Source organism: Micromys minutus (assembly GCF_963924665.1).
Source record: "Micromys minutus genome assembly, chromosome: 16".
Classification (NCBI taxonomy): Eukaryota; Metazoa; Chordata; class Mammalia; order Rodentia; family Muridae; genus Micromys; species Micromys minutus.
Genome location: NC_137985.1, coordinates 37,341,201 through 37,409,367, shown reverse-complemented (window position 1 = coordinate 37,409,367; position 68,167 = coordinate 37,341,201). Strand labels below are relative to the sequence as shown.

The following is a 68,167-nucleotide window of genomic DNA, read 5'->3' as shown; positions in this document are numbered from 1 at the left end:
GTGGTGTCAGCATGCTGCCAGCCCTTTGAAGAGGTGATGTCACTAAACACAATCTGGCTGGACACTGGGATGTCTGGACTGTGCGGCTTCCAGACTGGAGGGAAGGTGGGGAATAGTCTTCTACCAAGAGCAGGAACCTTGGACTCTGTTTTCTAAGAGACAGAAGAGCAGGCCAGAGTGGGGCTGGGTTTTCTGTGCTATGGTTGCCTAGCTGGGTTTAGTTAGCCCTTTCCCCAGAAATAAGGTCAGTCTGGGATGCACTAGACTGGAGTACCCCAGGGACTTGGCTGGCACTGGGAAAGAGGCCAGTGAAGTGGGTAATGCCCAGCCCTCCCCTTCCCCAGCCTGACCAGTGGCTGGGACGGGATAAAGAGCCAAAAATAACACACTGACACCTCTGCGCGCTGTGCAAGAGAAACCCGGACCCAGGAGCGCCTGTCTACTAGATGGCTTAAAGAAAAGCCCCTTGGTGCCAGGCTCTCTCCACCTGACTCTAGTCCACCACATAAGCTGTTACTATTGTAGAACTTCACCATCGTCTTACCCGTGATCCCGTCAAACCCGGAGGCGCGAGGAGACCCACACCACCGGCTGCCCTTGCCAACGCCCAGTCCCAGCAGGAGCTGCCTCTTCCCTCCTCCCTCGCTCACCTCCAAACTGGCGTGAGGCCCAGGCGGAGGGGGAGGGGTCGGCGGCCCCCTCTAGCAAGGGAAACTGCCTTTTCTAGCAACAGGCGGGCGAGGGATGCACGGGTTGGGGATGCGCCCTGGCCGCGCCTCTCTGCCTGGGCTACAGCATCCAACACTCAGCACCCAGAGCAAGCACCTGCGGGAGGCCGGGCCCAGCGTCCCGCAGAAGCTCGGCCCCACCCCTTCCCGCTTGCTGCTGCGGCAACCCGACCGGGTCCGTTCCCAGAATACTCTAAAACCTAGGCTGCAAACCCACTGCAAAGAAGTTGCACGCACGCGGAGCGCCTGGGAATCGGGGACTCTGGCAAGAAGAAGCGCCCACTGGAGTGCAGAGCCCGGACTTTGTGTTGCTACCAGCTCTGATCTCCGGTACACTTGGGCGACACACTCCAAATCCGTCGAAGACATGCCCCCAAATCCCACCGCCTGGGCCCTGCTGGACGCGGGTCGGGTCCCCCACACCCCTCTCAACACAAAGAACTCACCAGTGGCGCGGCGACAGCAGCAGCAGGCAGCGAACAAGAAGGCGCAGACCAGCCTGGGCAGCCCCATGCTTCCCCGACGGAAGGCGAGAGCCAAGTGAGGAACTCGCCGCTGTCGGGGGCTGACGTCAGGGGGGCGGGGGAGGGGACCCCGGGCGCCGCCCGGCCCCGCCCCGCGCAGCCCCCCGCCCCCTCCCCGCGCCCTAGGGGGCGGGCCCCCGGCGCGACGGCTGTGAGCTACTGCTCCCGGATCCAGGCCTAGAGGCTAACTCCCGCTTCCTGGCTTGGAAAGGTTGAAGAAGCAATGACAGGTGTCCTGGAGCTCGAATGACTGGCTGAGGCGACAGAAGCTGGCCGGGTGGCCATAGAGCTCTCTTGAAAGCAGTAGCAGCACTCACTCAGGTTTGGCCACTACTAGAGGGTATAGCCTTGGGGACCCTCTAGCAGAGGAGCAACAGAGCGGTGTCCCTGTTGGGGGACTTTCAATCAGGTTCCTCTGCCCTGCTGTGGAGGCATGGAGCTGGCCTTGGTCGCTTTCTGGAATGACCGCTTGCTTCACTGCGGCGGCTGCCGGCTTGGCACTGCTCCAGAGTCTTCTCTGTCCTGGCAGTCTTGGAGGAAAAACTGTGCCAGGTCCCACAGACCTAGAGGTGCCTGGAAGGGGGGCAGGAGAGTTGGAAACGGTGCCTTTTAGGTTATCCTTTCATATTTGAGTTTCTGCAGGTCCCTCTTACACTAGAGGAGGGAGGAAGGGGTCTGACTTCACAAGCCCATGGTCCACGCCCTGGCCCAGATAATTCTGTCCCAATCCTTTTTGTCTTCTGGTCTCTGTCTCGGTTTACCCTCGCCTGAATGAGGAAAAGTTAATAGTAATGGATGTGGGAGTCTCCAGCTTGACTCCCAGAGACCTATTATTGCTCCTTTTAATGCTTGAAAGCTGCTCTCCCCACCAGCCCTGCACTGAATTACCCACCCCTCAACTCTCAGGGAGTCAGATGTGTATGGATCAGGTTACTGATAACAAAAGTCTCCCACACAGCAAGATGCCAGGAGCCATAGCCTCCTTCCTTTCTAAATCCCAACTTCTCCCTAGGTCTTCTGGACTCTTAGACTCAAATAGCACCAGAGCTTCAGAAAACGTTCCACATCTGCTGAGACTCTCACCAGTGAGGGGTCTGGATTTAGGGTAGTGGTCTGTCACCCGCAGGGAACAGCCCTTCTGCAGCTGCCTGAAGGAGGGTTGAGGCAGGAAAGGCCAGAGACGGCCAGGTGACTTGAAAGGATGCTCTGGGCTGTGTTCTGATGACTCAGATGACGGGCAAATCACATCAGCCTTATCATTCAAGTCTCATTGACCCTCCTCCCTGTCCATTAGCCTCCAGACAGAGCCATGCCAAGCCTACTGGCCACTGGCTTAAACTCTTGATGAGAGAGAGTAAGAGGGCTCTGCCTCCTCTGCCCTCCAGAGTGAACTGAGGAGCACTGGCCCCTGACCCAGAGCAAAATAGGAAGATAAGCATGTTCTCTGCAGAAATGGCTAGGCAAGTGCTGTGCCCCCTCTTTGTTTCTTCATTTAATACCATTAACTTATCACCCTCTTCTCTGACAGTCTGAAAACAAAGCCAGCTAACCACCAAGGACAGTTGGTTCTGAATTCTTTCTCATAACAGATGCCAGGTGGGGGTTGAAGGAGTCATTTTTGCAGTGAGAGAGAAATAAGATTAAAGCCCAGGGTGACATCCCATTCTTCTTGGTGCTCGTAACCAAAGCAAACAAACAGACTGTACTTGAAGAAGTCCCTATGGCCAGCTTATCTAGTAACTTGGGTTCTGAGAGCTTGGTGGCCCAGAGCAAGCTCTTCATTTGTTTCTGTATTTCATTTCCGTTAGGGTTTTGAAGACACCCACTGGTGTCTTACTATTTGAGAGAAAGAGCTCTGAAGACCATACAGGGGCAGGCATCCCTGGATTCTGCACTAACCTAGGACTGAAAGCTTATGGTGGAATGTCCCCAAGTTACTGGGATGGTGGTGATGCCTAGGGTGTTCCTGCCCATTCACCCCCATTCTGTGTCAAGTACACAAAAAGACTTTGCGGCTACAAAGGATGTCCTCCATCCTAACCTGAGAACTTCAGTCTTTGCCATGTTTCTCTGTCGGTAGCTGTTAGCTTATTAGGAAAATAAGAAACAACAAAAACCTGTGCCAGGTAAACAGCGTTAGCTGACTGGTAGACACCTGAGGCACAGTCTCAGCTACTCCCAGACTCGGAGCCCGAGGTCAAGAGTGATTTGGGCAATGTTGGAAGAACACACCACCCCTTCAACCCACAAGACATTTACTTAATACTTATTTTGCCTTACTAGTACCCGGTTTAGCTAAAGGAGCCTAATATGATAAATTTTAAAGATTTAAAAAAAAGAATTCTTTTAAAAATAGAATTGAAGAAGAAGAAAAAGAAGGAGAATAAGAAGAAGAGGAGGAGGATGAGGAGGAGGAAGAAGAGACAGGAGGAAGTAAACCCTGGCTGGTAGGGAAAGATAGATCAGGGGACACTCAGCTTATGGATGGTTTTATGAAGGGGACATTTTGAAATTACAACCCAAAGATGGGTTAGGACCCTGGAGAGACTGGAAGGGTCAGGAACCAGATAGAGAGCTGAGAGCATTGTATGGGTGGAGTGGGTGGGTGTAAGGCCTTCAGCTCATCTAAGACACCTGAGAACAGAACCCCCCCCCCATGAGGACTTCCATTAAACCAGGAGTGAAACCAGCCCACGAGAGAAGAACCGGGAGGTGAGAGGCACACTGAGGCTGGATGGGAGAGTGGGCATCCCAGTCCTATGAGCTACAGCCTCCAGTGTGGCTGGGACTTTCCGTTCTTTATTACAGTGAGGAAGAATAGAGTTGGAGGTAAAGACAAGGATCGCTGCCCCCTCCCTTTGCTGGGAAGGATGGGCTGGGCGGAGGAAGGAAATGGTTATAGATGTGTTCGCAGCTGTGATGAGGAGATGGGGGTGGGCAGCAGTCTTGGCATCTGCAGAGGCTGAGGGGCCGGGGTCTCCACCTCCCCACTCCCTACACACACATCTATGTCCAGAGAACAGGACCCAGGAGGAGTGGCGGGGGACTTTGGAGAGCAGGGAGACCTGTTCTGGGAAGAGACTGTGCAGAGGGAAAACCAGGGTGCACGAGGAGTGGAGGGTCAATTGCTCCGAGAACACTAAGCCAGGAAACCGGATACTAGGGGGTGGGTGGAAGATGTGTAGGAAGAAATTGAATGGAGGGAAGCAGGCCATACTCCATCCGGACACGAAGTCTCACTCATGTCCTTCGCAGGGCAGGAGGGAGGAGGTGCACACTGTATCGGGGTGCACACCAGCAGCAACATGCAAGAGGGGGAGGGTTATTTTTCTGGGGGGGATGGGAGGAGCTATTTTTAAACTTGGAAAAACCGTGAGTTCATCTCCACCCTGGAGGCGGCAAAGGCCCTATTGTGCAGGGGTCAGAGACGGGGGAGCCAGAGAAGGGGGTGGGGGGGTTAGTGACACAAAGGGGAGGATTATGTTGGAGGAGGGTGGGGGAGGGGCGTCGGCGTCACAGCTGGCCTAGTGAACCTTAGGGTTGCACCAGACTTGGGCTAGGGTGGGGACTTCCATAGGCACAACCCCCCCCCCCCCGCCCCGCTGTTGGGGCGCTCGGGTCTGCAGCATCCGGTGGTTCATGCTGGGGAGGGGGTCGGATAGTGGGATTCCCACTGCCTGGCTTTCCCATGTACTGCTGGGTCTGTTCCCAGGCTCCCAACATTCCAGGACTCCCCTGGGAACATCAGGCCTCTTCTCTTGGCCCCTTCCTTACTGTAGAGTTGGGATGTGGGGAGGCGAATGTGGTCGAATCAGGATTTCGCTAGGGACTATGAACCCTGAAAGCCAACATGGCAGTAGCGGATGAAGTATGTTGACAAGAGGTCATGGCCCTTTTCTCCTGCTCCCAGCCCTTATGTGAATATTTAGACAATAGACTGGCCCTCCTGTGCATCCTGAGCCTGGGGGTCTCTCGTTGTGGAACAGTCCACGTGCCCACTTCGTAGTACCCAGGGTCTCTGGTCTCATAGAAGCAGCTGAGGCGGGAAGGCAGCAGCCAGAAGCTCGGAGGTCCTGCCCAGGGGATGCCGAGGGGAGGCGGGGCATCCGGCGGTCCTCACCAACCCAAACATTACCAAAAATGCTCAGGCGGCTCAGTTGGGAGGGGACCATGGGACTCTCCGGAAACTTCGAATCCGGTCTCAGAGTCTTTCCCAGCGCGGCTCTCTCGGTGGTGATTCAGTCGGTCCTGTCACTCCTCTGAAAGGGCGGAGGCAGATCCCGGGGATGGACAGGAGTGAGGTGCGAATGTACCCCTAGGGTTCTGGGCCGAGTGGGACCCCGTGGGCAGGATTCTGCTCAGGCACCCGGTCCGGGCGGCGGGCGCCCTGCGCTAGGAGCAGCCCAAGTCCAGTCGTCGGTGGAGTCTGGATCCAAGGTCTCTGGGTTCACTCCCTCATCCCACTTGCCGGTCCCCAGCATAAATCTGGGGGGAGAAGGATGTTGGGGCCCAGGCCGGATGCTGGAAGCTTATACCTACCCTCCTCCCTAGGGAGTTTCACATCCGCTCTCTCAAATACCATCACCCAGGGGGAGGAATGTCCCCAGAGGGCTGCTTAAGTTTGACTTTGCTTGTCCCGGAGGCAGACAAGCTGGTCCACAATTGGGGAGCTTGTGAGAAATCCGGACAAGTCACATCTAGATCTACTGGCCCCTGTGTCTTCAGAAGGACACGGGTACACCCTCTGTCCTTAAGGCTGCCAACCAGCTTCCAAAGGGGCAAGACAGGGCTGAAATCTTAAGAAAAAGGAGACAGTCAAGGCCGACCGACCGGCTGCCTTCCCAGACTACGTTCTTTGACCGTGAGATTTTTGCTTAACAAAACAACAACAACAAAACAAACCATACACACACATACAGAGAAATATAAGAAAATTTCATTTTAATCCTAAATATGGGTTATGGGACTGCTTTAGATTATCTACAGACAGCAGCTGACTATGACTTGTCTCCTACTCTAGCAGGGGTGTGATTTTGCCAACAGCAAATAGTTTTTGGGGACTTTTCAGCCGGTCCCTCTAAGCCCAGAGAGACGGGGTGGACTGGTGGTTGGTGGTTGGTTGCTGTTGGTTATGGTTTTAATAGTCTGGTGCAAAGAAAAGATAGTAGATATCCTTACTCCAAAGATCAAACTCTCCCCAAGAAACTCCGTCCCTGATCGTCAGGAAGTAGTCTGTTGATAAAGTCACCCCTTCTTCCCCTCCTCTTTTCTCTCCCATCTAGTGTTAGGGGGTTGAAAGGGTGGAAAAGGGGGTAGAGAAGGGTGGAAGAGAGAAGAACCCACCAAGTAGCTAACACCCAGCTTACTTTGCGCCATCAGGGGAACTTCAAAAGATCGTGGGATTTGGATTTAGCCCTACCCAGAAGGTGGATTTTCTATCCTTGCATGTGCAGAATCTGGCAATGGAAGATGGGGGTGGGGTGGGGTGGGGGTCTCAAAGGAACTGGTGGTCTTGGGACCAGCTTACTACCTAACAAACAAACAAACAAACAAACAGGAAAGGGTTCTGGGGGAGGGAAGTGTGGTGAAGCCACCGCATTCGCCATTACAAGATGGCGCCCAGCCCGAAGGGAGGTTGGCCAATTTTGAGATAAAAAACCTAAGTGTGCACGCAAATATGCCTGTTTTGCTGACTCATGCTGACTGGTTCTCTAGTCCCGAGTATGCTAATTAGGGCGCACAGAATGCACCAATCAGGTAGCGACATATTCCTCCTAAGCATATATAAGGAGGGTTGATTTCTGGGCTCTTTCACCACTGCAATCAAACCAGCAATAAACGCCTGTAGAAGGATCCTGTTGTGGTGTGTCTTTCTTGCGGGCGAGATAGGTGATCGCTACAGGGAAGAAGCTGTGCTCTCTACTTACAGGGAACTTGACAGCTTAGAACTTTTACTTAAGGGTTACTTTGGTGAGCCAAATTTATCTTGATCTTTACAACAGGAAATGAGAAAAGGTTGGTCTACTCAAACAGGCCTTTGGTCAGCACTTAGGAAATGGAGATAAGAGGTCACGATTTTGAGGGCAGCCTGGATTTATATAGTGAAACTATCTTTTTTTTTTTTTTAAAGGTCAAAATTTTTTATTGTCTTCATAATAAAATTAGCTCAGAACTGGATCACTTGGCCCTTTCTCTTCTTGTCACCTCCCAGTTCAAAATGCTTGCATCTCTTAATAGCCAGCATCCTCTTAGATCTGCAGTTAGGCTCAACGCACTCCAGTCTCAGCACGATCTTCTTTGTAGTTTTAGCCTTTTTGCGGAAAATGGGCTTAGTCTGCCCACCATAGCCACTCTGTTTCCTGTCATAACGCCGCTTTCCCTGGGCATACAGAGTCCTTGCCCTTCTTGTACTGTGTCACCTTGTGGGGTTGGTGCTTCCCACATTTCTTGCAGAACGTCCGGCGGGTCTTAGGAATGTTCACCATGTTTGCAGGAGCGCTATCAGCTCAGATTGCGAAACTATCTTAAAAAAAAAAGTGATGGCAACTTTCAATTTTAATTCCACCCCTAGGGAGGCAGAGGCAGGTGGATCTCTGAGTTCAAGGCCAGTCTGACTACAGAGCAAGTTCCAGGACAACCAGGGTTCTATTACACAAAGAAACCTTGTCTCAGGAAACAACGTTCAGAGGAAACTATGGGCAGTGTGGCACATGCTTTCCTGGTATTTAGGAAGCTGAGGTATGGGTTTGAGGCTAGCCTGGGCAGGATTTCAAGACCCTTTCTTAAACACCAAAAGATACATGATCTGACGTGAGGGATGGAACAGCTTGTGAGGGATGGAACCGGTTTTTAAAACTGTGTACTATATAAAGTTACTTAGCCACTTAAATGTAAATGTTTCAATGGTGCTAAATATATTACTGGAACTTTCTGGCCAAAGCCCCACTCTGGGAATACCAACAGAGTGGACACATCTAACCATTCCAATATAACAACCAAACAGATGGATGTGGTGATGTGTGTCTGTATTCCCTGCACTTGGGAGGCTGAGGCAGGAGGATTGCTTCACATTAGGAGTCAGTCTGGGCTACAAGGTAGAACCCTCGGTCAACCTTCTCCCACACCTACTAAAAATGAAAGGGAAGAGAAGTGGTAAGGGACACAGGGACAAGAAGTTTTAACCACAGCCACATCTGAAAGTACTGACTGTGTGTCTCAAAGGACTGACAGACAGTCAGACTTCTAAGGAAAGAACAATAGAAAGAAGGCCCGTTCATGGAAGGCTGTCTGAACAGGTGGCCTCATCAGGCCTGTGGCCTGGTTGGTCATGATCTGAGTGCTGCTTCATCGGGGCAGGGGTGAGGTGACTGGGGAGCAGAAATGAGGGTGGGGGGTTCTGGAGAAGTTGAGGGGAGAGGTCAGGGCCCAATAAGATGGCACTGTGCGTGTGGTTAAAGCCTCGCCATCATAGCCTTTGGTTTTCAGATGGAGGTGGTAGTTGCTGGGAACCTCACTGCTGTGTGGGGCAGTTTTGTCCCTTGTCACAAAGATCTTTAGCCATCATGCTTGTGAACCAGGAGGAAGATGCTGAAAATCCAAAGTGGAGTGAGAGAAGGCATGGGGGACATCCAGGGACACGCCCTCGGCTGCAAGTGTGGTATTTCTGTCATCTGTCAGAATTTCTAAATTAGCCCAAGGAACTGAAAAAAAATTAAGTTTTGTTTATTTGCTTGTTTTTTTGAGACAGGGACTCATGTATTCTAGATTGTCCTTAAACTCCCTATGTAACCAAGGATGGGTTCAAACTTTGGTCTTTTAGTCCTAGAAGCCTAGGATCTGACTCAAATGGAGGCAGAATGGGGAGTGCCAGGGCCTTGTCCTGGGGCCTCTGCCAGCCAGGAAAGTCTTTCTGAAAGCCAGGGGGTGTCAGTGAAAGGCCGGCTATACAGAAAGGAGCAAGGTCAGTGTGGTGTGCTGGTGCAAACCTGCAGTCCTGCTGCTTGAGACTGGGATTTGAGAAGTACTTGAGAATACTCGAGAAGGCCTTGCTGCAAGTTGGAAGCCAGCCTATGCTACGTAACAAGATCCTGTCTTAAAAAAAAAAAAAAAAAAAAAAAAAAGCAAGGGCTGGATATTCCAGGCAGGGGAAATGGCACCAACAAAGAGAGGGAGGGAAGGAAGCCAGGCACGATTACACATACTTGTAATCCCCCAACACTTGGGAGGCAGAAGCAGGAAAACTAGGATTTCAAATGTCCCCTGAGCTGCATGAGAACTTCTTCCAAAACCAGAAGGGCCTGGCATGGTGGTACTTGCCTATCTTTAATCCCAGAGTTTGGGAGGCAGAAGCGGGTGGATCTCTGCTGAGTTCGGAGCCAATGAAAGCTCCATGGTGAGATTCTTGCCTTAAAGACAAAAAAAAAGAAAAAAGAAAAGAAAAATCAAAAGAGAAAGAGGGCAGAGAGCAGGACACATTCAGTGTGGAAACGGTTTGTTGTTTGATTTTGAGACAGGGTTTTTCTGCGTAGCCCTGGCTATCCCGGAACTCACTCTCCAGACAAGGTTGGCCTCAGGCGTGCCCCACCACTGCCTGGGTTCTGGGTGGGAAGTTTGTTTTGGGGTGTTCACCAGAGGGGACTGCTCAGACGTGGGTTAAGCCAATAGACAGTTTCTATTTGCTGGCTATATACTTCAGCTAACCAAAACAGTTAACTGTTAGCCAGAAGCAGAGCTACCAAAACCAAAGAGCAAGGTTAGTACCTTTAGAGACTTTCCCACAACTATGGACTTGGACAGATTAGGTCTTTGTTTACATCTTCACAGGTGGTGCTGTCTTCCTGCGAGTTTTACAGCCTGAATGGCACTTCCAACATGGAGTCAGTCCTGCTAAGGCCAGGGACCCGGTTACAAAGTTTCCAGGCAGCTATCTGGCTAGAAGGCAAGTGAGGAGACCTGTGTTGTCCTTGTATTTGCACAGCAAACCTTCGTATATTCCTAATATATATCTACTCCCCCAGAAAATGTGGGTCACACTAACAAGGCTTGTGTCAACAGGGTTACATGGTTAGCTAGAATTTCAACAGGGTACATTCAGATGAGGCAGAATTAGGTTATGGGGAAACACCTTGGATTTCAAGAGAAGTTAGGCAATGAGGAACCACTGAAGTCTTTTGAGCAAAGGCCAAATAATGTGATGAAAGGGCATTTGACTTTACACTGGTTTCTTGACGTCTTCTTGGCCGAAGAGCGCCCCCTAGTGCTTTTCATTTGGATTGTTCTCTCGTTTTATGGAGTCGGTGGGAGAGTTCAGGCCTGGAATTCAGGATCTCAGAGTACAGAAACCCGGGCTTTCTGGGTTCGGTTCCACTTTATCCTGCGTGGTGACTCAACATTGTAGTAAAATGGGATGAAAGAGGAGGTTCGAGGTTCGAAAAGGGCTTGGGGGAGGCCATCTTCTCTCTCTTTCAACCCACCCCGTGCCTTTGGAATGGAATCCGTTAGAGAGCAGCTAAGCTGGCAGGGAGTTGGGGAGATGGGGGTGAAGACAATGTCCCTGTATTTGAGAAGCATGTATTCGTAACGAGACAGGCAAGTACATTTATAATAAAATGTGCCAAGACACATGCATGAAACAGCTGTTAACGACAGCCGCCTGGGCCAAGGGCAGCCTCCTGGAGGCGTGCCACCTAGTCTCCTTCTGAGGGGCAGGCAAGTGGGGTGTGCTACCTTGAGGGTGGCCAAGCATACTCTGTGCAAGGAACTGTTGGTTAGCATCCTGTGAGGGAGGAGGGATGTTAGTGAGGGATGAGACTGGATTACAGACGATTTGTAAATTGTGATAAATTATTAACACCAACAGGGCATACAGCATGGTTTTAAGGAAGGGAACAATCCCAAGCTGCCTTAAATCCATTAAATAAGTTCAGGCCCCAGAGGGCCAGAACCAAAGAAGGCCTTGCTTTCTAGGATTCCATTTCCCCTCACAGTCCTTCTTTCTTTTAGACGGTAGAGATAGGAAATGTCTGGAAGGCAGTCTCCAATAACATATAGGGTGTGGCCTTATTTTAGCCCTTTGTCCCCATCATGTGACTGAGGGTTTTTATTTAATTTTATTTTACTTTATTTTATTTGTAGCCTCTTCTGCTTTCCATGTCCAAATAGGGGAGAGATGCAACCCTTGGCTGAGGCCTAAAAGAACGACTGTGTTCACGCCACGGCCAAATGAACAGGCACGCTAGAGTCATGGTCAGAATGTCCTTTTCTCTCCCTGTATCTTTTTGTGTCTTTTTCTTTTCCTTCTCTCTCCATCCTTCCTCAATTCCATTTATTTACCTGTTTATCTTTTGCTCTGTGTGTTTTGAGACAGGCTCTCCTTTGTAGCCTATGCTCACCAGGAACTCCCTGTATAGTCCATGGGAATGTTTCTGACTCTGCTTCCTAAATTCTAGGATCACAGGCCTAGAATACAGTTCTCTAATATAAAGCTAGCTGTAGGGCTGGGAGGATGGTCTGGGGCACTTGCTGCTAAGCCTGAAGACCTGAATTCAGTCTCTGGAACTCATGTGGTAGGAGACAAGGACAGCTCCTGAAAGTTGTCCTCTGATCTCCACGTGTAAGGGGACACAGGCAACGTCCCCAGTAGGCAGAGCAGGTTATGTATACAGCCAAGTGTTTGCCTCTTAGCATCGTGAAATTCCTCTAGTGAGCCACCAGGGGGAGGCTTTCACCCCTGACTAAGGTGGAGTCGGCTGCAGTCTTTGTGTTGTTACATCAAGGTGTTCTAGACTGCTGATGTTGGCACAGGGTGGTCTGTCTGATGGCTGTGAGGCTGGGAGTCAGGGAGAGCAAGTACTAGTTATGGAAACTATCCCAAGCCTAATGACTTTGCTTAGTTACAGGAACATGATCACTGGTGGGAGTGTTCACACATAAACACACAGAACTTATTATTAACACTAAGAGTGATTTTTAAAACAGATTGGAACAGAGTTCACCACCTGCGCAGTGTCCCCGTGAGAGGTGAATGCTCCTTATACCTGTCAGTAGGAATTCATCAAGACCTATGCAATGTATGATACAATGGGATTGGATGAGTGGATACATTCCAGTGCGAATTGTGGCTCTCAGTTACTGATAATGAATATTAATGTGTCAGTATTGACTCATTGGATGATGGGGAAAAAGCAAACGGAATTTAAGAGTTTGTTTTGCTTTTTTACACTCTTTAAAACATTTTTTTAAAAATTGCTCACTATTATTGCTTTTTTATGTACTTTAACATATTTTTAAAGTTTGTTTGTTGTTGTTACTTTGAGACAGGATCTCACTGTGTAGCTCTGGCCCTCATGAAACTCACTTTCCTGTGTTTTGCCTGAATATGTGTACACGCTGGTGTTTGAAGTGGTCAGAGGAGAGTGTTGGATCCCCTGGGACCATCTATAGAGTCATAGATTGTTGTGAGCATCCGTGTAGGTGTCATTCATTCATTCATTCATTCATTATTTTATTTATTTATTTATTTATTTATTTATTTATTTATTTATTTTGAGACAAGGTCTCAAACTTCTTGTGTAATTAAGGATGACCTTAAACACTCGAATCTCCAGCTCCTGTCTCCTGAGTGCTATGATTATGAACAAACAAAACACCACCAAGCCAACTTGAAGATTTATTTGTTGTTGGTTGGGGGCTTGTTTTAAGACAGGGTTTCTCTATGTAGCCATGGCTGTCCTGGAACTCCCTCTGTGGGCCAGGCTGAACCTGAACACGTTTTTTGTTTGTTTGTTTGTTTGTTTGTTTGTTTTAGGATTGGCAAGCTAGCTTAGTGGGTAGAGTCTCCAACAGACTATCAAAGTGTACTTACATGAGAGGTTAGTGCAGGAAGATTGCCTCAAATTTGAAGCCAGTCTGGGTTACATAATGAAACGCTGTCACAAGACAAAACAAAGCAAAATATAAGTAATCAAAAATTAGTAGAGCCTCCAATAACACTTGAAGAACACGCTGACTTTGTAACATCAATCTGCACCTCTCTTCAAATGTGTGGATTTGCTAGGCAGAGTAAGGAATCCAGTAATCCAAACTCTCAGGAGGCCAAGTCAGGAAGATCAACAGTGCACGGCCAGCCAGGGCTCCACAGAGAGACCTGCTCTCAAAAAGAAAACACAATTAAAAATTTGAATGTACATTTAAAAGAAAGAAAGAAAGAAAAAGGTCTGGAGAGATGGCTCAGTGGTTAAGAGCTCTGACTGCTCTTCCAGAGGTCCTGAGTTCAAATCCCAGCAACCACATGGTGGCTCACAACCATCTGTAGTGGAATCTGGTGCCCTCTTCTGGTGTGTCTGAAGACAGCTACAGTGTACTTATATATAATAAATAAATATTATATATAATATTATTAATATATTTAATAAGAATATATTATTTAAAAGAAAAAAGAAAAACCCACAATATATTTTTGTAAATTTAATTTTTTCAAACTTTATTTTTAATGATTGTTCTTAAATGCTTTCACCTCCCTTGTAGCCCACCACCCAGCAGAGGTAGTAGAAAAGAAAGGATATGCGGTGGGGGAGGAAAATGGACCTGTTTAGAAAAATTCTTTGGAGCAACGCCCATCTGTGTGTGGAAATCAGCAGTTCAGTTCACAGGTCTACTTCACGGACACACCAGCAGCCAGTTCAACAGTCAGGACAGTAAACATGCACCGGTGGCACTACCTAGCAGAGACAGCCAGGCCTCAGTCTCAGCAGCAGAAGGGACCAGCAGGAACCCCAGGAGATCTGCGAAGACATGAAAGCCACAAGCGTTGCTCAGCTAGCTCTGTAAGCAAGCTAAGCTCAGTCCCTGTCACCGTCTGTGAGTCCTTGTACTCCCTCCAAACATCACGTGTCCTCCACCGGTCTTACCTCCACACGCATGTGCTTCTGTCTCAGCTGACATCTCTCTGTTAGTCAACCCAGGTCCGAGCAGCACATCACCAGAAGGTTTTTTGTTTTTTGTTCTTTTTTTGTTTGTTTGTTTGTTTTTTGTTTTTTTGTGTGCGTTTCTCTTTATGGAGCCCTGACAAATGGCACTCTCGTATGCAATGGCAGACCGGTACATGTGTGTTAGCAAAGAATCCTTCATCAAGCATCCTTTCATGTGCTTGCTCTAACAGAACATCCTTCCACTTGTGTGCCTCAGTGAAACGTTCCTTCATGAGTCTGCCTTAGCCCTTCACCTGTGCCCACTTCGGGAAAACACTCCTTCACGGGATCAAAACACCATCCAACGGACTTTCCAAAGAACCCTCAAGTTTCCACTTCATACTTTTGTGCATCTGTAGAACCCAGGCAGGTATTAACATTCCTGACTCAGTCTCCAGTGTGAGGGACAAGAGGGACAGATAGAGGCTATCATATTCTTGGAGGACTCATTTAAGCTTCTCATTATAGAATGACGTCTGAGGGGCACTTTGCGAATAGCTCAACAGGGATCCCATCAATGACCTGCCTGTTAACCACTAGACCGGGCGAAGGAGCAGGAGGAAGGGGCGTGCCCCTGCCCTCTTGGGTGTATGCAAACCATCTTCACAGAGGTAGGGGCGGATGAGGAAGAGAGCCAACCTTTCTTTCCCAGAGACTAGGCTGGGTACCTCATCTGGAGACAAATCTCTAGGATCCCCTCCCCCTCCCCCTTTTGGAGTCAGATTCTCACTACTGAGCTTTGGCTGGCCTAAAACTTGCTATGTAGAACAGCCTGACCTCGAACTCGCAGACCTGCCTGCCTCTGTCTCCAAAGTGCTGGGTTAAAAGGCAAGTACTGTTCCATCTGGCCTGACCCAATGACGTTAATCCTTCCTTTTCTGATTGCTGGCTCTCTGAAAAAGCCTAGCTTAGAGTTCTTTCCGAACTAGGCTGACTGGCATCTGTGGTGACAGGCAATGACTTCTGGTGCTTCTGGACCACAAGCTAGGACGGCAAGAACCTTCGAGTGCCTCTCTTCCCTGCAGGACCACAGACTTTGTGGCTTTTGTATACAATGAGTTCATGTTTCAAGGACATGGGTTCCGAGTTGTGCTGTCAAGTAGAAAAACTTGAGCTTATGGCGGTTCTCAACTAATACTCAGCCAGCCAAGGGGACACAAAGCCAGCCACAAGTGCTTGAGCAGAAGGCAGTTCAGCTTCCTCTTGACATGATGCATTGTAAACAGCTGCTATCTTCCCAGCCTCCCTCACATCTGTCAGAATCTGTGTTTTTCACCCATAGATGACCCCACTCCAGCAAGGGCTCTTTTACATTTGCAGCATTAGGCTTTTTTTTTTTTTTTTTTTTTTTTTTTTTTTTTTTTTTTAAGGCACACATGCCCTTCCGCAGGTATAAGTTTATTGAGCAGGGTTTCCCCCCAGCATTCTGTTAAAACTCCCAAGGTTCCTTCTTGTCCTTTTGACAGTGAGGGTTTTGAGATGGAGAGTTTACATTTTATACTAGGTCCAGATTGGAATAAAGATCACCTTTTTAAGCATGCATAAATTGGGTGGCCGAGGCAGGAAGATTGCCTTAAGTTCAAGGGTAATCCCTGTTTTAAATTTTTTTTTTTTTTTTTTTTTTTTTTTTTTTTTTGTTATTTTGCTTTTGCTTTGTTTTTGTCTGTTTTTTGGGGGAGGGGTTGGTTTTGCTCTTGAGAAAGGGTTTCTTTTTGTAGTCCTGACTGTCCTGGAACTCTCTCTGTAGAGGGGCTAGCCTCAAACGCAGAGACCCATCTGCTTCTGGCTCCCAAGTGCTAGGATTACTGGCATGCACCATCACTACCCGACTTGCTTTATGAGTTTTTTTTTTTTTTTTTTTTTTTTTTTTGACACAGGGTTTTTTTGTACCCAGCCTGTCCTTGGTTCTCTTTGACTGTCCTGATTCTTCTGTTTCCAGAAGATAAAGAGGTAGTAGAGGAGCTGACAAGATGGTTCAGCAGTTAAGAGCACTGACTATTCTTGAGGTTCCAAGTTCAATTCCCTGCACCCACAGGACAGCTCACAGCCATCTGTAACTTCAGTCCCGTGGGATCTGTCGCCCTCTTCTGGCCCCCTTGGGAACTGCATGCATGTCGTATACAGCTCTTCAAGCAGGAACGACTCATACACATAAAATAAGATGAAAAACATTTCAAAAGAGGTAGTAGGACCTCAAAAGTACAGTAAGAAAGATACTTCTCTAAGCCAGAACCTTTATTTCCAGAATGAATGTTAGCGTTAATGATGGTTCTCCCCGATTGACAGAGGAATGAACAGGTATTCAATTTTTTTTTTTGAGACAAGGTTCCTCTGTTCAGTCCTGGCTGTCCTGGAATTCACTCTGTCGACCAAGCTGACCTCGAACTCAGAGATCTGCGGGACTTTGCCTCCTGAATGCTAGGTTTAAAGGCGTGTGCCACCACTGCCAGGCTAATTTTTCTTTTAGTATTACAAAAGTTTCTTTATCAAAAATCTTCAGAGGTCTGGAGAGGCAGTTCCGTGGTTAAGAGCACTTGTTGCCCTTACAGAAGACCCGGGTTCCCAGCACACATGTGGCAGCTGTCGCTTACTAACAACTGTGTCACGCCAGTCCCAGGGCCTCTAACCTGCTTCTTCCGGCTTCCCTGGGTGCAGGCATGCGCATGACACCGTACAAGCATTCAGGCCAAGGACCCACACACATAAATAAATAGGAGTAAATAAATCTTTACAACGTGTTGAATGAAAAGGTACATAACCTGATTTTAAAACAACTTTCAGCTGGTTATTTTGCGAGTGTTTTGCCTGCACGTTTATCTGGGCACCACCTGTTTGCCCTGTCCTCAGGGCCCAGAAGAGAACATCAAACCCTTGGAAATAGAGTGGCTCTGAGGGTTGTGAGCTGCCAAGTGGGTGCTGGGAATAATGGAAGCAGGCCTTCTGGAGGGGAGCTTGTGTTCTTAACCGCTAAGCCATCTTGCCAGCCATCTATGACCCAGTTTGATGACGTAGCGACACAGGTCCTTTGTGGACTTCTCCGTGAACCCGCACGACTAACTTCGCTCCACGCCTCCTTTTTCCTATGGCTCCTCTGCCGCCCATCCCTTAGCATCTCCACACGGTCATCCACTGCAGAAGCCGCGAAGGGACAGAAGGGGCATTTCTCCATGGACACGGGTCTCCCATAACTGCTCGTGCATCCGTTTCTTCAGCCTAACAGCTGTGAAAAAGCAGGTGGCCTCGCTCCCTCTCTGCTCCGTGGATTCTTTTACAGAGATATCTTAGTATGTGTGTGACCACTAAAGCATGCATGCCTGGGGGTGTCCCTCTTTATCTTTCTCTATATTTGAGACCAGGCTAGTCTCAAATTCATGTTGGTCTTTCTACTCAGCTTCCTGAACTGGAATTGTTGGCATGAGAGGCTTAGAATCTACCTTTGCATTTCGTTTCCCCCACTCAGTGCTGAAGATTGAATTCAGGGCCTTTTACACAGTAGGCAAGTGCTCAACCACTGAGCTACCCTAGCCCCCATTCTAAAATAATTTAAACTTTGACCCTATAAATAAATTTCTTGTATACACACTCAATGAACTCACACACAGATTTTTACATTCACACATTCACAAACACACATACACATTCTTTCTCTTTTACACATGTGTGCATGCAAACACATACACACTCGCGAACACACTGCTAAGGATGAAACCTAAAGCTCTGCCCATGCCAGGCAAATACTCTACCACTGGGTTACACCCTAGCTTTAATTTGCATAATTAAAAATAAAATTAAGGGATGAAGAGACGGCTAAATCTTTAAAATATATATAATTAAATAAATTAAAAAGAAAACCTTTAACACAGAACAGCCTCCTGAATTGGACACTCTGTCCTGGTCTCAGTCCCTTAGCCCACACATACCCTGGAACCTCTAAGAAAGCCCTGTGCGTGACCAGCTGGTCTTTCTCCTGCCAAGCCAAAGAAGTCCCGTCTGCCAGCAGCGCAGATGCCCCTGGCTACTAGGGCAGGCCTGAAGGGCTTTCATTCTCTGGGAGCGCTTTCTCTTCCCAGTTCTGCAAGGATAGCACCTCTAGGTATCGGTTTTCTTTCCAGCTGGTTTACTGGCCCCCAGAGCGCATACTGGCAAGCAATTTAAACTTCCTCCCCCAAGTTTGCTGAGCTACGATTGCCTGCATTACTCACAGCTGGGTCAAGGGCTGTGGCTCATTAAAAGTGGCTTTGGTTTAGTATACCTCATATCAGGCAAAAGGGTCTGTCCGGAATGGACAGGGACTGCCTTTGGGCACCCAAGGTCTCCCCTTGCTTTTTATTTATTTTTTAATTATTCATTTTATGTATGCGAGTACACTGTAGCTGTCTTCAGACACACCAGAAGAGGGCATTGGTTCCCATTATAGATGGTTGTGAGCCACCATGTGGTTGCTGGGAATTGAACTCAGGACCTCTGGAAGAGCAGTCAGTGCTCTTAACCCGTGAGCCATCTCTCCAGCCCCCGCTTCTTTTTTTAATTTTTATTTTACCATCTATCTCTATCTCCCTATCTATCTATCTATCTCTCTATCTATCTAGATAAATCTTCCACGTGTTTGAGTTCTATCTGCACATACGTTTGCAGGCCAGAAGAGGGCATCAGACCACATTATAGATGTGTTGTGAGCTACCATGGGCTTTCTAGGAACTGAACTCAGGACCTCTCTGCAACAGCAGCCTGTGCTCTCAACCGCTGAGAGCATCTCTTTAGCCCCTCTACTGACTGTGGAAAACTGGCTGCTTTGTTTTGTCATTATACCTATTTATCTATTTGGGGTGGTGGTGCTGTGTGTGTGTGTGTGTGTACTCACAGAAGACAGACCACAACTTTTGGGAGAGCCAGTTCATTTCTGGGTCCCAGGGATTGAAGTCATTATGTTCAGTAACAGGCTGAACAGTTCATGCACAGTGAGCCATGTTGTAGATCCTAGCTGGCTGTTTAACTGCAACCAGTGCAGGTGTGAGTGTGGGTTTAGGGAACCACAGTTATAGGGTTGTAGAGTCCAGCTGTGGGTAAATGAAGGCAATCCTAGCTCAGCAAACTTGGTGGAGAAGGTTTAAATTGCTCCAGGATCCACACCTGACTAACTTCAGGCTGAAGACACAGGTTCAAGCAAACAAACAAGACAAAACAAAAACCCACACGAAAGGCCTTCAGAGATGGTTCAGGCACTTGCTGTGTGTGCAGTAAGAAGACTAGAGTTTCAGTCTCCAGCACCAGGACCTCACTGGCCAGAGAACATAGTCAAAACAAGTTGGGAAGAAAAAAAAAAAAAACAAACCATCAGACGCCCTCCTCTGGTCTCTAATGTGCACACATTTGCATGGATCTGTGGAAGCCTGTCACCAGGCTTTCCCACAGGAAGTGCTTTCACCTGTATGATCAATGGCACAGAGAAACTGCTGACCTAGACTGCTCTGTGGGCGGAAAGAGATTTATTTGGAATCAAACTGTGAAGGCCACCTCTCGGTGTTTTTTGGGGGGGGGTGCAGAGGGACAATCAGGGAGAAGAGTATATAGACTTTCTATGACCGTGAGGTGGATATGGGGGTCTGAGTGACGGTTGAACTGGAACTAGGTGCCCTTGGCAGAGGTAGTTGACCTTTGGGGGAAGGTTAAGAGAACTTCCTGGTGAACAGAAACAGAACAAACAAATAACCTTTAGGCTTGTTTACCTGGTAACAACCTGCTTATTTAGCCAGAATCTGTCTAAGACAGTGTCAACAGCTCTGCTATTTGGACCTGACAACCTGCTCAGCCATCTCTCTGGTTCTTTTCATGTCTTTTTTGAGACATTCTCTATGTAGTGCTGGTCCTGGAACTTGATACATAGACCAGGCTAACCTCTAATTAACGAATCTGCCTGTCTCTGCCTCCTAGATACACTAACTGGCCAGGTTTTATTTATTTACTTACTTATTCTTTTTAAAGATTATTTATTTATATATATGAGTACACCGTACTGTCTTCAGACACACCAGAAGAGGGCATCGGATCCCTTTACAGATGGTTGTGAGCCACCATGTGGTTGGTGGGAATTGAACTCAGGACTTCTGGAAGAACAGTCAGTGCTCTTAACCACTGACCGACCCATCTCTCCAGCCCTACTTACTTATTTTTTAAAAGACAGGGTTTCGAGTAAGCAAGTCTTTCCTTAAACGGACTAAGTATCTCTGAAGCTGACCTTCCTGCCTGTACCTCCCAAGTATCCCACGAAGCCTCATTTACATAGTGCTGAGGGCACCCACGTCCTTCGTGGGTGATGCCTGGAGGAAACAAAGGGCTTATGCACTGTTCAGAGTTGGCAACAGAATTTGAATTCCAAACAAGTAGGAAATTTAAAAACAAACAGCAGTGACCAGGGGAAGGATAAGTGTCCTGTTTACTTTCTGTTGCAGTGATAAAACACATTGACCAAAAGCAACTTGGGGAGGAAAGGGTTTGTTTATCTTATTGTCAGGTCACTGTACATCTTTGAGGGAAGCTGGGGCAGAAAGTCAAGGCAGGCGCCTGGAGTCACATTCCGTGGCCAACCATGGAGGTTGCTGGTGCAGTTACTGGTTCACACTCCGAAAGCGTTCTTCTTACCTAGTCCCAGGACCCCTTCGCCTAGGGAATGTTGCTACCCATAGTAGGCTGGACCCTTCTCTATCGATTAACAAAAGAATACCTCATAGACAAGTTTACAGACCAAACCCACCCCGGGCAATCCCTTAAACTGAGGTTTCTCTCACATGATTCCAGGCTGTGCCAATTTGACAAGGCTAACAAAGTCAATAGTCACTCGGGAGATCTCTGAGTAAGTAGAAAACACCGAGGCTCTTGATGATGGCTGGTAGGGGTCAAGGTAGAAAGCAGAGTTCCTTCATTCTGTGGCTCCTTTTCTCAATGACAACGGATCTCCCCTAACAATCTTTTTTCTTCTTGTGAATAGCTTGAGAGAAGACGATAATCTAAAAAAGGGTTATATTTCCAAAGCATGGTAGGTGCTTAATAAATGTTAAAAATAAGTGATGAATGAGATAGAGCGGGACGCGGAGGAGGTACTATCCCAGAGTCCAGCCAAGAGCTCAAAGGAACGTACGCGCCAGGACCCGGAGCAGGGTAAAGTTGCAACTTCAGGGCAACAACACTTAAAGGCAGCCTCATTAAAGTGTGGTTCTGGCTCTTTAAGGGGCGGGGCGGGGCGGGGGTGGGGAAATTATATCGACATGCTAACGGGCCTATCACCGTCTCTAAAAGGAGGGGCTTTATAAATATTTTCCACGCCTCTCATTGGAAACTGTCTTTAGGCGCCATTTAAAAACACCAATGGTTTGTCGATATTTCTGCCACTGCCCCTCACTGATTGGCCACAGACTATGGTCCCGCCCCCTGCTTGTCCCATCCCTTCGCACACAAGATGGCGGCGCCCAGTGGAGTCGAGGCCGCGCTTGGGGTCTGCCGCGGCTGACTTTCTGTCCGGCTTTCCCTTTGGGTGCCAGTCGCCGCGAGCGGGAGGACAGGGGCCGGGCGGGGACAGGGGCACTTGCGTGGCTGGACCGCGAGCCCACGCCCAGCCTGCGTCGCCCCCACCCGGCCCCGGCCCGGCCCTTCCAGATCCCGTCCCATACTTCACGGTCTTCTCCTGATCAGACCCGTTGCCCGGCTTTGTATACCGCTCCTGGCGTCTAAAGCTGAGGTACTTCCTACGGTCCGGGATCCCTGTCTCTTTAGAGATGTTTCGCCTCTTCGCTCCCGAACAGCGCGCCTTCCAAACCGGGACTCCTTTCCCTCTTGTAAAAGTCTTCCCTCCAACCCACTTCTGTAGACCTTGGTTCTCCCTTGGTTAGACGTTCACATCCATTCCAAATTAACTCTGAACCCTCCACAGTATTGGCAACCTTGACACCGCCTTCTCTGAGGAGCCAGCCTTTTGTCTTGAACTTCACAGCCCTATCATGGAGGCTGTCTACTTGGTGGTGAATGGGGTGGGCCTGGTGCTGGACTTGCTGACCTTGGTGTTGGATCTCAACTTCTTGCTCGTGTCCTCCCTCCTGGCTACCTTGGCCTGGCTTTTGGCCTTCATCTACAATCTGCCACATACGGTATTGACCAGTCTTCTGCACTTGGGTCGAGGATTCCTGCTTTCTTTGCTGGCCTTAGTTGAAGCAGTGGTCCGATTTACCTTCGGGGGATTACAGGCCTTGTGTACTCTTCTCTATAGCTGCTACTCAGGCTTGGAGAGCTTAAAGCTCCTGGGGCACCTGGCCTCTCATGGAGCTCTGAGGAGCCGAGAATTACTGAACAGGGGCCTCCTGAACGTGGTCTCCAGTGGCCATGCTTTGCTGCGCCAGGCCTGTGACATTTGTGCTATTGCCATGAGCTTGGTGGCCTATGTGGTCAACAGTTTGGTCAACATCTGCCTCATTGGCACTCAGAACTTCTTCTCCCTGGTGCTGGCCCTGTGGGATGCTGTGACAGGGCCTCTTTGGAGGATGACAGATGTGGTGGCTGCTTTCCTTGCTCACATTTCCAGCAGTGCGGTGGCCATGGCTATTCTACTGTGGACGCCCTGCCAACTAGTACTGGAGCTGTTGGCCTCAGCCGTCCGCCTCCTGGCCAGCTGTGTGCTTTTCCACCTCACCGGTTTGGTGTTGCTGGCTTGTGTGCTGGCAGTGGTCTTGGTTGTGTTGCACCCAGAGCAGACCTTGAGGCTGGCCAGCAGGGCCCTCAGTGAGCTTCACGCCCGCCCATCCTACCACCGGCTTCGAGAGGACATTGTACGGCTGTCTCGCCTTCCACTAGGTCTAGAGGCTTGGCGCAGAGTCTGGAGCTGGAGCCTACAACTGGCCAGCTGGCCAAATCGGGGAGGAGCACCGGGAGCCCCCCAAGGTGGCCCCAGGAGGGTGTTCTCAGCCAGGATCCAGCCACAGGATACTCTTCCTGAGGCCGAAGAAGAGGAGGTCATCAGAACAACACCTGCCAGAGGCCGAGGCAGACTCAACGAGGAGGAGCCTACAGCTGGGCAAGACCCGTGGAAGTTGCTGAAGGAGCAAGAAGAGCGGAAGAAGTGTGTTATTTGTCAGGACCAGAGCAAGACGGTGCTGCTTCTACCCTGCCGGCACCTGTGCCTGTGCCAGGCTTGCACTGAGATCCTCATGCGCCACCCTGTTTACCACCGCAACTGCCCGCTCTGCCGCCGCAGCATCTTACAGACCCTCAATGTCTACCTCTGAAGACTCCCTCCCTGCCTGCCCATCCTTTGCGCTCTGCACACCAGGACAGCATCAACATTTTGCCTCTGGGTTCTGGCCTGAGTCTTCTTTGCCCTGAAGGTGACTCTGCCAAGCCTCAAGCCATATATATCCAGGACATGTAGCTGGAATACTCTGGAAGACTCCAGTCTGGGTGGGACAGAGTAACACTTTTCTCTAAACCCTGTGTGGGGCCCTGAGATGCTGAGGGTGGTGAGTATGTCACTATGCAAGGGCCCTGAGACTCTGTGGTGGGCTCTTCTGCGCCTGCCCGGGCCCACCAGATGCCTGTCTCTAGGGCCATCCTCCTCAGCTTCTGGCTTTTTTGTTGGAGTTTTCCCTAGGCCACACCACATCAGTGTCATTTGAGGATTTTGGCAACTCGTGGGCCTTGGAGTGATGTTGATTATTATTATTTTTTTTTTTTTCTTTTTTGGTTTAGAATGATCTTGAACCTTTATGTTCAGCCAGAGCCTCTGCCCTGGTGGGTCTGGGAGTAGAAACCTGCAGGTGCCCTTAGAGCCACTTCTGCCTGCCATTGTCTTTTAAAGACTCCCAACCTGACCAGAACCTGGGGTCAGGAGTTTACCTCTGGGTACAGGGGTACAGCTACACCTGGCTTTGGGACCATTTACCCTTAGGCACCTCAGCTCCATGGGAGCCTCAGAAGGAACAACCAGCTGTCTATTCATTCCCTACATGCCATGGAACATAGCATTCCTCCTGGGCTCTCTCCAGCAATGGAGAGGGCATTCAGCACTTTTCACTAGGGTCCAAACAAGAGGTGAGGCCTCAGGAGTCATAGCTCCCGTAAGTTGGACTGCCCAGTTTCTATGAATAAAGCTCTGTTGACAGCGCTAAGTGTGGTCCTTGCAAGTACCAGCGAGTGGTCAGCTGCTGTTGCTTCCAGGTCTGTTTGAGACTGGCTAGAGTAAGAAGTGAGCATCGCGATTGCAAGCTCTAAGGGATGGGGATGAGGAGAGAGTGTGGCTGGCTTTGCTGAGAGGAAAGCCCGACAGCAAGCATGGCTGCTTAAATGCTTGCCCTTTTGAGGTGCCCCGCAATCCATGGTTCTGAGTTGCCTTCTCTATACTGTGTTAGGTCCTTATGAGAGGACTGTGAACTTGTCCCCATTCTTTTATGTTCCCATTGTGCTGATCTTTCCAGGAGGACATAGTGGAGTCTGCTGCCTGGAGGTCAGTTTATCCTCTTATTCCTGGAGGGGCTGGTACTTGTCTGGTTTTTGTTTTCCTGAGACAGGGTTTTTCTGTGTAGCTCTGACTGTCCTGGAATTCACCAAGCTGACCTTGAACTTAAAGCTCACCAGCCTCTGCCTCCCAAGTGCTGGGAGTAAAGGTCTGTGCCACCATGCCTCATGTCCTGCTTGGTTTTGTTTTTTGTCTTGGTACAGGGCCTGGTACTGTGATGAGCTGGAGTGTAGGACCTTTGTTGCAGGTGTGAGCTAGCGTCTATGGGCCTATCTGGAAGACCCTGGAAGCTGAGAACCCTCACACAGTTGCCCTCCCACTGCCAGTAGGAAATTAGGGGATCACCCCTATGGTTTAATGTTCCATCTAGAAGCAGTGTCTGAGGCTGTTTTCTGGATGAGGGAGGAGATGCGGGTTCTGAAGGAAGTCCCTCCACTTTGCATTGAGAAGTTGAGCAATTAGGATTGGCAAATCTGGGTGTGTTTGCTATCATTAATCTGAGCCTGTTAAACTGAGTGTCACAAGAGGTGAGCCCCCAGGGGGCCTGTGGTCAGCCTCAAACTTAATGGCTTGGCCCACCCACGCTGTGCCCCGCACAGTGGAGATTTTGGAGGCCTGTGGCAGGGCTTGCCTCCCCCCAGGGAGTTGAGTAGGGGGAAGCCTGGCTCCTTCCAGTCTGCGTTTAGTGTGGAGGATAAACATTTTATTAGAGAAGATAAACTTCCTAAGCTTGGGCCAAGGACCTCCTTTTACTCCCATCTGGAATTCTTTCTGCAGACCTTACTATCCTTTCCCCTAACCCCTTGGAAGCCTAGACCTTAAATCGTTGTCGCACTGTGGAGCTTGGGCACCCCCTTGTGGTCATCTCAGGAACTACTTATCTCTGGGTGGGGTGACAGCTATAGCTTTCTAGGTATCTAAGAAAGCAGGATCTTTATCACTATATGGTGTGCAGCCAGGGCAGCCATGATTAAAAGTCCCGGTTCTTTGTTAGACCAGACAGTGGCTGTTCCCACTTGGTTTGGCATCTTTGAATTAAAAAAAAAAAATGTGTTTCTTTCTCTGAGTGGCAATAGCCCGAAATCAGAAGTTAACCCCTGGTCAGGCAAGGGTTCACCATCTACACATCTACGTGGCAGTTCTGTGGAGCCAATTATTCTAGGTCTGCTTGATTGTATATCTGTGTCATGGCCCCATCCCACCCAGGAGCCCTCCTGCTGTGCATCTCAGAAGAAAGGGAGAAACCAGTGGGAGGATTTTAGGTTTATTAAGTGACCTCTGAGAAAAAGCTCTGCCCTGGAAGCCGGAGAGATGGAGTCAAGGACCTAGAGGGGGCACAGGACTAGGAAAGGAGCATCCCACCTTGGAGTCCTGGGCCAGGAACCCACAGCTGCCAGCCCACTGCATTCTAAAGTCCTGGGCAGAAACCCAGCCACTGCCCCACACTGTCTGTCTTGATCTCAGACAGCCTCTGTCTCCATTCATTGCCAGGAGTGGGACCAGAGGTGGCTCCCTCTCTTCCTAGTCATTCACAACATTCCAGGGGGCCAGCCCTCCTGGTATGTGCTGGTCAGTGTCACACCCTCCACTAGCAAGTGCCAGCTCCGGGTTCACTGTATTTTAAGCGAAGACTGGGGAACTGTGCCAGTCAGAATAGACGAGAAATCCAGAGAAGGTACTGTCTGTCTTGATGCTGGCATAGATGCCAATGTAATCACCCACGCCCACCTGCACCCACACCTGGTCCTCAGGTTCTAGCCTTACCATCGCACCCCCTGAGAGTGAGGCTGGCTTGGGCCACCCCCCAAAAAACTGGAAGAAAGAAGCTATGGACTGGCCATTTTTGACAAGATCAAACTGCAAGCTGGCCCGGTAGACAGTAGCGTGGACGGCAAAGTAGTAAACACCAGGCACTTGGCAGGTGAACTTGCCAGTAGTGGCATCGTAATGTCCCTGCTCATTGAGCAGCACACGGTCAAAGGGTAGGGGTGTGTCGGCTGGCGGAGGTACCCGGCTCTCTGATCGCTTGGCACTGAAGGCTGATCGCGGGGGCACAGAGCACTCCCCCGCAGGCCCGATAGCCCCCACGGGGCCTGCCTCTCCACGCGGCCCGGGCTCCCCACGTGGCCCAGGTAGTCCTGCAGGGAATGGAGTGGGAAAGGAAAAATTAGGAGCCGCAGCAGGAGTGCAGAAGGGTGACTATTAAGCATCCCTAAGCCTCCCAGCCTTCCTGGCTATTATATTACCTCCTGCTGGGGGCAGATCTGAAGTGCTGAGTAGAGGGATCAGGGTTTCTGATTCCCTGGGGCTGACTCACCCCCCCCCCCCACCCGCGGCCCACCTCGCCCCACTCCGACTGGAATGGAGGGAGAGTAGCGCCCCCTGGCGGGACCCTTGACCCTCAAAGGATCCACCAGAGAAGTTGCTGTGCTCACTAGGATGTACCCATGCACTGCAACGAAAATGACTTCTTACCCGGTCTCCCGCCCTCGCCTTTCTCTCCCGGAGCTCCGGGTGCACCGTCGCGGCCGTCACGGCCGTCACGGCCAGGCAGGCCTTGGCTGCCATGGTGGCCTGGTGTGCCTGGAAGGCCGGGCTGCCCGGGACACAGGCTGGGGATCTTGTTGTCGTCCAGAGGAGGAGAACCTGATACCAGGCCCAGAAGCAGCAGGGCAAGAAGTGGCCTCATGGTGGTGACCAGGAGGCTCAGACGCCAGGATCGTCTCTTGAAGTCTGTAGGCTGGGCAGGACCAGAGTTGGAACCAAGACTCTTAGGACCAACCACGCGCCCCACCCAGGTGGAACCCAGTAGGTCCCCGCCCTACAAAGATGCCATTGGGGTTGAGCACAGTGTGATGGGATGAAGATGAGGGTGCCCTAAGCCAAAACTGGGAAAGGAGAGATAAGCCCTCCTCCAGCCCCTAGCTGGCGCCCAGGCTTTCCCACAGTCCCCTCCCCCACTTACCCTCGTTCTCTTCCAAACTCACCCCTCCCGGTTCCCCAGCGCTCCCAGCTGCTCGCTTTGAATGACTTCCTCAAACCCTCCTGCTGGCCCTGCTCCCACTCCTACCCCAACCAGGCAGCCCCTGCCCTTGCTGACTGACTCCTAGCTTCTGGTTGCTCTGGCTCCACAGCGCTCCTCCCAGACTCCTAGAGGAAACCAGTTGTTCAGAGGCCAAGAACTGCGGGGCTGGGAAATAGCAGAGAAATAACTCGTGGTGTCGCCCGGCGGCCGGCCAAAGTTGTGGGAGTGTAGGGGGTGTGGAGAAAGGAGGAGGAGGAGAGACTTGAGCCTACATTACAGAAAGGCTGAACTGTGAGACAGATACTTGGGGCTCCAGTTCCCAGGAGCGGGAGGGAGGGAGGAAGGAATGGGATAATGATGGAGTCCAAAGTCAAAACTAATGTGTGGGGGTGGGGCAGGGGTGGAGAACTGGATTAGTAGGGGGTCCCAGGGTAAAGAATTCCAAAAGGAGAGAGACAGTTGGACCTCCAGCTTAGGGTCGCAGCACACCAGCCGGCACCCAGTTTTGTTGACTAAATGAAAAAGCTTGATGGTCAGGTGACTGTGAACTTAAATGGAAAGGGGAAAGGCAGACGACAAGGAATCAGGGTTAGACTTGGATAGGAAGCCTGCTAGGCTGTCCAATGGCACAGTGTGGGGCCTGGCACTGCCCAGGGCGATCTTGGCAAATAAAAGCTCCAGGAAGGTAGAGGAAAGATGGGATGGTCCCGTTAGTCCTGGGCAGGATCAGATTTGGAACTGGTCCTTTTCCTCTCTGAGAAGCTCCAGAGAGGATGGGCAGAGTCCCATGTCCAGACCACCCTTGCCCTTGTCTTTTGTCTGTCCTGCCCACCCATATAGGTAGAGGAGGAAGGGCAGACAGAGGGTGGGGGCTGGCTTCAGGTCAGGGCTGGGAGCAAGCTTCCAGGCTAGCTGCCACAGGCAGCCTGTTGCAGTTGAAAGGCCAGGGGGTGCCCAGTAATGCCAGGCTAGACTGGCACTGCTGTTCTGCCTCCTGGCATACAGAACGGCAAGGGGGTAGGATAGTGCCCAGTGAGGTGCATCGAGGTACAAGCAGCCCACAAAGGAACCTCCGGAAAGTCTGGTAGCAGGGTAGAGTTGTCAGACTCTGTCGGAGGAAAGACAGCCATCAGGTGCCTAGTCTCCACGTGCCCACCCTTCCTATGACCTCCCTCCTCTCTGTCCCAGCACCTTGTAGCCTCTGAGGATGTCTGTCACCTCCGTCTGCGTGGCCAGGCCCACCCAGATGTTAGGGAAGGCTGTGGCATTGTAGCTCAGTCCAAGGCACATCTCCACCTGAACAGGTTCACAGGTCAGGTCTGTAGCGGGGAGGGTTGAGTCACTGTGGCGGATAAGACACTGCCTGGCCATTGTTTCCACATGTTTAAGATGCACTTGTGTTTTGAGTCTCTCAAGAGGCAACCACAGAAAACGGCTTCACACACTCCAAGGAGCCCTGCTGCTTTCCAGAGGCTATTTGCCAGCCTGTGTATCATGTAGGCCCCTCTGATCTTAGGGAATGTGGAGCACCCAACTTGGGACCACTTGGGACCACTTCTGTCTTGTAGTCTGTGAAGTAAGCTGTGGAGAGGGGCTCTGAGTGCCAAAGTAGATTAAGTCTCAAAGCTCCTACCATTGACTCCTACATTTCTGTGCCCCTCCCAGATGACACCAGTGTACAATGCCACCACCAGCCAAGAGTCCCATCAAGACTCCTTGAAGTAGTCACAGGATGAGGAAGAGAGACACCCAGCCATGAAATATCAAGGGGAAGGGAAGGGGAGTTGAAGAAAGTGTGGTAGGGAACCCTGCCTGTTCTGACTGGCGGGACTTGCTCAGAGTAAGGCTCCTTTCCTTACCTGGTTGTGGGGACAAGTGGCGGTTGCAGTTGTCACTGCTGTCATTTGCACAGTCTTTCCATAAGTCACACATCCATTGCAGATCTCTATATCCTCCACTCTGGCAGAACTCTCTGGGCCCACAAAGGTCTGTGGGTACAGGGGCATGCATGCCTGTACCTACTGCCCTCCAGGGTACCCTTTAATGTCCCTTGGAGGACCAGCTGTTGCCCACACCCACCTGCCCAGGGGCACCCACTCTCTGTAGCATTGGTGACTTGGTAGGTGGCTAAAAAGCCCCCGCTGCTGATGCCAAGGTCAGTCTTGAAGATTACTACCAGCTGGTGCTGTGAGGAGATGAGGTGGGGTGGCGGCTCTGCTCCACAGAACCTGCCGGGGGAAGAAAGTTATCCTGGGCACAGAGCCCTTGGCTATGCCAGGGGCCGTAGGACCCAAGGTTGCCGAGTCATGGAGCTTAGGGTCTAGGGACTCATGCTATTTGTTTCAAGACATATGAGATGACTTCTTCAAGTTGAGCCACTTTGGGATGGGGAGAGTCGGGGAAGACAGGGAAGGCAAAGGCCTTGGAGGGGGAAGAGTGGGGCCAGGCAACTGCATAAGTGGAAGCGCTGCTGTCTCAGGATGCCAATGAGAGATCTCTATAGAGTAGATGAAGACTGCGAAGCTGGGTATTATACCCCTTGAGCCTAGCATATGGATCCTGGCCTGCCAGATGGGGGATGGGTTGCCCACCACTCTTGCCCCAATTCGTACCTGCCCAGGAAGCTGAAGGTTCCTGAATTGCTGGCCTCATAGACCTCCACGTAGTCAAACTTGCACTCAGCCTGCGCTTCCAGGCTGAAGTTGTGGAACTCGAGTCTTATCCTGTATCCCACAGGTACTTCAATGTACCAGGTGCAAAGCTGGGGGAGGGCAGATGTGACGTAACTCATGGGGACCTTCCCCTGCCCCAGCCTGGACATGCAGGGGGCTACTTTGCCCAGAGCAGACCAGGCAAGATGTGAGTGGCTGTTGTCCACCTCACTTCTAGCACTGGTGCCTCTTAAAATAGGAAATGTCCATCAGTCATGGCGCCGTACACCTGTAATCACAGTGCTTGGAAGACAGAGTCCAAGGCAGGCTGTGTGTCAAGGCCCATCGCGGCCTCCTGATCGACATACAGAGACTGATTCAAGAAGCCAAGGACCAGGCGTATAGCTTAATGGTAAAGAACTTGTATGACCCTGGGGTTGATTCTCAGCGTGGACAAAAACAAAAACCCCCCAGCAGATGTGGGGTAGGGGTGCCGGTGCAGGGGTGGGGGTGCACACCTTTTAGTTCCAGGCTAGCCACGGCCACATAGTAAGATCATGTCTCAAAACAAAGACCCAGGCTTGGCATGGTGGCTCATACTTATAATCCAAGCACACAGGAGGCCGGGGCAGAAGGATTCTCACCAGTGCCAAGATCAGCATGGACTATAGGGTGTGACATTGTTTATCCATAAAATAAATGCTTTTTTGAATTGTCTGGTCTCGGAAATAAATGTGTTTACCTAGCCTGGACATGTCTGGCATACAGTTGGTGCTAAACAGTATCTCCTGGTCTGCATAAGCTCATTTTATCAAGTGTATCCCCAGGCAGACTTCCCACTTATAAGACCTAGCTACTCTGGTCTCATGAGTTTTACACCATCCTGAGGGTACTGCATTTACCTGTTGGTGTGGGTAGTGCTGTGGGTAGTTTGGGGTAGAGAACACCCCAGAGAGCTCAGTCAGGTTCCCTCCACACCCTGTAGAGAAGCCAAGTGGCTCATGAGTGGTTGGGAAGAAAATTCTGGGTCAGTGCAGGGGATGCCAGCCTGAACCTGGGACAGAAGCCTGAAGATGTGCCTGCCCTGTCCCTCGCTGAGCCCGTACCCAGTGTCTTGGCACTGCAGTTTGTCTCGTCACTGCCATCAGCACAGTCATTAATACCGTCACATACAGAGTCATGCTTCAGACAGAGGAGCAGGTCACAGTGGAACTCATTGTGGGCACAGCTCCCTGGAGAAGGGCAAGGACCATCTGGAGTCAGAATCCCCCAGAGTTTCCATAGCTGAAGGAGAGGTGGCTGGGGACATGGAGGGAAGTCACTTACAATGTCCAGGGGCCACCGCTTGGTACCAGGCCTGGAAACCAGACCCTTCCACATCATTATCAGAGACAAAGGACACACGGAGGTGGCTGGTATTGGTGTTTAATGTGGCAGGAGGTGTTTTACCACACACCCTGTAAGAAAGCCAGGTAGGGGTGATGGAGGCTCTGAACTCAGGTAAGAAACAGACCAGAGAAGGGAAGTGAGTTTCCTTAGGCCACAAAGCAAGGTGCTGGCAGGGGAGGGGTCAGAAGTCAGTTTTGTAAATTTTCTTCTAGTTCAGATTTTTGCTTGAGTTCCCAGTGTCTCTGCCTTTCAGGCATGTGGGGTCCCCTGGAAGCAGGGGGACCTACCTGAGGAGAGGGCCTGCAGGCTCTGGGATAATTTCCAAGCGATCAAAAAGACAGGTGAGCACACTTTCTATGCTGAGCGCTTGAATCTTGAGTTGTATTGTCTGACCAGTGGCTACCTGGATATGCCAGACACAATGGCTGTGCGGCGGGTAAAGGTCTGGGTAGTTGGGACTGCTGAAGAACCCACTGGGACCATGCAGGAGGCCTCCGCACACTACGGGGGATGGAGTGAGAGTTCAGAGGTCAATAGGAGACAGGTCTTCCCCCACCTGCAAGATTCCCTTTCCACCCCCCAACGCCATCTTGGGTCTTCTCCAGAGAGTGCCCTTAGGACTTACTGGTCTGGTGTGTAGGGTTTATGGCTGCCTCCTGCTGCCCTGTAATGGTTGAGGTGGTGGTAGTGTGGGTGTTAGGGGTGGTGCTGGGAATGACACTCATAGTGGTGAGGCCTCCGGTGGGCAGTGGGTTCTTGGTAGTCCTGGGGAGAGATGTAGCCTGCAACTCTGGAGGCAGGCATAGAGGAGTGTCGTTTAGAAGAGCAGGTTGCTGGGGACTGGCAGAATGGCTCATGGACACTTCATGTAAAGCCCTTCCAGCTACTTACGAGCCAGGATGACAGCCACCAGTAGCCCCAGCAGCAGGAGCAGCAGGCCACTGAGCAGCAGGATGCAGAGCCAGGAGAAGTGGCAGTCTGGTTGTAGTCCCCGGAGACGCTGGGCTACAGAGAGGACACAGTGGGCTTTTGAGAAGCACCCCTGTGTGGGACATCCCTCACACCACCTTAGTTCCTGGGTTCTCTCTGATGGTTACCATGCCAGGGAGCTTGGAGGCTACTGCTGACATTTTTCTGTAACGCTGGTGGAGAGCAAGAAGGCCCCGCTTCTGGGTCGAAAGCAGGATTGCAGAACTCTGTCTGGAATGGAAGGCAGGGCCTTATGGGCTAGGACATGCAGGTTCACTAGGGACATCAGGGAGTTTGCTTCCATGTCGGCCTTACCTTGCTCAACTCAGTTGCCTCTGGACAGAGGATGACATCAGCATAGTCCTTCATGGCTTAAAATTCTGCATGGTTTTCCGGAGATCCTGCGATAGCCCAAGACCCCCGAGGGTCCTCTCCCTGGTCACAAGCCACCAATCAAAGAAGCGACCTTTACCCCTGAGGGACCAGGCTGTCAGGAGACACTGCTTCTCTGGTTGCCTTTGGCAGAATGGTTGGAGCCCCAGGCTACTATGGCTCCGTGTGGGGGAGGGAGCTGATGCGAGAAGGAATTCACAAAAGGCATGAAATGGTCCTTAATCCAACTCAGCTGAGGATGCTGAGGTCAAGACCCTGGCACCGAGTAGCAGTTCTTAAAGGCACAGGCAGTGGCTGCAAACACCAGCAGAGAAAGTTGGGTGCTCTGTGGGATGTGGTTAGGGGGCTGGGGTCACTATGCCCTCCTCCTCACTCAAGGTATGGTGGGAGTTCCTGGGGAGCTGAGCTTGGAGACTATGACTGAAGTGCAGGCCTTGGAGCCTCAGGTGAACAGACAGAGGGAGCAAGTGCTGAGATAGAGGGGGGCTGCTTTCTAAGGGTCATAAGGTCAGCAGTCCACCACTCCCCAAAGTTATTAGCTTTTTCTTTTCTCCTTCCTTCCTTCTTTTTTTCCTCTTCTTCTCTTCTTTCTCCTCCTCCTCCTCCTTCTTCTATGAGATGGTTCCTTTTTTGTATTTGTTTTTTATTTCATGTATATAAGTACACTGTAGCTGTCCTCAGACACACCAGAAGAGGACATCATATGTCATTACAGATGGTTGTGAGCCACCATGTGGGTGCTGAGAATTGAACTCAGGACCTCTGGAAGAGCAGTCGGTGCTCTTAACCACTGAGCCATCTCTCCAGTCCAAGATGGTTTCATATTGCTTCGGTTAGCTTCAGACTCTTCATGTAGGCAAGGATGACCTTGAACATTTTTTGTCATTATATATACATAATATGTATGTATCACATGTATATATATATGATTATATATCAAGATTATATATCAAGGTCTCTCACTTGAACTCAGAGCTTGCTTGCTTTTGCTTGTTCAGTCAACTGGCCTACTCCAGGCATCACAGATGGGGCTACTCTGTCTGACTGGCAATCACTGTTTCTGTGAGTGTTCCACATCCAAATAGCAAGTGCCTTTCACCCACTAAGCCATTTCCTTCATAGGCTCTAGAGCTTCTGAGACTCCTGTCTCTATTCCTCAGTACTGTGTGAGCACCATGGAGCTCACACCGTTGGACCCTCTGGGCGTGCTAGGTTTGCACACTACTGACAGGTATGCCCCTACCCCCAGTCTATCTTTTGTTGTTTTGTTTGGAGACAGGGCCTCGAACTGAACTGTTGAAGCTAGCCTTAACCTTGGAGCCCATTCTCTTACCTCAGCCTCCCTGGGGTTGGCAGGGAGTCTTCACACATGGGTGAGAAAGACCTCTATTACCTTTAGTCTCCACCTCTGGGTCCCCAAGCCTGCAGGAGGGAAGACAGCTGGCAGAGGATGCCTGTTGTTGTGGTCTGGTCAGCTGTGGAGTCTGGTTGTTGGTCTTGGTTGCTGTCATGGTGTAGAAAGGATGTCCTGCATGTCCTAGTCTGACACAGCTGTTCCAGGGATAAAGGCACAGTACTAGGCAGGGCTGAGAGTCTGGAGAGAACTTCATATTCAGCTACTACCTGTAGAATATCTATAATGCTTTAGGCCCTGGGCAAGAGGTCTTACACATTGTTCTCTCCTTTTATACATAAACCAATGAAGTAGCCATTTTACAAAAGGTGGTATTCAGGTTCTGAGATGTTAAGTAACTTTCCCAAAGTCACACAGCTGCCCTCAGGAAAGAGGGCAAGTTCTCCATCTGCCCTCTCGGAGGCCTGGCTGCTTCTTCCTGGTCTCTAAACATGGAGCCCAGCCGCCCTGGTCTTTAGGGAAACCAGTCTTGAAGGGGCTGTGACAGGCATCCTTTGGGCATAAGTCTTTGCCCATTCTGATTGGATTACACTGGATTACTGATTACAGTATTGGTTCCTTGGAGCATTTAAACCCATGAGAAGAGTTCGCAATACCTAAAGCATTGTGGTGCACACCTTTAATCCCAGCACTTGAGAGGTAGAGAAGGCAGATCTCTGAGTTTGGGGCTAGCCTGGTCTATAGAGTGAGTTCCAGGACAGCCAAGGCTACATAGAGAAACCCTGTCTCAAAAGTGAGGAAAGAAAAGAGAGAGAAAAGGAGAAAGAGAGAAGAGAGAGAAGAGAGAGAAGAGAAGAGAGAGAGAGAGAGAGAGAGAGAGAGAGAGAGAGAGAGAGAGAGAGAGAGAGAGAGAGACTGAACTAGAATAGAACCTATGGACTGCCCTACACTGGTCTGTGGTGATTTGGGAGGGGCAGGCTGAGCCTCTTGGTGTGATTATTTGCTGGAGTCTGCAGGTACTTGGCTGGGTGATGAAGTAGGCTGGTGGAGTAGTCACTCATCCTAGTAGCAAAGGACTTAGCAGGAGTTCCAAAGTGGGGCTCAGAGGCTCCTTGGCATCTCCACCCCAACTCAGATTGGATAGAATTTATTATGATCATGACTTGGTGGGGTGTAGGACAGCACAGTGGAGCCCTCTCTGTATAGGACCATCACTTGTCTAGAGGACTGTGACTGACGCCACAGCCATCAGCGATGAGCTGTTAGCATTCTGTCTAAGCTCTGCCCCACAGTTAGCTGGCAACAGCCAGGTATGGCTGACACTATAAAAGGGGCTGCTTACTCCCACTCCTCTCTTGCTCCTCCACTCTTGCTCTTACCTTCCTACTCCCACTCTCTCCCCATTTTCCCCCCAGCCTCTACTCCTCTACTTCTCTACTCTCTTTCTGTCTTTCTCTGCCTCTATTACCTCCTAATTCCTGCCCCCACCCCATGCCCTAAATAACCTCCATTCTATAGTATACTGTCATGTGACTGGTCCCTCAAGGAGAAGGGATGCCCCAGCATGGGCCTGCAGAGACACCCCTCCCCCACACCTCACCACACCTCCATAGAACATATCCCCCCCCACTTATCTTTTTATAAACACATCATGAGCCATGTCTCAGGTTATCACATCTTCAAATTCACCTGTTAGGCTCAGTGAAGTCCAACTTCAGTAAGATACGGAGCCTTCTGGCAGCCAGGGGACTTGAACCTGGCTCTATAAACAGGCTCAGTGACTTGTTTCTTATTCTACTGGAGTAGGTTTCTTATTCTGTTGAAGTAGATGGGCCAGATAATCTGGCCAGTCTAGGGCCTAGGTGGGAGCACAGCATTGACACCAGAGGCATGAAGACCATTAGAAAAATCATCCCTAGGCTGGAGAGATGGCTCAGCAGTTAAGAGGATGGACTGCTCTACCAAAGGTCCTGAGTTCAAATTCCAGCAACCACATAGTGGCTCATAACCATCTGTGATGGGATTTGATGACCTCTTCTGGTGTGTCTGAAGACAGCTACAGTGTACTCATATATATAAAATAAATAAATAAATCTTAGAGAGAGGGGAAAGAGAGGGGTGGGCATGGGAAGAGAGAGAGAGAGAGAGAGAGAGAGAGAGAGAGAGAGAGAGAGAGAGAGAGAGAGAGAGAGAGACAGAATACGTTAAATGAAAAATAAAATCCCTAAGGTCCTGTAGGCAAGCCATGTAGTCTACCCAGGACAGTACTATCTCAGTAACCTGTGCTTCCTCTTGTTAACTTTTTTTTTGAGACATGATCTTTTATTTATGTACATGTGTGTATGAAGGTACCATTTGTGTGCCCATGCCTATGGAGGCCAAGAGAGCCTCTTCTCCCATCATGAGGGTTCCGGGGATTGAATTTAAGTTGCTAGGCTTGGTGGCAAGGGTCCTTGACTTGCTGAGCTATCTTGCCAACCCAGTTCTTTCTTTCTTACTTACTTTCTTTCTTTTTTAAAGAAGTATTTATTTATTTCATGCATATAAGTACATTGTCACTGTCTTCAGACACACCAGAAGAGGGCATCAGATCTCATTACAGATGGTTGTGAGCCACCATGTGGTTGCTGGGAATTGAACTCAGGACCTGTGGAAGAATAGTCAGTGCTCTTAACCACTGAACCATCTCTCCAGCCCGCCAACCCAGTTCTAATAAAAGATTGCATTATTCTCCAATAATGCACAATTAGGTAGTAATGTTATCTAGTAAAAGACTATGTGCCTCTGTGTATGAGTAGACATGCAGTTTGTTAGCGTGGAAGTCGCAGGTCAAGTTCCAGGAACCAGAACTCTCCACTGGGAGGACTGAACTCAAGTTGACTTGTGCAGTGTGCGCTTTTAGGTCTCCATTGTGAGCCTCTCTAGCCATAAGCAAACTCAGTTTACTTCCTAATGAAGTAGGAGAATTCTGCCAAGAGTCTCGCCAAATGCTGTCACCAATTCAGCCAAAACTGCCTCAGATGGAGCAAGAACTGGGTGAGATCCACCCTGCTTTGGCCACAGCCAGATTGTGTGGCCTTTGACAGGCCCTGAACCCTCATTGTCAAAACGACAGTAGGGACAAGGTGGCCTCTAAAGGTCCAAGCCTAAACATTCAAAAAATATGGATTGGGCTGCGGATCGATCAATTAAAAGTTAATTCTGAGGCTGGAGAGATGGCTAGTAAGTACTGTACCAAATCCCCAACACAAGGTCTGTCCCTGCAATTTTTTTTAATTTTATTTTTTATGTGCACTGCTGTTCTGTCTGCATGTCTGTGTGAGGGGGTCAGATCTTGGAGTTACAGACAGTTGTGAGCTGCCATGTAGGTACTGGGAATTGAACCTGGGTCCTCTGGGAGAGCCAGTGATAACCACTGAGTCACCTCCCCAGCTGCTGAATTTGTTATTGCGTTGGTAAAGGAATTTGCTACAAAACCCAGGACTCACGTATCATCCTTGAAAATGGTGGAGGAGAAAATTGACTCTCAAAAGTTCCGTCCAGGTCATGGTGTGCACATGCTATCCTCTTAGAACACATGTAAAAAAAACAACAAACTATAAGCCGGGCCATCGAACCATGGGTGTGTAAGTCCCAATTCAAATGTGTGTTTGGAGGACATGAACAGAGAGAGCCTTTTGGTTTGATGAGGCCATGGAGGCCTGCAGAGGGGGAGGCTCTTGTTCAAGGTCAACTGCAAAGGCAGCAAACCTCTTAGCGAGGGCCTGCAGGAACACCAGCTAAGAACAGTCGAAATAATCCAAGTTGCTAGGAGGCGAAGCAGATCACAAACGCCTGTGACAGACCTGCTTGTGTTTGGGTTTTGGTGCAGTGCTAGGGACTGTTTCCATGGGGATGAGATGGAGCCACAGGCTAAGTGGAGAAAGGAAAGCTGCTAGGAAGGGCAAAGGGTTGACTTGAGTCCCTAATTTGTTACTGTTTGTTCTCTGGAGAACGGAGTGCACAGGGTGGCTTCTACCACAACTGAAAAGACAAGGCACCTTCAACTTGGCAGAGAGCCAGTTTCTATTTAGGAGAGAATATTGTTTATATGTAGCTGACTGGGAGAAGCCACCAGCTTTCTCATCCTCGGTCCCGCCATTCCTAGTGAGTAGGGAGAGTCCACATCCCTCAGAAATAAATCGCAAGGTTTAAATCTTTGTCATGCTACAAGTGTAGTTTGCTGGGTGGAGCTCCAGCCCAGCATATCAGATGCCCTGGGTTCCATCTCAAGTACCAACTAAAATGGAATGGAAGCACACGGGTCTAAACTGGAATCCCAGCCCCTGCAGAAGAAGCTGGAGACTCGGGCTTGGCACATCCTAGGCCTTAGCCAGATCGAGGGCCACCTGGACTATATGAGATCTTGTCTAGAATAATAAGTTACCTTACTTTCTCACTCCTATGAATTTCCCAGCTTAGAAAGCGGTCTTCCTTCATAAGGTGGGCCACCCAGGAGCGCACAAAGGCCCCAAGTGACAGCAGGTATTTGCACTACTATAAGAATGGCTAGGCAAGACTTTGCTGTTTTATGTCTATGGCACTAGAGCCAGGTAGGAGAAAAACCCTGATGGTCTGAGCTACGGCCAGGCGTTGCTTCCTCAGGTGTTCAGACTGTGCCCTTGGTATGCTAATGTCTGTGGAAGATGCTGCTGCAGTCTGCAAGTGTGATGTGCCTCATTCTCTCAACATTTTGGCTAAAAGAGTAAAAGACATGGACAAACGAAACCTGTGAATCCAGATGTGGAATATGGCATCTAAAATAAAATTTAAGGGAGTTGAACAAGTGGGTAAGCTTCTAGGATTCAGCATTAATGGCAGAAGCAGTGAACTGTGTGGTCCTATGTTGGGAACACTTCCTGGATTCAAGCCCTGCCCAAATCAAGACTGTCACACGAGTTTCCTTCTCAAAGCTACTATTTATTCTGTACAAGGCTCCACTGTACACTAGACATTCTACTCTTGCTTACATAGTAAACAAGCGTACACCAGCCCTTGGGCTAACGTTCACAGGTCTTCCCTAGAGAAGGGTATCAGGCCAGGTAAACTCAGTCTCTTTTCTCGGGTGTGTTGTCCTGGGACACTCAATCACTCCAGGTTCTGAGGGCATAAGCCAGGCTCACCTATGGGGTGTGCAAAATGCCTTTGTGTTGAATAGCTTGGCTCTTGGGACAGCATGGAGTTTTTCTTGTCTAATGTCAGGGTGAAATCAAGCCCAGGGCAAAGAATCATACATGCCATCCCAGACATCCTGGTTCCTGCTCCCAGGGCAGGACCAAAGACTGATGCCAAGAGGGGATAAGGGGTGGTGTGGGTGTCCCTGAGAAGCTCAGTCCAGAGGGCCTTTGTCTAAGAGACTCTGAGAAAGGGTCAGGTGGCAGGAAGCTTGGGGGATAAGGGCATCAAGAGAATAAATTAAAGGGGGGGCTTGAGGGACAAGGGGCCTGTGCTGTCCTTCAAACAGCTGGGAGTAGACCAGGGATGGGTGAGAGGGTGGCAGGAAGGGCTTGATACACTATCTTAACACCGTTTACCCACGTCCCTCTTAACCACTGCAGTGCACAAGCCAGGGGCTCAGGGCAGGACCCCACATCCCCAAGTGGCTTTTAACATGGCACAGGGGTAAAGGGAAGCGGCTGAGGGATATCTCAGGAAGGGAAATTATCCCCTGGTCCCCAAATGCTATAAGGCACGATTCTTGGAGGCAACTAGATTCCATCCAAAAATAAAGGGGAGGGAAAAAAAACCAAAAAAAACAAAAAAAACTTCAAAACAGAAAACGTTAGCTCCCAGGTCTACTGTGGCTATGCGCAGGCCTGGCCAATCCTCACCTAGCACCACAGGGGGCTAGCATTAGGAAAGTTGTGTTTGGAGAAGAAGAAAACAAAAACAAAAAACCCTAACAAAAAACGGGGGCCAGCCCAACGTCCCAGCTGTGAAGAGAGGTGTGAAGGACCACATCTCCAGTCGGAACACATTTGTTACAGTTAAAAAAAAAAAAAAAAGACTTGGGTTTCTGAAAACCCAAACCAGCTTTTTTCAAAGATGTCACCCTCGTATGTACCCCTGGACTTAGCAGCGTTAAGAGGGCTCTTGGCTCATGGGTGTTTCCTCTGGACTGGTGAGCAGATCCAGGCAGGGCGGCCTCTGAGTGGGCTCCTCCCTGGTTCCATCCAGCAGCGATGCTCCCAGCAGGCTCCAGATGGCGCTGTCCTCCCAGAAGGCGTGGCACTGGGGGCAGCAGGTGGACTGATGATCCTCTCCCCACAGACCGCTGTTGTTTTTATTACACACAGGAAAAAAAACCACAAACTTAAAAATGCAAACAAGAGAAGCCGAGGAGCTGAGGGACAGCGCTGACTTCGCCTCTGCATCAGTCCGTCTTCCCGACAGGCCATGGCTCCGGGGCACCGGCTCCTCACTCCAGACCCTGACCAGGCCGTATCAACTTCTGCTCGGCAGCTTTATTTACTTTATTTTTCTCACTTGTCAGGATTTTGTTGTGTGTTTTTTTGTGGTTTTTTTTTTTTTTTTCTGAATTTTTAAAAAAAAAACTTAGGACGTGGGGGCCACCACAGGGAAGAGGGAAGGGCTGTAGCTCCTCAATGCTACATACGGGAGGGTGGACTGGCCAGTTCATAGAAGAGCAAATAGGCGTCGCTGGTGCGCACTTGGCTGGAGGACATGGGTGTGACACTGTGGAAAGACCAGGGAAAAGTCAGAGCCTGTCAAGGAAGGCCACAGGGGACACAGCAGAGTGCCTGAGCGTGAAGAAATGTCTCCCAACTTCTCTATGCCAAGTTAACCTTTGTCTCTGTCCTTTAGATAGAGGTTTGTTGTTAAGGTTTTTGTTATTTTGAAATATGCGGACATGCTTTGTGTGTCTGTAGTGGCCAGTGGCAATGAACTCCTGCTCTCTGCAATAGCAGTGGGGACTCTAACTGCTGAGCCATTTCTTCAGTGCCAACCCTTTTTTTGAGACAGGGTCTCTCACATAACCAAGGCTGACTTCAAACTTGCTAAGTTGCTGAGGATGACCTTGACATCCTGACCTTCCTGCCTTTACCTCTCAGGTATTTGGTTATAGTGTGCCACCCTCCCACATGTGTATGATGGAGCTCTTGGCCCGACTTTCTGTCCATTCAAGATGGAAGCCGTATGAGGCGGTCTGCTGACCAGGAGCCCTGCCGGAATCCATCTCTCACCTGGAGTCATTGAAAGTGTGCCATTCGCCCGTAACCGGACTTCGGCAGTAGGCTGTATAGTGGCCTCCCATGGTGGTTCCGGAGTGATTGGACACAGCATACAGGTTGTAAACAGCATGGTCTGAGGGGGCAACACAGGCGTTAGGCATTCCTGTCCCAGTGTTCCTTCCCTTCCTCCCTTTACTTCCCAATCTTTCCCTGCTTTAAAACCATAGCTTCTACTTAAAAAAAAAAAAAAAAAAAAAAAAAAAAAAAAAAAGAAAAAAATTGGTTTTATTTCCTCAGAGTGTGTGTTTGTGTGTTTGTGTGTGTGTGTGTGTGTGTGTGTAGGTCTGAGGGACATCTTGATGGAGTTAATTCTCTCCTTCTGTGTGGGTTTTGGATCTGTCTCAGGCCATCAGCACTTTACCTGCTCACATCCTGATTTTTGAGCGTTTCCTAACTCACTGGCTTCCTGCCCCTTTGCCTTCCTCTCCGCCTGCCTTCTTCCCTCCTGCTCAAGTATACTCACTGGTGTTTTCTGAAGCAAATTCTCTCAAGTCCAGGTCTCTTAGTGGGAAATTCACAAATGTTGTGAGCTTGCTGGTTCGTATCCTGGATTCTGAGAACCGCTTCAGGTCTGTGATTGCTCTGAGTCAAGGACAGGAAGCAGGAAGAGAGTCCTTGGAGAAGAAGCTCTTCTCAGGAAACAGGACCGCAAACAAACAAGTCTATAGAGTTTCTTTCCTTATGCTGCTCCCCTCCCCCTTTGGTCCCTTGTCATCAGTCACCCTAAAAAGCCAGCTCCCCACCCCGGGGATTAAGGATACGGAGCACCAAGATCTTTGGGAACCTCTGGACAGAGAACTTCTTTATACATCGTTTTCTGGCTCTACAGCGGCAGCACGTCTGGAAGACAAGATAAAAGGTGCTAGAAAGAGCTTAAAGCCTGAGGCAGTGAGACTCCGCCATTTCCCAGCCAGGTGCGGTGAAGACGTCTGTTCTGTCAAGGGGGAGTGACTTACTGGCTTCTCATCCCCATCCAACACATCCTCTTTGGTGAAGAGCCTCATACAGTCCATTAACGTCACCTCAGGATAACCTCTCTGCAAAGACAGAAGGTCCAGGTCAGTGGTCACAACCCTGCAAAGCCCGAGAGTGGTGCCTGCGCTGGGTCTACGGTTGAGCGTACCTTTGCAATGGGCAACGAGAGGTCCCAGAAGGGATCGAAGACTGTGGAGCAGTAGCCACAGTCGGTGCATGTCAGGGAGCTCTTTAGCTGCCCAACGAAGAGATCTGGGGAGAGAAAGCCAGGGCATGCTGAACATGCTGAATGCTTGTCTTCCTTTTCCCACCCACTCCTGCCTTAGTTTTGAGAGCCACAGGCAGAAGCAGGGTCTCCTGGGATAAATGGTCCCTATGGCATCTCAAACAAAAGTGGGTAAAGCAGCAGCTATTTTCTGGCCTATATATACTTACCCCCAATCCGACTGTCTTCCCTTTCTAGATACTTCCTCCACATCTGCCGCCCTTTTTCTTCATCACTGGGGACCACAGACAGGAAGACAGCTAGGTCAGAACGCAAACCCTGGGAGGCGTAAGGGGCTATCCTCTAGGGTCTTCATATATTTACATGTATTACTTTTCGTGTTGCTGGGCATGGAATCCCTGGCCTTGCTCCTGTTTACACAACCCTCTGCTCTGAGCTGTATCCCCCAAGCCACGGTTCTCTTGAGCCAGGATTAAACCAGACTGGTCTCAAGTCCATCATCCTTCCTACCTTAGCCTTTTAAATTCTAGGATTACACGTATATACTACCATGCCTGGCTTCAACCTTTTAATCTTTAAAAGCAACCTTAGAGGATGTAACTTAGTTGCAGAGTGCTTGCCTGTGGCATACAAGGGCCTAGGTACACAGACACACGCACAATACTGAAATAAAAAGTCCGAGCTTAAAAACAACAAAGCAAATCCGATTCCCCCCAAAATCATTACTCTCATAGAATAGTACAAATGTCTAGTTCACAAAGACTTCAACTGAGGCAGCGCCTCCCCTTACTTACGGGAGATGATCAAGGTTCTCAGGGCTGGCCTTAGGCCTTGCTGCCACCCGGTTCACCTCATTGTGGAGACCATCCAGAAGGAAACGAAGGAATTCCTGAGCATCCTGCTGACTGAACCCAAACAGAGTGAGTGGGTGAGCAGCATCCATCAGACCCTGCTGGTGCTACCACACACCTTGGGGAGGACATGCATGCCAGGCCCTTACTTATAGCCAACGAAGCGTGGTGCATATCTCTGGATCTGGGTCTTGAACTCAGATGGGCTCACCACATCATTGGGGGATGATGTCCATATGGTCTGGATTAGTTTTGCAAACTCTGTTGGAAGGAGCCATTAAAGAGGGTAGAGAACAGGTGAGATTACTCATTTCAAGATAGGGTCCTCTGTGTAGCCCTGGCTGTTCTGTAACTAACTCTGTAGACCAGGCTGGCTGGAAATTCAGAGATCTGCCTGCCTCTGCTTTTCAAGTCCTGGGATTAAAGGTATGCACCACAACTACCTGGCTGAGATATTTTCTTTTTAAAAAGTTATTTTAAATTTGTGTGTGTGTGTATGCTTATGAGTGCCCAAGAAGGTCACAGGAGGGAGCTGGATCTGGAAACCAAACTCTGGTCCTCTGTAAGCGCAGTGAGCACTTTTGTAGTGCACACCTGTGATCCCCAGTTAAGGTAGGAAGATCAGGAATTCAGGGCCAGCTTAGGCTACATGAGACACTGTCTCTAAAACAACAAAACAAAACCAAGACTACCAACCAAGCCAAGCATCCCACAGATCAACTAACCAATGGACAAATAAGATGGAACACTGAAGCTGGAGTCAGATATGATCCTGTACACCTGATCCCAACACCTGGGAGGCTGAGGCAAGAGAACTGCAAGCATGACTCCTTGGTTATACAGGAAGAATATATATAATATATATATATATATATTATATATATATTACTATATATATTCAACCACAGATTCTGAAACTTGAGCCCCAACCAAGAATAGGCAAAGAAAGAAAAATAGAGGGCAGGCATGTATCCACAACACAATATCGCAACATCAGACCAGCCTGGTGGAGCGAAAGAGCTGAGAGGGGAGCAGTGACCACGCCCGCACGGGGCTCCTCACCTTCCATGAGGGCTGTGTGCGCACTGCTGGTGTGGCCAAGGTCCCGCATGTAGAGCCTCTGGAGGCAGTAATCTCTCAACTCGCGGGTGTTGCTCAGGCACTGAAGAATTGAGTTCATGAAGCACTAAGAGAGATCATCTGGCAATTAGTGGGCGTGCACACACAGTTCTGTGTTTTCATAAGCCTTGTATTCCCTGCTAATGGCACTATTGGGACATGGTAGCAACTTGAAGAGATGGGGCCCAGTGGGAGGCCTTCAGGTATTAGAGAGGCCTGTAGGACCCCACACTTTCTCTCTTGCATCCTGGCCATGAAGTGAATGGTTTTGCTTAGCTATATATACTGTGCTGTCTGCCTTGTCAGAAGCCCAAAAACAACAGAGCCAGTAAGCAAGCCATACCGAGCCTAACAAACTCACCGTCTTTTCTAGGTTTATTTCTCTCATGCATCTGTCGTAGGGGAAAGCTGACTAACAACACTGATGGGGTACAGACCCACACAGCACCTCTATTACCTGCATCTAAAGGTTCTCTTTCTTCCACCCAAAAATGAACTCTTCGCAGCTCCAGGCTCCCCGTTCCTGAGTGAGGGCAGGGGAGTGAGGCAAGTCCCCAGTATGGGGGAAGGCACTGTAATTGGCTACTTCCTACTGAGGTGCACAAAGGGGTGTGGGCACCCTGCTCAGCAGTAGGTGGGAAGTGATGGGAACCAGGAGGAAGGTCCAGAAGAGCAGCAAGCTCACAGTGACAAGGGCAACTTCCTTTTAGTAGTGCTTCCTGCTGGGGGCGGGAAGAGACTGAAACACCAGCCAGGAAGGGCAGGTGCCCTATAGGACAGGAAGCTAGCAGGAGCCAGGAGAGGAATCTATATTACCCCAGTCAGGAGGGGGGGAGGCTTCAGGAGGGGGGGAGGCTTCAGGAAAGAGGTGAGTTGTGAAGAACTTACCGTGTTCCCAAGGTTTCGAAGACCAGCCAGACCCTGGGCACTCTTTGAATTCTGTAAGCAAAGAACATGTCACAATGAGGGTGAGAGGTACAGCCCTGGGTCTGTACTAGCTCTCACCCAACACTTCCTTCACCACCATACTTTTCAGCCTCAGTCTGGGTCTTGGAGTAAGGAACACTATGTTCAACACACAAACTCTTCTTTCAGGGCTTTGCTTTTTTAATGTATTTCCCCATTTTTTTTTTGTCATTCTGAAACAGGGTCTTACTAGGTAGCCTAGTGAATGTGTGGTAATCCTCCTGTCTCGGCCTCCTGAGTGCTGGGATTACAGGTATAAGCTACGACACCTGGTTTCTCTATCTTTATTTTCTGCTACAGCGGAGACTAAAGATTAGAACTAGAGGCTAGGGATAATAATAATAATTCCAGGAATATAGTCTATTCCTTGTTGAAAGAAATAGAAAGTCCAGGGCAAGGCATGGTGATGAAGCCTGCAATCCCAGCCCCTGGGAAGCAGAGGTAGGAGAATTAGGAATTTAAGGCCAGCCTCAGCTACATACACAGTGAACCCAAAGGCTAGTGTGATCTGTAAGAAACAACAAAAGGCTTCATAGCTCAAATCCAGGCACTGTTTCAAATGACCTACATTTATACTAGATGTTCAGTATACATAAAGGAACCATAATTTCACTTTAAGAAGTTGAAATGGCAAACCACTCTAATTGAGTTTCGATCTTCAGCTGGGGAAAACTCGAGCTGCCTGCCATTCTGAATTGCCAGAAGACAGGTGGAATTCCTTCCAGCTGAACTCAGCTTCGAAGGGGCGAGCCAAGGCGGGAGGATCCTCCCTGCCCGTCTCAGGTTTCAACATCCTGACTGGCCACTGGCACCAAGCTGAGGAAGCACCTGGCTGAAGGTGCCACTCTTGTCTCTACTGTGGAGGCTGGTGAGGGGGTTGGAGAGAGAACAGGTGTGAGATTGCAGGCTCTCAGGGTTATTTGTCAAGGTCTCTTAGCTAATCCTGGGCACACCTCCTGGGAATCAAAAAACCTGCAGGCTCAAAGGGTTAAAGAAACAGTGGTTTGAGTTTGTGGATGGGTCTGCCACCCCTTCTTGGAAAGGGGGCTTCGGAAGCAGGCAACTCTGGAGCAACACTGGCTGGGGCATGCGTGGGGCCGGCTCAACCCTGATCAGAACAGGAGCCTGAAATAACTCAGCTAAAATTACTCATGCCATGTGCTGACAGCCTATGAGGCTGTCAGCAGCTCAAAGCCCAGGAGACTGTCAGCTTGAAGGGAGGTGGGGAGAAGCAGGCCGAGGGAGGGCTTTTCTCAAGAAGAGCCAGGCCCCTCCCACGAGTAAGAGGATCCTTCCCCTGGTCAGGTGTCAGGTCAGACTCTAGCAGGTAGAGAAAACACACCCAGAAGAGACGTGCTTTACACCTTCAGCTGGAGGAAAACCCCCTAGCAGCATACAAAGTTTAACAACCCCCTGCTCTGGCCTCCAGTGCTAACCTTATGTGGCCCCCAAGTAAACTGTAAATCCCACCACTGGGTGTCATATTTCAACAGTAGAAGGTTTGCATTTGTAAGGCCTTGGGTCTGACCCCTTGCAATGGCAAAATGAGAATTCTGCCTTGCTGATATCCGTGGTGGGCCCTATAAGTGGGCTACCACAGAGACAGTTCCTGCGGACAAAGACCTTATCAGAGATTTGGATAAAGTGGTAAAAGTCTCCCTTTCCCCCCAGAGCCCAGCAAGAAAGCGCCACAGCGATCTTCATGTGGTTCACTTGGAGGCACCCACCGAGGTGTGCCCACACACGATGCCCACTCACACCTAGTTTCGGTAGCTCTTTACTAATCCTTACCCCCTGTGCCCGAGACGACATCGGTCTAAACAGGCTGTAGAGACAGAAAGCATCCTACCACCGGTGAGCATGCTCACATCCACCAAGGCGGGTCTCAGCTCAGGTACTTATCCCAGCACTAGTGAGGGTGAGGAAAGGGAGGGGTCACCAGTCCACAGAGGCAGTCCTGCTTCCAGTGTGACTGGGCAGCTGGAAGGTGGGCAGCACATTCATCCTCCATGGTTGGTATTCTAGTTCCATTGGCTTGGGGGTAGAAAGAAAGGAGAGGCTCCCCTAAATCACCATTAAGACCCTCCGCTTTTGTTTTTTCTTTAGTGTGAGGAGACATGTTTTTATCTAAAATTTCCTCAGCTCCAAAACACTTAGCAATTTCTTCTTCCTCCCTTTCTTAGACTTAGGGTCTCACCATACACCCCTGACTAGCCTGAAAGTCACTATGTAGACTGGATACCTCTGCCTCCCAGGGGATGAGATGATAGGCATTTGCCACCGTGCCTGACCCTACTTGCCAACGTCTTAGTGCTCTATGTAGGAGGTGGGGGGGTTTCGGGGCTTGGGGGTGGGAGTGGATAGGGGTGGGAGTGGATGGGGGGAGCGGGACTGCTCTGGGCCAGGCCAGATATTCTTCAGCCATGAATAGGAAATCAGGAGCTCCAGGGAAAGTCAGCATTTTCCATTCCAGAGAAGAACAAAATGTCCCAGGAGTGACCTTTCTCACAGGGCAAACAATCCTACCTCTGGGCTGGCAGGGAAAGAGAGGCTAGGACTGAAAAGGTGGGCCCTGCACAGCCAGCCACCCGCTCACAATACCAGCTGCTTGGCTGGGACTCATGTGCAGAGGTGAGAAAGTTTGGACCTGGCGCTGCCTTACACTCAGCCATCAGCAAACCTAGCTTCGACTCAGTAGCAAGCACTGTTCTAGAGAGCAGATGCCACCTCCATAGTAAACAGCACTCCTCTGCCAGGGCAGGAGCGGGGGCTCAAACAGCCTGTCACTGGATAATGCCGGTTGGCATCTGGGCATAGGCCTGTAAGAAAGGTGGGCTGAGATTGTGACTTCACACTGGAGACCCCAGCTGAGGGGCATTCTTGCTTGATCTGCATGGTGAGGGTCAGCCATGTGTCCTGGTGACAAGCAAGGAGCCCGGTGTAGCCCTGGCACGGGGCAGGGCACGCACTGCCAACACAGGAGCTGGTGCCTGTTACATAAGACCTGTCAAGCTCAGGCCCCTTCTCTTTCCCAAAGGGACAGTGCCCAGCTTTAGCTCCAGAATTACTCAGGGAGCTGCTTCAACCAAGGAATCAACTGCCCGCCCACTCTACACAATTGAAGAGGGCCAGGAGGAGAAGGGCTCTCTCACCTGTCTACGACCTCTGCCCTTCACAGGGTCAAAGCACCATGGCAACCGACCCCTGGGAGACAGTCCATTTGGGAACAGAGAAAGGGAGATACCCTTTGATCCACCTTCCTTGTTGGAGTTTGGTCTTGGAAGAGTCACCCCCAGTACAGGAGTACAGCGTGTTGCCAGTTCCCTCTAGTCACACACCAGCCCGAGTCAAGGTTACGCTAGCCTGCACCTGTCTTGATATAGGTGACTGGGATTAAGAGGCCAAGAGCCACCAGGTGTCCGGGTTATCAGGGAAGCTGGTGAGGATGCCTTAGGGGCTTGGATATCAACAGGGGAGGGGTCTGCAGCAAGCCTTCGATCTCTAGGGAAGGGGGCATTCCTTGCTAGGAGACCCTTGGAAAAGAGGGGGAAAAGCTGGCAAGGTACATCCCGGGGCTCAGAGACTCATGGCAAACTGGGGTTGATCCCGGGAGCAAGCAAGACCCCAGACCTTCAGCGTGGGAGGTCCTAGAAAAGGGCCCGCGTACCTTGGCTTTGTTGAGCAGAAGCCCCACGAAGGTGGAGAGCAGCAGGGACGGGGACAGAGGGGAGCGCGGCCGCAGCTCCTTGGCGAGAGCGGGAAAGGGGGCGGCGGGGGGCTCTTCGGGCAGGGTCACGGTGTAGGAGGTACGCATGCTGCGGAGCGGGCGGTGGGCTATGCCCCAAGCCCAACGCGGTTGGCCAAAGGGTTACGGGGAGTCCCCGTGTCTTGATACAACCCGGACACCGAAGCCGGCGGAGATCCCACAGGACCCCGTCAGCGACGTGGGGCAGTAACCGCTACTCGCTACTGCGGGGCCCAGCGCGCGCTCCTCCGCCTCAACCTCTCCACCGCGCGCAGCCAACAGACCCGGTCGGGCGCTCGCGCTCCGGCGGACTGGCTGACCCGCCGAGCTTCCAGCTTTGCTACGTCATCGCCGGGGAGGGGTGGGGCCGGACCGGGACCACGCCCCGCCCCGCCCTCGCCCCGCCCCGGGAGCCGGCACGCGGACGCCGGCGAGGTCGCTGGGCCCGCCCAAAGCCGATGACCCTGGGACCACAGAGAGACGGGAACCCTACTGGAGCAAAGCGAGGACGCGCTGTCACCGGTTGGCCCAGGGGTTGGACTCCACAATCTTTGGGGTCCTTGGGAGACGCCCCCCCTTAAGATCAAGTGTCAGTCAGCCTGGTGCGCCTCCGCCCGGGCAGCAGGCAGTTGTGAACTTGGGGTTGTGGACCTTTTTGAGACTCTAAGGACAGCTAATTAATTTTTAGGGCAAAACGCACAGGCACCTTCATCTAGCATGCTGGGAACCCCTGTCTTCGTGTCTGTCAGCATTCTTATGGTCTGCAGGGGTCGAGGAGCCCTGGCTAGAAAAGACTTCCAACCACCTCTGGGGCTAAACTCCGCTCCTCCTCCAGACCTGGCCTAGCCCATTATCAAGAGAGGCGGTGCTCATTTTATCAGGTACAATAGGTCACTGGCCCTTTTGGCTCCAGGAAAGAACCATTTCTGGGTCCTCCTAACCAATTAACCAAATCCATCTCGTCTAGAATCTTAAATTTAACTTTTTATAAGAGGATGGGAGGAAGACGCTCGTCTTGTATGGTGGGGGTGGTCTTGTGTGTGTGTGGTCTCTGGCCCCCACAAGGGCAATGATTAAAGGCAGGGGGGTCTAAGGAGAGGGGTTTGTTTTTGATGCTCCGCCCCCTCACCTAACAGGGAAGCGCAGGAATCTGCGGAGAGAAAGTATCTTGTTTGGAGCTTGCAGGCTATTTTTAGCCAGTATTTTTAGCGTTTAAAAATACTCGGAGAGGCAGCAGTGTGCGCTGTTACTCATCTGTGGGCTGCTTCTGTTCCTCCTGGCACGCTCATTCCCACATGTACACGCGTACCGCACACACGACCACAGCCACAGGGGGATTGCGTCCGAGGTGCATGTGTGGGTTGTCCCCTGGGCCGCCCACAAAATAGGCATTTGGTGCATAGGTGGAGAGTACGGACAGTCTCTCACCATCTTGTCCTCAGCAACGGTGGCGGGAGGAGGAGGGAGCAGGAGCCACTGGGCAATGAGGGCTGACACGGTTGGAGGCATGATCTTCAGACTTTGACCCAACCTGGACCCTGGACACACTGCAACAGCCCTTTTCTCCAAACTTCCGTCTTTGCAGCAACACCCTTTTCCAGGGGGCAGGTCCCACGCTCCGTGCCTCAGTGCTCACATTTGATTACAGCACCGCTGTGAGAAAACCGGAGCACCTTGCACGTGGTCCAGGAGACTGTGAAACTGTCTATCCATAGGCTCTTTCCATTATCATTCCCCTCTTGTTTCTCTGATCCCTGCCACCAGCTACAGACAGCACAGTAGGCAAACATGCTGGCCTCTAAGACTGACTACCTGAGTTTGATTCCCACGACTCAGGATGGTTAAAGGAGAGACCCTGTTCACACAAGTTGTCCGCTGACCTCTACACTTACAAAGTAAATAAATACAACGATTTTTATTTCAAGATGGGATCTAACTATGGACCCCTGACTGGCTCAGAACTGGTGAGGTAGCCTCATGGAGATGCTCCTGCGTTTGCCTCCTGAATACTGGGATTTAAGAAACAGAAGTAGGCTACTGGTGGTGGTGGCACATGAGCACAGCACTCAGGAGGCAGAGGCAGGTGGATGTCTGAATACAAGGGCAGCCTGGTCTAAAGATGGAGTTTCAGGACAGCCAGAACAACATGGAGAAATTCTGTCTTGAACAACCAACCAACCAACCAACCAACCAATCAACCGAAACCAAAAACAAAAGAGAAAGAAAGAAAACAGACCTAGCTGAGCATATTGTCCTGTAAACCTAGCATTCAGAAGACTGAGGCAGGAGGATTGCTAGCTTGAGGCCAGCCTGGACTCCATGGTAAGACCAAGTCTTAACTCTTTTCTCCAGCAGTGTAGCAGCTGGTGGCACTCACAGTCCTGTAAATAAACCTCCTCCCTGGCTGCTGTAAGCAGCTCTAAGGAAACTCAGGGTCACCAAAAAGGGGTGGGGATAGAGGGATTGCTTGGGAAAAGGAAGGGGGCAGCAGAAGTGAAAGCCAGATGAAAGTGGGGGGCCTGAGGGAGTATGATCAAAATACATTAGATGCATATATGAGGATGTCATAATGAATCGATTATTATGTATAACGCATGTTAACAGAAAACATTAGGAAAACAATAGGTGAGGAATGGTTAGATGGCTCATCTGATATTGGTGATTGCCACCAAGCCTAACGATCTGAGTTTGAACCCTCCCCTTGCAATTGGCTGACGGAGGGAAATGAGTTATTTGCCATGTGCTGAGGCAAGGGTGTGCCCACACGCAATAAGTAAATGAACGTAATAAGGACACTCACGCTAGATGCAGTTCAGTTGGTAGAGTGTTGGCCTAGCACGCACAGAGCCCTAGATTCAGTCCCCAGCATTGCATAAACTTACATATTTGTAATCCCGTGAGATGAGTAGCACAAGGTCATCCTTAGCTATATATAGCTTTATAAGGCTAGCCCAGGTTAAGGCCGAACACACACACACACACCTTGAAAGACCAAGCACTGGGATATGGGCTTTATATATGCTGGATAATTTCCATAAGCACTCCCTGAAGCTCTAACTATTACTTCTCATTGATAGGTGAAAGACTTTCTGTGCCAGAGAGGTCAGTGTTCTGACAGGACTGCAAATGACTCCGTAGGGCCTTGAACCTAGACTTGCTTTATAGCCACATTCACTTTTAAAGCAAGTACTAAGAAATTCTAGGATGTTCCTTCTTTTTTTTTCTTTTCTGTCTACTTTTAAATTCTATCCAAAACTTGGGTTTTGCCAGATGTGGTGGTGTACACCTATAATCCCAGCATTTGAGAGGCAGAGGCAGGAGGACTAAATTTGAAGCCAGGCTGGGTTACATAAGACTGTGTCTTAAAAAACACAGAGACCAGTTCCCTGAGCAGATGGAAGCCTCGGGGCTTGATCCCTTGGACCATAAAAGCCAGACCAAATCAACCACTGCTTGGGTGGGAGGGGGCACAGTTCAGTGGAAGAGTTAGGACTTGAACTTGATCCTCAAAGCTCCAGCAAAACAGCAACTCTAAACTGTCTATAAAGCCTTCCCTAATTAATTCCACCCAGTTCTAAAGACCCATTACTTCATCCCCTCAGTTTGCATGCTGTTAATTTATCCGGATATGTTTACCTTTGCTTTATAGCTGTAAAACTTGCAAATGGTCTCAGATGCTGTGTGGCTTATCTTGGTTGCTCCAGCACCCTGGGCTCTCTGGAGCAGGGTTGGGGGTTCCTTGATGAAGAGACCAAGCTCTGCTGGGAATCCTGCAAGTTGCAGTTGTCCTCAAGGGGAGGGGTGTGTCTGGTTTTACATGCCAAGGAAGTGTGCTGTGGGTGGGGGTGCTGTCCAGGAGATGCTCACCCACTGTAGCATGGCCTCTGTCCCCATGGCTTAGACTTAATTACATGAGCACTCCCATCTTGGCGCTGTGCCAGCATGCTCTCCTTTTTTTTTTCCCTGGGATGCAGGAGGTTGCCGGGGAGGTGTGGGTGTTTCTGGTAGCAGGGAGTGACAGATGGGGAAAGCTGTTGCATGGGTGTATTTTGAGAAATCTAGGGTGAGTGAAACAGATTCACACAGCATCCAGTCTTGTCCAGCAGGTCCGAATGCTGCTAAATGAAGCCAAGGAAGATCTATGGCTTGTTCCTCAACTAGCCATATTCCTGTGAGACCCTTTCTCTTCAGAGGCATTTCCTAAAATGAGCTTCATAAAAAGGAGATAGTCCTTTGGGGTCTGAATCTGGCTGAGGCTCCATGACTTAAGTCTGAATTATACAGAGCCATTTGGGCTAGGTTGAGTCCTGCAGCCCAAAGCTTCTATTTCTCTGAGCTATTTCCTGCCTCTGGTGTAGGACAGGTCGTTTTCTTTACCTCAGTCAGGGTTCCATCTACAAGGACAGGGACTGAAAATTATCCTGCTGTTCTCAGATCCCAGTAGGCAGCTTTGTCCAGGGTTTGGTGATGCTGCTTGGGCTCAGGAAGATGTCTCAAGGCCAATGGCCCAGATCCCAGCAAGTGTCTCTCTGCTGGCTTAATTGAGGCCTGAAAAAAGCAGGGGCTCTGAGTTTTTGGTAAGGTTTTGTTGGGCTCCCAGCCCACAGTATACTTTGCAGAGGAGAGTCAGTTCACCCTTCCCATCAGTGGTAGGAAACTATTTCCTTGTAGGAGTTAGACCCCCACAGGTCAAATGTTCTGTGCTCTTTCAAGCTCCAGGAAATCTGGCCTGAACCAGCCATGTTCTAGAAGCCCACACACTTCCTTCTATTGCTTATAGCTCTGTCTCGGGTGCTAGTTTTATGTATCCATTGAGGTAAGAGGGGACAAGGGACCACGTGTGCAGCTCTGAGTGCTGAACATGATGTTTGTTTCTGAGGCTGATGGTCAGTGGAGCGAGTCCCCCAGGGGCAGGGAACATTTTGCTAGGCTTGGATTAACTTGTGTTGCTTTGCCCCACCCCAGCACTATATTAACTTAAAGTGACATCCTGGAGTGTGTTTGTGGGGGGGGGGGTGGCTGAAGAGAAGACAGGATGGATGGAGGCTTCTGGACATCAACTGAAAAATGGAGCTAGAAAGTAATGACAAGGGCGGCTTCCAGGTCACTGCCCATATCAAGTCCCCCTGAGATGGAGACGTTAGCACTATGTCTATGTCTATGATTCTAATAATCATGCCCAAATCTGCCGCTCTTTCTCCTCAGTAGCTACAGCTTGTTCTGGTCATGGGGACTCTTGCTTTATGTGTCTTCTGAGTGCCTTTTGCACAGACTGAAAGCCTCAGGAAGTTTGGCCTCTTGGAGTGGTTGAGCCTGGCTGGGGTGGGCCAGGTAAGGATGGGCCCCAGGGTCTCAGGTTGTCAATCTGGACAAATAAGACAGAAGAGGTTCAGTCCAGTGAGGCTGGGTCAACAGAGTGAGAGGGCAGGGGAGAGGAGAGGAAGGTCTGCTTTTTGTCCTGGAGTTCTTGGGCAGTCTCTGCTATCCTCCACTTGTTCAAGTCCAGAGTCCCACCCGAGAGGAGGATCACATGACCCTGGTTTATATAATCTTCCTGTCACTGAACAGCTGGAACCCAAGGCTTCAGAACATGAGTCAGCAACCCCAGTGGCAGACAGGACCCAGAGACTCAGATGCCATTACTTCTAGAAACAGTTCCCCGAGCAGAGAGAAAGGGCGCATAAGATTGTGTGTGCCAGAGAAAAGCCTAGGCCAGACCCGGGGCCTCCGGTCCCGGCCTCTTTGTGGAAGAGGCAGGTTCCTAGCCTGCTGACTATGCTTGGAAGGGCCCTGGGCCAATCCCTGGCTCTTCTTGGGGAGAGGAGGTAAGGCTTGGGAGGGACAAGTATAAGGCCTGAGGCCAGCAGGCAGCGAGCCAGGCCTGGCCAGGGAGCAGCTGGGGGGCGGATCATAGGAGGATTAGGAGGGATTGTAGGGTTAAAGCACAGGCCTGGCAGTGCTCACTGGGAACAGCTTGTCCTTCCATAGGCCCCAGGAACAGAAGAGGTGGGGCAAGGGGAGCTGACTGGGTTGGTGCTCTCTGGCTTTAAGCTCTCTGCAGGGCTGAGCCACCTGGGCTGGCTTGCAATCCCCAGTGGCAGAAACACCTTGGTGGCTTCTGGCTCTTCATCCTGCATTTTCAGTGAAAGTGGGATCGTAGGGGAGACCCTCAGAGCCCCAGGGCTGAGTTACACCCTCACTTACTGGCGTGTTGGTGGTGCCTCCATTGCTCATGCTCAGCGAAGCCTGTGAAGCAAAGCGCCAAGCTGAGGTTGGCTGTTACTGGTTTATTGGCTGTAGCTGCCTCCACCTTCATTGCTTGGTTTGAGCCTTGTGGCAACCCTGTGAGGTGGGCAGGGCAAGTGCCACCGTTCACTTTTACAGAGGAGGAAATCCGTCTGAGCAGATAGGTATCCAGAGTTAAAGGGTCAGACCTTGCCTCTTTAGAGGTCATGGGCAGCTGGTCTCAGCCTCAGATGACCTCTTCCCTCCCTACCACTGAAGACACAAACACCCAGGCCTGCCTCCTACTGTAACCATGTAAGCATGGATCTCCTGAAGTGAGCTGAAGGCAGGGACTGGCTTGCACTTCTCTTGTGTCCTAAAGCCAGGAGCCAAGATGACTGACCTTTACTGAGCACCTACTATGTGTCAGGCTCTTTCGGAGTAATTTATGAGCGATTTCATTTTACAGAAGAGCAAATGGACTTAGGAGTTAAGGAAACCTCCAGAGAAAGCCAGGTGCATGGCCCCGGGTTCTCAGAGCACGAGTGGTACTGAGTGGTACCGAGTGGTACCGAGTATGAGTATGCAGCTAGAAAACAGCACCAAGAGAAGAAACCTCACTGTGTTTTGAAAGAAGCCATCCCAAGAGAACAGAGCTTACTGAGAAGCTTGTGATGGGGCAGATTTCAAGGCACCAAAAAAGTTGCTCTCACTTCCTTAGGATACAATCAACCCCTGGAAGTAAGCCTAAGAGGGCTGAGGTTAAGTGAGGTCTCTCATGGTTGGTGGTGTTGTACTGAGCAGGGCTCAGGGTGAAATAAATGCTAGTTTGGCTTTAGGACACTCTTGACCACCTTGCTAGGCGGGAGGGATGCAGGTTCCAGTGACCGAGTTTGCTCAGGGTATTTGTTACCCCTTTGAGGTCCTTTCTGGAAGCAATTCTTTCTAGCGCAGGGCTGGGTTAGGGCCAGGTGTCCCCAGGAGAAATGATGGGAAAGGGGACAGCGGACTTCAGGAAGAGTCGTAAATAGTAGGAAGATGACATATAACAGCAGATGTTGGGAGTCTTGAGTGTATATAGCCTTTGGCCCAGAAGGCTTCAGCCTTCCCATGCTTAGACAACCTGAAAAGCTTGTAACAGGGCAGATTTTTTAAGGCGCTGTCCTGAGACCATTTGCTTTAGAGGGCCTGGCAAAGTGCTGAGCCCATAGGTGATTCTCCAGCTGACTTCCTGCAGACCCCACAGAGAAGCAGGCCTATATGAGAAGAGTTCCTTTCTTCTGAGCAAAGGAAGAGCCAGCAGAGACTCCCTCCACCGAGAGGAGCCTGTTCATCGCCCATCACCTCTGTGAACAACACTGGACACGAACAACAACCAATAGGCCCTACAGCGTCCCGTAGCCAACCCTGATGGCTAGAGTCTGAATGTCCTGTGAGACATCTCCCATGGCACTTCCCAGGTGGCCCAGCAAGGCTCAAACACTTTAAGAAATACTATCAAAGTTGTCCCAAGGTCCTTTGTCATGACACATTTTAGTCTGTGACCCAGCCATAGTCCTCAGCCCCGAACCAGCTCTCTAAAGCACTATTTCTAGCTGTGGCATAGCTCTCCTTTATAAAGGACATAAGGAGGGGAACATAAAGAAACAGAGAACACAGCACCCAATCCTCTTACCGCATGCTTGCTTATGTGTTCTTTTGCCCATCAATCCACCACCCCCACCCCAATCTATTCCCCTATCCAACCATCCATGCAATCAGCAGGTCAGCTGAGCTCCGAGTTGCCAGAGGCACACAGGAGGGAGGTAGAGAGAGAGATACCATCATTTTAGATCTCCGAGAGCTCGCCACCTACTGGGCACACTGATAACTACAGGAGAGGAGGAAAGAAGTCACTGCCCTAGGGGAGGCGTGTTCAGGGATTAGATGTGAGGGAGACCATGCCAGCCCCTGGTTAATCTCCAACAGAGCCTCTCCCCTCATTCCAGTCCAGGCAGGCTGGAGCATGGAGGTATTAGATCATTTCTATCTCTAGACAAAAGACTCTACACTATTTTCTCCAAAGATACAACCCTGCTCTCCAGATACCCTGAATCTAAGCCTGCCGGCATCAGGGGAAGAGTCTTGCTATTCCTGATATCTCATGCCTGGACAGGAAGAGCAGGGATGGGGTGGGAGGTTGGCTCTCTACACACAGGTAACATGGTGATCACTTCTACTGTGACATCCAGCCCTGGATGGACCAGAGCCCGCAGGGGAGGACCCTGACATTTTGGACGGGAGAGCACACAAGGAGAAGAACAAGGTGGACGGGGGGGTGTCTGAACATTCTAGAGCATCTTTGGACCATTCCCAAGTGTGTAGGCCTTTGGAGCATGGGGCAACCTTTCCCTGTGGCTTTAAGCCATGGGACCACCAAGTCATGCTTGCTCATCATGGAGGATGACCCCGGCTGCTTGTCTGCCACCAATCACCAGTCAGGTTGGGAGTTCTGTTCTTAGCCTGGCTCTTTATAACACCGGCTTTCTCCCCAGCCCCTCAATGGATCCCCAAAAGTAAACTTACCATGGTGTCTCGCCCTGGAGAACTGGGGCGGCTGGGCCCAGAGGCCTGGCCCTTGCTCTTCTCCCACAGTGTGTAGCGGCCACTTGGTCGGTAGGTAGGACTGAGGACTTCAGGGACTCGGGAGGGAGGGGCTTGCGTGAGCACCTGTGGTGCACTGCCCTTGCGACCATAGTTCTCCAGATAGTCTGTTAGGTACTCAGAACGGCTAGCTGCTTGGTAGAGGCCCTGCAGGGCACAGAGCTCCTTACGTGTGCGGGCCAACATGGGGCTGCGACCCAGGTTTCCTGGGTCTATCCTAAAGCCATCTGAGGTCCGGTAGCCATCTGAAGTCCGGTAGCTATCTGAAGTCCGGAGGCTGGAGAAATCCCGGGCCAAGTCTGATTGGCTGTTGGATTTCTTCTGGCTCAGGGTCACACCCTGGTCTCTGGCATTCATGGGCAGGTAGCTGAGGGAGTTGCTGGTCACTCCGTAAGGAAATCCATTGCCTCCATTGAATGCACTGCCCAAGGGCCTTTCATTGCCGCGGGTCTGGCTCTCAGACCGCTTACTACCCCCAATGATGTCAGATCTCAGCAGGGGGCGGCCCCTGTCACAGTCCAGGATGGAGGAGGGGCCATAGGTGCGGGGCCGTGGGAGGAAGCTGGTGGGGGAGACCGGCTTGAAACCAAGTTTTTCCTTCTCCAGGAAGGAGGCGGCCAGGTTGGCCCCATAGGAGGAAGGGGTGTAGGTGCCATAGCCCGATTTGGCATAAGGGGCATCTGTGTAGCGGGACGATTCTGTATAGCGCTTCAGGGTGGAGGAGAGCTGGGACATCCTTCAGGGTGATACTCAGTGGGTACTGGGAGCCTCATGAGCTGAAAGACAAGGAAAGCAGTTGTCAAAGGGTCCTGCTAGGCACCAGGCCCACACTGTGCTTTTTCTTTTTGCCAGGTGGGCCAGGACCTTAGGGCTCAACAGGGGCCAATTGGAGCCTGTCTGTCATAGGCTGCTTAGCTTCAGAGAAACACACGTGCAAGCAGATGTGTACATGGACTTGGGTGTACTCCTGTGCCCACAAGAAAAGTTCAGCAAAAGGCCCACCCTCTCCAGTTCCCCAGCCCTCTATGTCAGAGACTCCAACTGAAAACCCATGTGGGTCTTCTTGTACATCTTGGCAGGAACTTTAGAGCTGGCAAGAGCTGGGGTTTGGGGGAATCCCATCACCCTCAGTGCACAGACTGAGAGACATGGGCATTGAGTTATAACTGCTTCCCAGCCTTTGGCAAGCAGTACCCTTCAGGTATAAATGACCCCCCCCCCTCAGGAAAGGAAGTGATGGGGGGAGGTGGGGATGGGGAAGCAGAGGGGCTGGACCTTGGTCTCCAGACCTCCCTTATACTCTTCCTTGGACACAGGCACCTGCTGCTTGGGTCGCACAGAGCACCACACTGGGGACAGGTAGGACCAATCTGTTCTCTTCCGGGATTTGGCCTTGTCTTCTAAGTGGAGCTTAGGAACCTATGGCCTCCTAGGAGGTTTCAGAACTAATGCAGGTGCCAAACTGATCCTAGAGTTACTTGACTTGTGTGAGCGGCGCCGCCTAGAGTCGAGATCCTGTACTGCAGACATTCCCAGACTTCAGGTTTTTGTAGATTAATTACTGAATGTAGAGGTCGGACAGCCCTAAAGGCCATGCCTTTTTTTTTTTTTTAAATAATAATAAAAAACCTATTGTACAGATACGAGCAGTGATGCTTGTTTGCCCAAATTCACATGCTATGGAAAGTCAGGATCAGAACCCAGGACGTGGCCCAGCACCCTTTCCCACCAGTCTTGCTTTTACCAAACCTCATCGGGAGTTAGGCAGTTCTGGAGACTCCTAGAATCCCTCCACCACGTGGCAAGAGGGGAGAAGGTGCTTTGTTGAAAGGGGCTTGGAGGACCAGTCTCTTTTCTTCCGGGACCCTTAAACAGTGGGCGGGGCTTAGGGTGGTGTGGGAGAAGGGAGACCTAGCTAGGAGTCTCAAGAGTAGCATACAATTTAAAAAATCTCTCTCCTCCCTCTTCCCTCCTGTGTGTGTGTGTGTCCGCACACGGCACATGACACATATATGAAAGTCAGAGGATAACCGGTAGGAGCCAGCTCTGTCTTACTACCATACATGTTTGGGGGTTCGCCTGTTGGTCGGCCATGTTGGTGGCAAGTGCTTTTACTTGCTGAGCCTTCTTACTGGCTGGTTTTGACTCCCCCCGCCCCCGCCGTGATAGACTAGTTGAGCAAAATTACACTAGTTGTTGAACCTCTTTGAGCCCCAATTTCCTCCCCAGGTAAAAGAACAGAATAATGATCAGGATTCCTATCTCAAAGGGCTGCGTGAGGACTAAAAGATAATAACACGGGAAAGCACTTAACAATGACTGGCTATTATCTCCTTCCCTAACTAGCCCAGCCAGGCAGCACAGCTCCTCCCTTTGTAATCTATAATAATGGCAGGGCTGGCCATCCCCTGGCCTGGCCAGCTTGACCTCAGCCCAGGCGCCAGACTTCCCCCTGCCGCCCCCAGTGAGTTAAGTGGGTAGTGGGTAGACATTTAGCCACTCAGCAGACACTGGCTCAAGCAGACCACAGCTTGCCCAGGCCAGGAGCTCAGCTCACTAGGGCAGGGAGGAGTTTGTACCGAGCCCCCGAATGCTGAGGACTTGGCAGGAGGTTGTAGAAACTCAAGCCACTGAAGTCTCGGGATAGAGGCAGAGGTGGAAGGTGAGGGGGTGGCTCCAGATGGAGATCCTTAACGGTGTCAGAGACCTCTCCGGTAATTCTCAGTCCTGGTTGGCACGAGAAAGGCTGTCCATCTGACTGTCTTCCTTGCCGGGCTCAGGGGACCCCAACACCCTGTGTGGACACTTTCTTGTCCATTACACTTCCTCCTCCCATGGGACTTCCAGTCTGCTCTGGGAGATGGTAATTGGGTGAGGGGGTGAGGGTCTGAAGTACGGATAGGGGGAAATCACTGCGGGGCAGGGGTACAGAGGCCTAGGGATGGTGGCAAAGGACCTGTCTTGTTCTGTTTCACGTTGGAGAACTCCATCAATAATGCAAAGTCAGAGACTCCAGGCCTTGGGAGCTGGGCTCTGGGATACCCGGCAGCCAATCAGATTGGTCCCCACCCTCAGCGTAAGAGCTCATGACTCCTCCCCACAGCTCTCCCTCCCTTCTCCCAGACTGAGACTCCTGGGGAATTGGTATTCTGTGGGCACTGCCTCAAGCCTGTGACCTCTCTTAGCCCGGAGGATGACGCACAAGTGCCCAGGCCAAACAAGATACAGCAACAGGGACAGACGGCGCTGGCACTTTTAAGACCTGAACCTGGAGCCCCATCTTTTAGCTCACAGAAGCCTGGGGAGAGTTCCCCAATCCCAGCTCTCTTGTCTGCTCCAATCGGGGCTGGCAACTGCCAAGTCTCCCCTGTCCCCATAGTTCCACCAGTTGCTCTATCACAGCCCCGGAAATTGCCAGGTCGAATGCCTAGCTCACAGCTCCCAGGGTAGGAAAGGGTTTCTTTTTGGAGCTGAAACCTTACACACATCTCTCCCCTCTACTAAGCCCTACTTTTGTTGTAGAAAAGTTCCACCACCTCGTAGGTGAGAAGACAGTTTACGTTAGTATCTCTTGGCATTACCTGGTCCTGCTGTCCCTGGAGGTTACTGTACGCACATCGGGGCGGGAGCTTCAGTTGGGGAATCTGCCTGTGGCCTTGCTGCGCAAGACAGGGACAGGAAGGGCAGCACTCACATGGCTTTGAGTCTCCCTGTTACCACAGGAACGAGCTGGGACTGAATGGCTCTTTCATGGGGCAGTGGGAGGCCAGCCTATTGGCTAGGATCCCCCACACTCCTCCCTGTCCAGTGTGGGGCCCCTGTTGCCTGGCTCCTCTCATTGTTTTTCCAGAACTGGCAAGTTCAGGCATGTGGCTGCTGGCTGTTCCTCCCCGGGTGCCTGCCACCTTGGACAACGGCAGTAGTTCCTACTCATGCCATTTTTGCAGAGATGTTGACATCTCCCTTCTCTCTGAGAGTCTCCTGTCATTTTGCAAAGTTTCTCTCAGAAACTGGCATGGTGGCATAGTTCTTCTGCACAGATGCACTTGACTTCCTGTGGGGACTCCAGAGCCATGCAGCTGTGGCTCCCAGCCAGCTGGTCCCACACACCTACAGACCAAGTCTAGAACTCCCTGAGGACCTTGAATGCAGCTTCTGACTTTGTCTGCTAGACAGCCTCCCTAGCCTTCTTGGCACTGTGCTCGAGTGTAGAATCCTGAAAATCTCTGGGCAGAGGCAAGCTTGAGCTTTTTCAGACACATAAATTCCCAGGCTTACAAACACAATTTAGAAGCCTATATCATTTGCATCAAATGAAAACGAACAGCTATCTGTATTTCTAAATGTACAAGAAATTTAAACAGTGCCTTTCTTTTTTGAACAAGTCTTACTTAATAGTCTGGGCTGACCTCAAAGATTCTTGTCTCATGTCCCAAGTGCTCGCGTTGTAAGTACGAGCCCCTGTCTAATTGTGAAACTTTCAAGTTTTATTGTTCCTGCTTCAGATCTTAACAGGTCTTAACATTTAAAACTGTACCAACTTGGGCTGTCGCACGCTAACTCAGTTCTCCAGGCGGCTTGTCATATGCGAGCGATACATCTACTTGTAGGTAAGGGAACAATTCTTTCTGCAAGTAATGTGGGTCACCTCCACGGTCAGGCTGCTGTCTGTGCTGGATGGGACTGAACTCTGCTCACTGCAGTTACTCTGAAGCCATCCATTCCCCCCACCCCCATCCTGAAGGCAGGACCATGGGGAGGAGGACCCCATCCCCCTCCCCCTGACCCCCAGGATGCAGATGTCCATTTATCCAGCTGGGAGAGAAGACTCCTTGCGGGAGCAGCCCCTGGATTTTCCACTGGAAATGAATGAAATGAAGCCTGGTGTAACCCGAGCTGCTGTAGCACAATGCTGATCGACTGAGAGATGGTGAGAGAGGCCTCTATTTCATCCGCTCTGCCAAGCTCTGTGTGTCCCCTGGTCCTGGCATGTACCCCAGCACAGGCTCCTGGGCCCCAACCTAGTAGCAGACATATTCCTGAGCCTCCTTCCCCCGGCTGCTGTTTAGCCCACTCCCCAAGGTACCCACACTGGGTGAGTCAGGGGTGGAAATGAACCCTGTTCCCTGAGGCAGCCAACCACCTGGCATCAAGTCACTGTCATTTCCTGCAGCTCACGTGAAGGGCTCCCTAACCTGCCCAGCTAGAGGAGGGACTTAAGCCTCAGGAATCCCAGGCACTCCTGGCCCTGGAGGCAGAGGACCAGTGATACACCACATCTTAGCAGATTCCATGCTCCTTTCTGTCCCAATGCGCTCATCTTTCCGAAGCAGAGGCCTATCCACGTCTGTGACTTTGTCACTGCCCACACTTACCTCCTCTACTCACAAGACACTTCATGGACACACCCAAAACAGCACTAAGTCTCTCTTTCCTCCTACCCAGATGTTTGGGGCAGGTCAGCGGGGAGTCCCAGACAGTCTCACTAGGTGCTTGGGAACCTCCACAGTGGTGACCTCAGAGCTTCCCAAAGCTGCTTGCTAACCATATCAGAATGTGCTGACTGAGGAGTAAGAGAGGTGACAGGGGACATCCTGTCCCACCTATGACCCTTCCTCCTGGCTGCTTGGATCCCTTGCTACACTCTCTGGTCACACTCTCCACCCTGGCAGATGTGGAGAAAATGGGAGAGTTATCCATTTACATGTTATACCATCGGCTTCCTCTCAGGCCTCTTGAACCCCGAGCCTGACCCTCTGACCTGTTGCTTAGTGCCCCTCTCTATCAGAGGCTTGTTGATAGCAACCCACCCACTTTTATCACAGAATCCTCTCACCTTCGGGGGTCAGGGAGGGGGTCCTGTAAAGGAATTTGTGCAGGTCTCCATTTCTCTTGCATTTAGGAGGTATCCAGAACTTGGGAGGGGATGAGGGATGAGGAGGAAAAGTGAAGAGATCAGGAATTAAAGTGATGAGGACATCCTGGCTTGTGGAGAATTGGGTGGGCCTAGGAAAGAGCACTACAGAGTGCTTTTTGATTTGGGCTTGGGGTGGATGGATATCTCTACGAGTCCAACAAAAGGCAAAGAAACAGGCTTCCTAAAAGCAGAAGGTATCTTACAATTTTCTTTCTCACCTCCTATGCTCAAGTCCCCCTCCAAGTGCTCCCTGCTCTGGAGAGTCCTCTCGCCCCACCTTTAGGGCTTCAGTTGTCCTCTGTCCCCATATCTTGAGGAGCATTTGGGTTTGGTTACAACACTCACCAGGTTCAGTGGGTAGCCTCTCAAATGCTCTCCCAAACTCAATGAGGCTTTACTTAACTGTCCTCGAAGCTCAGACATCAAAGAGAGAGCTACTGACCTGTGTCCGGGGGCACTGGATGGGGCGAGGGGGTTTCTTTCCCCCGCAGGGAAAAGACTGCCACGTAGAGTTCAGAAGCTGGAGTCTGACTGGGGCCGGTAATCCGGAGCTCAGGTTACGCTAGCTAGATATATATAGTATCTTATCTGACCTCTCGGAGATGGCAACTTACTTGCATTCCAAGCCCCAGGAGAATTAAAGGGGCAGTGACAAGCCCACCTTCCACCCGATGCCTGGTAACTGGGTGAAAGCTGAGAATGAGCTAGAAACCTGGGAGGGGATATTTGGAACTAATAGGAAGTATCAAGGGGGGACAGAGCAGAGGGCTGGGGGTGAATTTGAGTCCCAAACATGGAGAAGGTAGATTCTCTAGTGCTGTCAGTCACAGGTTGAGCAGACAGGAAGAGGCCAAACTGCTAACCCAGCTGTGGGAATTTTAAGACAGGAGGGACATAGCTCCTCCCTACAGACATGGACAGAGAGTGTGGTTGGGACCAGCACTTGGGTTTCAGCCCAATATTGTTTTTACAGTGGACTTCTAGGTCTAGACCTGAATTCTTATTCTTCCCCCTATTGGATCTAAGACAGCTTGTGAGGATACTTAAGTCTCCCAATCTTAGCTATGTAGTTTGTAAAACATGAATAATAGAGCTAGCATGGTGGCACATGCCTTTCATCTTAATACTCTGGAGGCAGAAGCAGGAAGGTCTCTGAGTTCAAGGACAGCCTGGCCTAAAAAGCTGATTGCCAGGGATACATAAAGAAACTCTGTCTCAGAAAACAAAAACAAACACAAACAAGAAACCCCCAAAGGAACAAACAAACAAAACCCATGAATAATAACTGTCATGATTATGTCTCACAAGGAAGATCATAGTTTTAAGCTTCCTCAAACATAGCAAGAGTTCAGTAAACGACAAGCTTACTGGTCACGTTCACTCATCTATTCACTATGACTGTTAGCAGGCAACCCTTCCCAAAGGAAAAAGGCCTTGGTGGCCACCCCTCAGATACCAGCCCTGTGGCTTTCCGAACTAGTCCACATCCCCAAATGGAAAGATCAGACAGATTTTGCCACTTTCCCAAGGCGACAGGCCAAACCCCTTTCCCCTTTGCTCAGAAAAAAGAAATGATTAAGTATGGCCTCCCCAGGCTGCCAGAAGAATGCTTGGCTCCAGAGGGGGCAGTTCCAGTCTACCTGTTGAAGGGTTCAGGGTTCCAGGGTATCAAAGGCAGGCTGGACAGGGTCATGGGAGGAGGGCCTCTCTGCCCTCAGTGCACCTGTCTGCTCCCCAGATGATTCTTCTGTTTCTTGATGGCTCTCCCTGGAGACTGGAAGGCCCCCGGGCTGGTGCCTCCACCCTGTCTCAGCACAAGGTACTGAGTCAGACTGGGTCCTGGTGATGCACTTTGGGGGACGCCCTCATTCCAATCCTCATTCCAGAGCAGCATGCATCTACAGCATCAAAGAGTAGGGGACACCCCCACCCCAGCTCATCCACCAGTTCTCTATGTCCCTTGTTTTGTGGTTTGATTGGCTCACGAGTGTGTGTGTGTGTGTGTGTGTGTGTGTGTGTGTGTGTGTGTGTGTGTGAGCTTTGTGTTAGGGAGATAAACAGCTCCTACTAGGATCTTCGACTCAAGTTCATTCTCAAAAGCTCTGGGGTTAAGAGCTAGGAATTCTCTCTCCTCAGAAGAAATAGAAGCAGTTGACCAGGACTCCCCTTGGCAAGTTGCAGGTCAGAGAACATTACATGGCTACTTTTGCTTTGGGATTGGTGAGAATTTCAAAGTTGCCTCTTTCTGATTTGGGATTGGTGGAAAAATTTTCCCTTCCGCTTAACTGCTGGTTTCCCTTTAAGCCCCCTTCCCCCGCTTTGGAAAACTGACCAAGAGACAACCCCGAGGAGGTTTAACAACGGGGAGGGCGGTAGCTGCACACACACGTGGGGAGTGGGGATGTCAGGGTCCAGGCGTCATTCTCAGTCTACACAACACACAGGGCGGGGAGACCGGTACTCGCGGTTACAGTGTTTCCTCAGAACACATTGATCAGCACACAGATGGCTCTTCCTGGCACCCCGAGCTGTCAGCTGTCAGCCCCTCTCACATACTGGCACCCACAGCTGGAGTTCCCCCTCCGCACAACTGGCCCTCGCCCTACATTTTTCACGTCCAGACTGCCCAGGCTGTCTTTGATACCCTACTTTCCGATTCTCAAAGCTGGTACTGACCCTGGCTTTTCCCTTCTCCGACCTGCGACAGGTGGCACGTACCTGCCTCTTCTCGGAGGATGGACGAGTCGAACCGGGCACAAGCATGGAGCTGCGGATGAGTCCTGGCTGGTACTGGCGCGGTGCAGCGAGCAGTGGCTGACGCAGAGGGCTCCCTGGCCTCGCTCGGTGCCTGCCCGCCTCTCCCCCACCTCCGCCGGGGGCCCAGAAAGGACCTCCCCGGGAAATCGGCGCCACCCAGCGGGCAGCAACCTCATTGCGCCCGGGCCGGCCAAGCCACACCCCTCGTCTGCGTCACTGGTATACGTCACGGCTATTGGCTTGTTTCTATTGTTGCGTCAGTAGAGTCCCGTCCGGCGTGGATCTCCCAGGCAACCGGGTATATACAGAGAACCACGTGGAGAAAAAGCACGCCTGTTTGGAGCCGGTGGCGCAAGGAAAGAAGTGGACTGGAATTTGATAGGTCCCAGCTGCTGGAAAGACTGAGACAGAGGATCACATCACGGGAAAAGGCGGCATACCAGCTTTAGGGAAGGCTTAATGTTCCTCCACGCTTTCCTACCAGAAAGCTCTATTCCAGACTCTTCTTCTGCCTACCTTTTTATTTTACTTATTTATATTTAAAAAAGCAGTTATTCAAACGAACAACAAAGTACATCTCATAGCAAATATTTATAGAGCCCCATCAATCAGGTAAAGAAGATTATGTCCGTTCAACAGGATATTATCAACTTAATTAGTATTCAAATGACCCATTCTATGGGCTACTTAAGTATGTTTCTAGATGCGGTGATAAGTACTTTGCAGATATTAGTTTTCTCATTTAATCTTTTTAATGATCCTGTAAAAGAACCAGTGTTATAGTCATCTATTGCGCAATGTAGCTGAAGCCTAGAGAAACAGTGTTCAGGTAGTAAATGTCAAGCGTCTTTTACATTTCTACCAATGCAGTTCAATTAGGTGACTACTGGGAGACCAAGAAAGGATAGAATTTTACCTAAGCTATCGGGTTTAGAATAAAAAAAGGGGCAATTTG

At 50.5% G+C, this 68,167-nt stretch overlaps 5 protein-coding genes and 1 pseudogene across 14 annotated transcripts in view; 1 reads left to right on the top strand and 5 right to left on the bottom strand.

Moving 5' to 3' along the window:
• MCAM (melanoma cell adhesion molecule) overlaps positions 1-1,411 on the bottom strand; it is a 7,768-nt gene extending 6,357 nt beyond the window's left edge. Inside the window, exon 1 of one of the 2 annotated variants that reach the window (XM_080929755.1) lies at positions 1,175-1,411. In XM_080929755.1, the coding sequence (XP_080785881.1) occupies positions 1,175-1,241 (67 nt within the window). In that variant the 5' untranslated portion in view covers positions 1,242-1,411. The remainder of the gene's footprint in view (positions 1-1,174) is intronic. The other variant, XM_080929754.1, reaches the window with a different exon arrangement.
• A 5,953-nt stretch (positions 1,412-7,364) lies between these two features.
• LOC308430535 (large ribosomal subunit protein eL42-like) lies at positions 7,365-7,737 on the bottom strand (annotated as a pseudogene). The gene has a single exon. The product of its transcript is annotated as a large ribosomal subunit protein eL42-like (transcript).
• A 13,975-nt stretch (positions 7,738-21,712) lies between these two features.
• On the top strand, positions 21,713-24,260 carry RNF26 (ring finger protein 26). The gene has a single exon (XM_080929693.1). The coding sequence runs from the start codon at positions 22,212-22,214 to the stop codon at positions 23,487-23,489; it is 1,278 nt and encodes a 425-aa protein (XP_080785819.1). The 5' UTR covers positions 21,713-22,211; the 3' UTR covers positions 23,490-24,260.
• A 1,737-nt stretch (positions 24,261-25,997) lies between these two features.
• C1QTNF5 (C1q and TNF related 5) lies at positions 25,998-27,804 on the bottom strand. 2 transcript variants are annotated; one of them, XM_080930237.1, is made up of 3 exons: positions 27,703-27,804; positions 27,191-27,455; positions 25,998-26,853 (listed from the first exon to the last, which is right to left on the bottom strand). In XM_080930237.1, the coding sequence occupies exons 2-3, from the start codon at positions 27,402-27,404 to the stop codon at positions 26,336-26,338; spliced, it is 732 nt and encodes a 243-aa protein (XP_080786363.1). In that variant the 5' UTR covers positions 27,405-27,455; positions 27,703-27,804; the 3' UTR covers positions 25,998-26,335. The 2 variants fall into 2 exon arrangements, with proteins under 2 accessions (XP_080786363.1, XP_080786362.1); XM_080930236.1 differs by having other exon boundaries at positions 27,681-27,779.
• Positions 27,805-28,623: 819 nt separating this feature from the next.
• On the bottom strand, positions 28,624-33,118 carry MFRP (membrane frizzled-related protein; the record flags this gene model as incomplete). 2 transcript variants are annotated; one of them, XM_080930771.1, is made up of 13 exons in its annotated part: positions 28,624-28,848; positions 28,932-29,059; positions 29,600-29,710; positions 29,820-29,968; positions 30,353-30,501; positions 31,294-31,370; positions 31,498-31,623; positions 31,718-31,848; positions 32,068-32,281; positions 32,406-32,570; positions 32,672-32,785; positions 32,878-32,980; positions 33,065-33,118. In XM_080930771.1, 13 exons carry the CDS (start codon positions 33,116-33,118, stop codon positions 28,624-28,626), a joined length of 1,746 nt encoding a protein of 581 aa, XP_080786897.1. The 2 variants fall into 2 exon arrangements, with proteins under 2 accessions (XP_080786897.1, XP_080786898.1); XM_080930772.1 differs by having other exon boundaries at positions 29,838-29,968.
• Positions 33,119-39,823: 6,705 nt separating this feature from the next.
• On the bottom strand, positions 39,824-67,307 carry USP2 (ubiquitin specific peptidase 2). 6 transcript variants are annotated; one of them, XM_080930313.1, is made up of 13 exons: positions 67,174-67,307; positions 58,461-59,314; positions 45,848-45,898; positions 44,903-45,026; positions 43,990-44,101; positions 43,784-43,894; positions 43,199-43,263; positions 42,912-43,015; positions 42,745-42,825; positions 42,550-42,628; positions 42,252-42,359; positions 41,741-41,861; positions 39,824-41,231 (listed from the first exon to the last, which is right to left on the bottom strand). In XM_080930313.1, the coding sequence occupies exons 2-13, from the start codon at positions 59,271-59,273 to the stop codon at positions 41,144-41,146; spliced, it is 1,857 nt and encodes a 618-aa protein (XP_080786439.1). In that variant the 5' UTR covers positions 59,274-59,314; positions 67,174-67,307; the 3' UTR covers positions 39,824-41,143. The 6 variants fall into 6 exon arrangements, with proteins under 6 accessions (XP_080786439.1, XP_080786438.1, XP_080786440.1 ...); XM_080930312.1 differs by lacking the exon at positions 67,174-67,307 and adding an exon at positions 64,898-64,981; XM_080930314.1 differs by lacking the exon at positions 67,174-67,307 and adding an exon at positions 63,914-64,054.
• Positions 67,308-68,167: the final 860 nt, after the last annotated feature.

What these genes read in the sequence shown, in the direction of transcription:
- RNF26 (XM_080929693.1), top strand. Translation starts at nt 22,212, where the DNA reads ATGGAGGCTGTCTACTTGGTGGTGAATGGGGTGGGCCTGGTGCTGGAC.
- C1QTNF5 (XM_080930237.1), bottom strand. Translation starts at nt 27,404, where the DNA reads ATGAGGCCACTTCTTGCCCTGCTGCTTCTGGGCCTGGTATCAGGTTCT. An exon ending in AGGCGAGGGCGGGAGACCGG is followed by an intron (nt 26,854 to 27,190) that starts GTAAGAAGTCAT and finishes CATTCCCTGCAG; the next exon opens with GACTACCTGGGCCACGTGGG.
- USP2 (XM_080930313.1), bottom strand. Translation starts at nt 59,273, where the DNA reads ATGTCCCAGCTCTCCTCCACCCTGAAGCGCTATACAGAATCGTCCCGC. An exon ending in CCACGCTTCGTTGGCTATAA is followed by an intron (nt 43,895 to 43,989) that starts GTAAGGGCCTGG and finishes GTTTGGGTTCAG; the next exon opens with TCAGCAGGATGCTCAGGAAT. An exon ending in CACACTTTCAATGACTCCAG is followed by an intron (nt 41,232 to 41,740) that starts GTGAGAGATGGA and finishes GTCTTTCCACAG; the next exon opens with TGTCACACCCATGTCCTCCA.